Genomic DNA, 72,089 nt, shown 5'->3' with positions numbered 1-72,089 from the left:
ACAATAATCCATAAGCTTGATTATCTCCTTTTGGTATCTCTTTTAAGGAGGTTTAATAGTTTTTGACGTTAAGTAATATGCATGATAATGAAACCTTAGCCAATTTTATTCTTCCATAAGTTGTTTTATTGATTATAACCCTCAATATATGACGTCCAATGAATCTACTTTAAAAATAGATGAAATAGAATAAATGAGCAATGAAATATTTCTAAATATAAGCAATCAATAATTAAGATGTAATGTTGGCTACAATATTTCTGCATCGATGTTTTGTAAAGAAACTGTTCTTAATGTGAAGATCGTTTTCGCAATAAGTCAACATTCATTAAAGAATCACTGAAAGCAGAAGAGAACATCTCTTACGATTGCGTTTGATATTCCTCCGTGCTGAGACACCAATTCATCACCATCATGGTCAAAAGGTCAGGGTATATCACACACTAACTAAAATCTAAAATGTGGACGATTGGATTGTGACCCTGTAGTTTGAAAGTTTGATTGTCATCACGATATTTCATTGTCATGAGTCAAGTTCTTTGTGGTGTCTGAGACACTTGATGAATGGAAACTTAAAACGAAATCGAAATACTAGATCAGTTATCATTTATTTTGAATAATTTTTAAGCTGGTATCAGTTTTTGAAGAAAATATCTATTCGGAAGTATAGTTTGTCGATTTACTTTCAAGTTATTTAAAGCCAGCTATGAGTGAGATTATAATAATTTTCACAAGTAGTGTTTGATTACTAAACCTGGATTTTATTTGAAGTGAGGCAAGGTAGAATGAGTAGTGAACAGATTATTATTCTACACTTTCGTTGCTTTGAAGTCTTTACCATCAATAACATAGAGAGATGTTCATTTTTATACAAATCACTAATTATTGTACAGTCGTCTGTTTGTATTGTGATGAAAATATAATTTGCTAACCAGAATACACAAATAATAGATTTTAGGACTTTAATTTGTAAAAATAAAAAACGATTTAGTTAGTATTAGTTCTCTTTTTAGCCTCACAGAGGATAGTTTAAAATGTCCTGAATGAAAGCCGTTCTCATTTCTATTAACCATTTGTTTTTTTTCCAGTTCAAAGATAGTTTTAAGACAGATTTCTAGCAAATACACAAATTTTGCTAATATGCTTTTAAATTGATTTATGGATAATGATTAATTTACGTGAATAACCTCCAACTTTTCTAGTATGTTATCTTTTTACCTAAACTACTTATAAGTAGACAAAAAGTGAGTTAAAAACTTTTAATATTTCGGTATCTAATTAATCAGTGTTCAGACTGAACATAGTATCTGATACTATAATAATCAAAATAATTGTAGTTTCTGAAAGGATGATTTCTATTACCCTCATTCACTGTAAAAGGTTGAAGGACTAGAAGATCATCCATCAAATAGTTTTTATACTTAGGTAAGATTTATTTCAGTGGGCTGGACTGTATTATATTAACTGCTTACTCATATGAACTGTTCAAGAATACTGAAACTAACCAGTGATCTTTACTTATCATTAATCCTTAACGCCACACTAGTTTTGAACATTAAAATGTTAGATACATTTTATTTACACACACTAGATAACTACAACAAAAAATAACCGGATAACGCAATTACTCGTTTGTAAGAGATTATTTATTATTTCGTAAAGAACCTAAAATCAAGTGAACCATCTTCCAAACTATATCTGAAACTAAAATGTACATCTATTCTTTCTCTATAAAAATTAATACAAACATTTACCTGTCACTTTCTTCCCTATTTATATTAACTAGATATCAATGAAATTGTTGAAATTAGGAAAGGACATTGGAAGTGGATAGGACATACACTAAGGAAATCACCAAACTGCATCACGAGGCAATCCCTAACTTGGAATACGGAAGGGAAGCAGTAAAGAGGAAGGCCAAAAAACAAATTACGCTGGGAAATAGAAGCAGATATGAAAAGGATGAATAACAAGTAGAGAGAACTGGAAAGGATTGCCCAGGACAGGGTTGGATGTAGAGTGCTGGTGAGCGGCCTATGCTCCTCCACGATGGGGTAACAGGTGTAAGTAAGTAAGTAAGTAATTGAAATTGTACACTAAATCACAGATAACCGTTAGATTGTTAGTTTGACTGATTACAGTGTTTGTACAAACTAATGATTCTTTTGTACTTGATGTCTATCTGATTTCGAATTCCAAATACAATACGTTCATTCGTGTTTATCTAATACATCTTGGTTAAATTGTGTTATTAATTGGATTCCTAGTTTGTACTATAATTCAAATACTTCAAACTATCATACTGACACTATTCGATAACAAAGTTTCTCTCTTTTCAACTACACTTTTGTTCGTTTACTTCTTTGTTTTTGCTAAAATTTTCATTTAAAATAATATTTTGTAACAATCATATATTACAGGATTGTGTCAGATAACAATCTCTTATTGCTTTATTTAATCATGATTATTTCTAAGTTATTTTCTGTTTTTCTGATTGTTTTATAATAACAAAAATAAAAACAGAAAAATAACTTTATTAGATTCACTTGGTGTTGTTTACTTGTATCTTCCCATTGTTATTTTGGACTAAAATTGATCAGTCTCTTGTTGGCATATTTTCATCCTGTGCGGACTGCCTCGATATTGCGTGAACTCATAAGCTTTATAAGCAAAGAGGGATAGTGGCTTACAGTGGAATCCAGTTTGACGTGCGTTTCGTCCTATTTTGGACTCGTCAGCTGGATGTACCTGCATCTCAGAGTTGATGTCCACTCTGGGACTCGAATCCAGTACCTTTCACTTCAAACGCCATCGCGTTATCTACTGAGCTACGAAGTCCTGATAGCTACCTGTATGTGCAGTTGGGTGAAGTTCTATTCACTTGGTGTTGTTGTTCGAGTCTCAGAGTGAACATCAACTCTGAGATGCAGGTAAATCCAGCTGACGAGTCTCAATTAGGATGAGACATGAGTCCTAGATTCCACTGCTAGCCACTATCCATCATAACTTGATTAGAATTAAATATTTTCTATATGAATTTACCGCTACTGTTTAATGATGATGTATTTGCATGTTCGTTACGTCTAAACTTTTTATATTCCCTTGGATATTATGTTATTTGCTATTTATTCTACATTCTTTGATATATTTGTTCATATTATGTATTCACTTGACATTCAAATGAATTAAATTATATTCAATTTCAATCGCTAAATAATTTCCATTATATCAAAACACAATTATATGAATTGAACAAAGAATATTCTTTTCAATAATTTCTCATTAGGTTCTATAGTTATATACCCAAATTAATAATCCATAAAACTAGCCAAGTTTAAGGCAGAGTACATCATTTAACATGTGAACCAAAGATTGTTTGTCATATAAAATCAAATCAAATCGTTAATGTTTGGGTGACTAAAGTGTTAACTTGAATCAGTTTATAAATGAAGTGAAATTGTCAAATAAATGACCACAATAAATATGGCCAACATGAGGTAAGTAAGAGAATAATGTAGTTACAAAATCAAAATTTACTCAATATGTAGAACAATACGAATTAGATAAGAACTAGCGGATAGGAGTGGATGCTGAATAAATTTCTCAGGAAGGTTAGGTAGTGTAATAATAATAATGAAAATGGTAAGATGTGTGGATAAGTGAAATTTGGAATATAAAAATCAACATCAATCAAATTACTTCACCATATTATAAAATTAATTATTAACTAGTTGGACCCTGATGTTGACCAGGGTAAAAAGAGCGGATGAACATATTTCTTTTGGATGCAAATCTCTGGCTTCTTGATCCGAATTGTAATTGCTTCAGCCGTCCGCAGGGCTCTCAGTCTGACGGAATTAGGTAGATTGCTGTTCACACGTTATATTATTGTGAAAGATTGCTTCATGTTGACTATATGTCCTGTCTGAACTAAATGGGCTAAAATGGAGCTGTTAACAGTTTTAACTACACCTTTGCTTAACCACACTGGGAGGTGCTCGTAAACCCGAATATACAAATCCCTAGGACATCTGCCAATATAACTTGTCCAACAGGAGCAGTTGGATTGATAGCTACAGGAGTGACTAGTCTAGGCAATTTATCTTTTAACCTTGGTGTGATAATTGGACGTGTGGAAAATATTGATTATAGTTTACCTTAATTAAATTTTCTTGGGATTGATCTGCGTAACTTTACTCTTAGCATTTCACTAAGTGAATCGCCTCTGAATTGTAAGCGCATATACAGAGGCTTTTTGTTCATTGTGAAACATTCCTTATGCTCTCTTTCATTGGTTATATTTTTATTTATAAATTTCTCTGGATATCCGTTTTCTTTTGGGGTCGCGTACAATACCTTTGTTTCATCTTCAACCACATCTAGAGAGCGTATGGTCTTGATTCTATGGTTCAGTGTCTTGATCAGGTTGCTTTTGTATTGTAGAGGAACAAAACTAACAAAGTTTGTGTTTTGGCCCGTTCAAGTAGTTTTCTTATTTATGTTTCTTTCTAATGACCCGTCTTTTCTCCTTGTAAGTAGAACATTTAGAAAGGTTATTCTACCTCAATTTTCTTCCTCACATGTGAATTTTATAAACGAATGAACTGTATTAAATGGCTCAAGTGCTTTTATCAAGCCAATATGGTCGTTGCAATTCAATTTGTAAAAAAATGTAGATTATCTTTTCATTATTCATTTACTAGAAAACGTACAATTCTAGACTTGTAAATATTGATTGTTTTAAAAATTTCACTCTCAAATAAACTTCTCTCCTTTAAATCTTATTGAAACGCTCATTTAATGTTAAAATTCATTCATTAAACCATATAAGTAACGAAGTTTGGAGCCAGCTTATGTAGTACAAAGTTGATTTTACCTTCTAAAATTTATACTACACTATTATTGTCTTGTATGGCTGCATATTTTTAAGATATATATAAGAGTAAAAGCCGGAACTTAAACATCAGGCACAGGATCATAATAGAACTTCACATAAGCTACGTTTTAGTGTACTTGAATAAAGTACCCCGTTGATTTTATATGGACAACTTCACTACCCAACTTAAGCTATATAATAAAATTAAGTAATTTTTACCCTTTGATCATACTTTCGAAATTCAAATAACTCCATATATCTACAACGGATTTATGACAATGTGATTTAACCTTAAACATCAGAACTTTTTTACAGTAGAATATAACTTTATGACATAGTTTTTTGTTGGTTAAAGTATTTAAAGTTATTCAGTGAAATTGTTTTTAAACTGAAAAGTCTCTATCAGTGAGATAACACTCATGTCACTAAATGTTAATCTATTAATTATGAATAGATCACAGTTAGCTAGACACTATAATTTGTAAAATTAGTCGAATCCTAAGTAAGAACGGATGCCCACTCATGGTATTAAAAAGTAGTTACTAACTAACTAAAAATAGCTAATTTAATAATACAAATCTAATCCAATAACTGAATCTCGACGTTGTCACAACCAAACATAATGTTTCAGTTCTCTATCCTTCAATATGCTAAAACTATACAGTACTAATATAGATAAACCAACTATCCAATACATCCAAATTTTAAAATCCTATCCAATTACTTTTAAAGCATTAATAAAAACTATCAGTAGAACTTAGTATTGTTTGTTTGAATTTTCCCATTGATGTTTTAGGACTGCAGCTGGTCAGTCTCTAATTGGCATATGTGCATACGGTGCGTATTGCCTCGATATAGCCTTAATTCACAAGCATTATAGGCATAGATGGATAGTGGCTAGCAGTGGTATCCAGGACGCACGTTTCGTCCGAGTGACCGCGTGAAAAACGCGGTGGCGTTTGTAGCGAAAGTTACTGGGTTCCCTTAGGGAGAGTGAACATCAACTCTGAGATGCAGGTACATCCACCTTACGAGTTCCAAATAGGGCGAAACGCACGTCAAACTGGATTCCTCTGCTAGCCACTATCCATCTTTGCTTATCAATAGAACTATTCATATCTGATGAGCAAAGAAATGTAAATACAAAGATTTTATAAACATACCTACTAGTCATTTTCACACTTAATAATTGTCATCATTGAAAGCATGTAAAATCAGGTATTTTTCAAGATATATTCATCTTTTTTTTCTTTTCTTTTTTTGATTTTCCTTTTTACCGAAAACAATAATACATCATTTATGATTGTTTTTCTTTTTCTTTTTTTTCTCTAAGAAAAGAAAACAATCTGTCATTCTGTGTTTATGTTTTAAACTACTTTTATCTTTATGCAAAAAAATAGAATTAAAGCATGAATAAAAAAACATTGAAAGGTGTCCACAAATCTAGATTATAGGTGTAACATATACATCATAGACAAAAACAGTATTATAGGCGTTTTTTTCAGGTTTAACAATCAATTAGGGCGTTAATTAATTAATGATATGATACATGACTCCTTTTGAATCATTAGTATTATTTGTAAATAATCGGTAATAATTAAGCCGTAAGTAAAGTATCCAACAGAAAGAAGGAATCAATGTTGTTGTATCTCTTATTTGTTATGATTGATTTAATGAGTTTTCTTTTCATTCTTGTTTATAATTATAAATGACTGTTTTGATAAGTCAATTAAAAGAATATGTTTTCTAAGGCGGGATTTAAGAAAAAAGAAAAGCTATTTAATGTAATATTACTTTACTTGTAGTGATTAATGAGTTGTTTTCTTTTTCAACAAAAAAGGTGTTAATAATGAGTATCAAAACAACTTATTATTTTACTTGTCAAATTACTTCATATATTTTAGTTACTAGTTAGCAACTAATATCTTGTTGTCGAGTTAGAATCAAAGTTATGGACTGTGTGTTTAACTAAGTTACTTGAAATGAAAATATGCTGTGTACGGTTGTCACTAAGACCAGAGATACGTCGGCTTTAAGGAATGTTGGATACAGTTTATTAGTGGCACTGAAATATAGAATTATTTAAGTTCAAATTTTGAGGGTATCCATCCGCTACTGAACTTGAAAATACACATAACTGATGAGTTCCAAATCGGGCAGGACGGGAGTCCTGGATTTCACTGTCATCACTACCCATCTCTACTTAAAGTGCTTGTGACTTACTGGCAATATCGAAGCAGTTCCTATAGGATGTATGTATGATAAAAAGAGACTGATCAGTGTCAGCCCTAATTATCAATTGAAAAATCTAAACAACCAACACACGCGATTTAAGAATGAACTGCTTACCGTTCGATAATTTACCGAAATTTGAGTAAAAGAACCTCAGGAAAACTGAAAAACTTTTCTACACCACAGACGAAAAATATGTATAGACCTATAATTCAACATTCGCTTTTCAGCTCAAAGTTTATTCAAAAGTACCAAAAACAGAAGTGAGTGGGGTTTGTCAGATGCAATACGCATGAAACTCGGAACAGTTTAAGTAAAAAGCAGGATATTTTAATGAAATCCAAGCGTTATTGACACAGGTTTTTCCATACCACAGCTATTTTTCATTTATCCAAAAATACAGATAAACTCACATTTACATATCATCTGAAATGCAAAGAATACACGCACAAAAGTCATGTGACAAAACAAATCATTACACTTGAGAGAATTAAACTAATATTTGACCTGAAGAATTATGAATGATATGACGTTGAATCTTTGGTAATCTTATTTCGGATATTTTTGTAATCGTTTGTCACGATGGTCTTGCTGAAGTTTATTTTGACGAAGTTAATGAACATTTTTAGTTTGTATCAGCTGTAGTCATTTATGGCACAATGTGTAATTCCTTACGATCAAGTCATTCAAAACAAGGGCTATTTGACAAATATGGATTATCAACTATGTGAGTATGGACAGTTTTATGAAATGGCGTTACTAATCTATCATTTTAAATTTTGATTCCAAACCTCCATTTACAACAAATATACTTCGTCTGGCGGGAGAAGATTGAGATAAAGGGAAGAGGAAGGAAATAGGAGAGAAAACAAAATAAAAACTGAAATAGAGTAATAATAGGGTATGTGAATGACAACACAAAGAAGATGTCCAGTAATGTATTTAATGTGTCGTTTTCATATTTTACGGAGTCACTCTGTAATTTGGCGTCAAACAATAAATTGGTTTGCCCCACATGAGTTCTTGTTAACTAGAGTACCATTTTTCTCTATTTGACTTACAATCTTTGGTATGCGTAGAGTATATATATTCAGTAAAACTTTGGAAAACCAAGTTGATGAAGGAGACTCATACCTTATGAACATGACCCAAAGATGTTAATTTACGATGTGTCATAATTCTAACAAATGAGCCTTTTAGGTTTGTTGTTCACGGAGAAGATTCTCTTGCTAACAGTTGATCATTCACCATAGGTCTACAGAAAAGAAAGAATTATACACTGCATCTGTACTTCCTAAAGTCTGGGCAGAAGTAAAGTATGTGGAGAAACCAGTACGTTCTAATATTATGGCTAGTAAGTGCTGCATACAAGAGTATAATAGCTGGACTCTAATTTATAGACAAACCAATCACATTTAAGATAACAGGTCTTGGATTTTAGAGCAAAATTCATTCACCAATTTGTCTAAATAGCGTTTTGGCATTTTAGCTGATACCATTTCATGATGAAAACCATAAACCCAATTCTGAAACCTAACCATCGATTTTAAATCCTAATCCTTATTATCCAAACTGATTTGTAACCATCATGAAGCCCTGGTAAGTAGATGAAAATTATCAAGATCACTAGGGCGTCACTCAAAGACCGTCCATAAATTGTACTCTCACCAACGTAATGACCACTAAAAATTTCATTTCACAAAAGATATAGGTAGATAGTATTAGACAATTGTAATGAAGTCCCCAATGAAAGTTACACTCCCACATCTAACAGTGGTCCTCCAAATCAACGAAATATGCTAAATATCAGCAAGATTATAACTTAAGGACAAACCAAACATATCTATGATAGCAAGTCTTGGAATCTGACGCAAACTTCACACAACCATACGACTAAGCAGTATTTTGGAACTATTGCTGATGTCTTATTGTGATAGGAACCTTTATTCTAATTCCTAACCCTAACTTCTAGATTTTAATAAAAATTCCCTTTCCTCGCACTAGTTTATAACCCTCTTCCGACTCAAGTACGTGAATTTTCCCAAGATCACGTTGACGTCTTTAAAAAAGTCTTCCGTGAATTATATTCTCACCTGAGCTATTTTCAACGGTACTTTAAATCCAATCATCGGCTTGCCTAGTTTTGAGTGGTCGCCAAAATCTATCAGTGTAAGATCCATTTTGAAAGTTTTGTGAAAATCCCTCCATGCATACATTTGCAACCTGCTCTTAATGGTTTCTTTAGTTATACATTTTTGTTAGTCTTTTTGATGCCATGTGAGATTGTAATATTTCATTTTATAACAGTTTTAGCATTTTCTCCTTCGCTTTCACTGAGTTTCTATGTTTCTTTCTGAACTGCATCTATGTTGTTTTAGTTGATATTTAATCGTGGTGGCAGCCATATTGATTGTTCCCTCTTTGATTGTGTTGCTTGATTTGACTGGGATCGTGCATTTTGATTGTGAACTGAAGCACTTTCCCAGAATTGGAAACACTTTGTGTTATAAAGCAAGAAACTATTATCTCTTGAATGGATTTTTTACTTGATCTATCCAGAAAGGATAGAATAACACTTATTTTTTGATCGATTATTGTGGGAACAATTATTGGTTGAATAACTGAGTGGTAATATTTGTTTAGAACCGTTGTTACCCCGATCACCTTGTTCTGATTTCGATTGAAGTGAACGAGTATCTTCTTATCCAGACAGTTTTCTTCAGCCAAACTTTGTTTGGATCTTACAGTCGGTATAGAATAGCTTTAACATGTCTTCAACACGAACTGACACCGGCCATAATCCAATTTCTTGACCTCTTTCTACTTATAAACCTAATATACTCAGAGTTATGATTTAGAGCAAGAGCAGGAAAAGATTTTCACCTTACTTTACTAAGCACTCTTGATACACTTCGCATGACATCTAAAAATTTGGCAAGCGCTCTGCCTAAGAAACGAGTATGTTTTGTAATTTAGCCTAAGCACCATCTTAAATCTATATTTTGGTTACATAGTAGATATTCCCATTTATTCCCATAATTTTGAGAATCAAAAACTGCCTATTTCACTTAAATAAAAATAACATGCTAGTTATCAATCACTGGACTTTAAATTTTTCAGAAAATAGACGGGTAGTTATCATTCCTCTGGATGGTCAACTCAAAGCCCTGCGGTATACAACGCTTTGCCTATTGAGGCAACCCTGAAGCAGCTAGTTAGATTTAATAGAGAGTCTAACAGTTTTTGAGCAGAATACAGATGCAGTAAAAGATTATATGTATCTCGTTGAAAAATGTGTATAATTTGTCAAAAATTCCCGAAATTGCTAAATGTGATGTTTTTGTAAACATGATGGGCAAGCTTGATCACCAGAAAAACGTGTTCCTGCTCCAGGTTGCACTTGAGTAAACATACACTGTATTGTATGAAATCTAAACGAGACGAAGTGGAAATACTTGACGGTACGGCTTCAGCTGATGTGTTCATCAGAACTAATAAGGCCAGTATTAGTGTCAAAGGCTTACAAGACTACTTGTTTCGGGGATTTATCCACATCTTTATTATAAGCTTGAGTCACTTTGAACTGGATAGAGGATGCTTTCTCTGGCATACAACAGCAAAAGATGTGATATAAAATGAAAGACATGAAATGTACATTTCTTTCAGAAACGGCGATGCAATAAGACTTAAAACAGTTCCTCCTCAAATTCTGGGGGGGGGGATTAGACACTTACTCTTACGACGTTAAATGCCGAGTAAAAGTAATTGGACGTTCAGTTTCAACACTCATCTATTTTAGTTTTGACTCTCGGCAGAGGTCGGTTAAATGATCTCTTATTCTCGAGCTAATTCATGATATAAGGGATTCTTCTTTCCATGAGATTTTGTAAAGCCATTAAACTAATACTAGCCTTCCCAGATTATTTTGCAGCATTCATCCAACCGCTAATCACTGTGTATCTTCTCCATTAATTATCACAACCATCAGTGATTAGAGTTTAGTTTTTAGTGATGGAATATAATTCATTGACCTCCGTAAGCTTTCAGCGTTCCAACTTGTTTATTTCTGATATATTTCTCAATTTTATGTGACTGGAAAGTTTTTAGTTCCTACGTAGTGCTAACTCTACTGATCATTGTGGAACAATCAATTAAATGGCATTCATCACTCTACATCAACTTCACTGACTACGAGAAAGCATTTGATAGCGTCCACAGGACAACACTATGGAGGCTTCTTCGACACTACGGCGTACCTCAGAAGATAGTCAATATTATACGGAACCCCAATGATGGATTAAACTGCGAAATCGTGCATGAAGGACAGCTCACTGACTCGTTCAAAGTAAAGATCGTTGTCAGGCGAATTTCCTCCTTCCCACCCTTTCTTTTCCTCCTGGTGTTCAACTGGATCATGAAGACGTTGACATCTGGAGGGAAGCACGGGATACAGTGGACAGCTAGGATGCAGCCGGATGAATTAGACTTTGCGGATGATCTGGCTCTTTTATTACACGCGTAACAACAAGTGCAGGAGGAGACGACCAGTGTAGCAGCAGCCTCAACAGCAGTAGGTATCAACATAAACAAAAGGGGAAACAAGATTCTTCCATACAATACAGCATGCACCAATCGAATCACACTTGACAAAGAAACTTCGGAGGATTTAAAGACCTCTACATATCTGGGCGACATCATTGAAGAACACGGTGGATCTGATGTCGATGTGAAGGCGCGGATTGGCAAAGCAAGGGCAGCATATTTACAACTGAAGAACATCTGGAACTCAAAACAGTTGTCAACTAAGACCAGAATTTTAATACAAATGTGAAGACAGTTCTATTGTATGGAGCGGAAACCTGGTAAACTATGAGAGTCATCATCCAGACGATACAGGTGTTTATTGATAATTGTCAACACAAGATACTTCGGATGTGTTGGCCAGACACTATCTGCAACAACCTACTGTGCGAGAATACAAACCATATTCCATCCAGCGGAGAAAGAAATCAGGAAGAAGTGCTGGACGTGGATAGGACACACATTGAGGAAGCAATCAACTGCATCATGAGGCAAGCCCTCATATGAGATCCTGAAAGCCAAATGAAAAGAGGAAGACCAAAGAACATATACGTTTGCGGTGCGTTTGAAGTTTGCGTTACGCTTACACGGCATTTTTTATAAAGTGCTTATATATCGTTAAACCCTAGTTTATAACTCAATAATAACATTTAAATTAACCCTTGAGGAAAAATGGTTCGACTGACACAAAAACGAGCCCGGAAAAGCCCTATTTCTTCAGATATTAACAATTCTGCTCTTACCTATACCTCATGCTCTGCAACTCCTGTTGCACTTGATAATAGTGGGAGTGGACGTATTCCACACCTGTTGCTGGATGACTCAGTGTCAAACTTAATAATGAGTTCTAACTCACGAACTGAAGGTGTCGATCATATTAAGAGTGAATTCACCACTGTCTATAAGCAATTAAGCGACATGCGTTCTAAAGTGGAGTCACCTGCGGGCTCTTTATTAAAGCATGATGATCTTAAACTAGAACTAAAGACACAGTCTCCCCTTAAACTGCTGTTGTCAAAGGATGTAGTTCCTTCAGAACTCGAAGATAGGATCAAAGTAGAATCCGTTATTGACTTGATAGCTAGTGAAGTTACTAAGCGAATAATCTCTCGAAATAATGTGATTATATATAATATACCGGACAAAGTTGCCGTTAAAACTGTAAGGAATTCGATTCTAAAGGCAGCTAATCTCCAAGACAATCCATGTCAATGTATCCGACTTAATAAAAAGCACCAAAAATACTCATGCTCTATCCTGTTTAAATTCGATTCCCATTTATTAGCGGAACAGTTGAAAGAATCTGAACAGCTAGTCTGTGCGCTTACGAAGTTTAAAAACGCTCGTATAGTCTCAGATAAAACCACCAATCAAAGACTAACGCAAAAGCGTACCATGAACGAAAATAACATTGTTGAGGTCACAACAAATGTGATCGCAACAGAAGCTGAACCCACTGGTGCAGCTAATCTATCTCATGTTAGTCACTGTACTGATTTACCAATTCAATGTGCTAGTTTGCCTCTCATACCTCTAGTGGCCCTAGATAACCAGGACATATCTGATGGAGACACCAATGCCATTCTTTCCATTGTAATATCTGAAGCCTGCAATCAAACACCTAATTCTATTGTGAAGGCTCCTAAAAACACTGCTAAAACTAAAAAGTCTATACCAATTAAGAAGGTAAATACAAAACCTTTTGGTTCTAGACCGAATACCAAAAATATTTCAACGTCCTCACCGAGCAAAAGTATAATTTCTGAAACCATGCCTAACCCTACTCATCGTAAGAGAGGTTATAAGGACACATTTCGTTTAAACGTCACACGAGACGGCCACTACAACCATCATGTAAGCAGGCCTACTATGAGACAGACGGCAATGAACCAACGTGCCCCATGGTTTCACTCAAATGTTATAAATACCAAACCTGCAAGATGTAACTCTTATCATCACTTTCGCAATGGGGAAGATGGAATACTAGGTTACGCACCATCAACGCCACCCGAACTTGCAGGCGCCTGTCTTAATTGTCCACCAAGACAATTACAACAAATTATTGCACCTTACCGAAATAAGGATTTTTTCGGCCTCCAGAAATCCCTTGTTTCACTAGCACTACAATTCGCTCAAGCTATAGCCCATGCGATCCGGCAAACACATTAAACCATAGTCGAGGCATATCTAGAACTCATACCATCGATAAGGATGCTCTCGGTTTTTTTACACTACACACTCCCTTTTTAAACTTATTACTTATTAACGCACGTTCGCTTCTGAACAGAATTTCGGCCTTGAGAACCTTAGCCTTTCTAGCCTAGCCTTCTTTTATACTTATCACTGAAACGTGGTGTTATCCAGCAGTAGCCGATTCCGAATCAAATATCCAGAACTATCGACTCTGTTTCTGTGACAGAGGAACTAAGCGAGGAGGCGGTTGTCTTATATTTGCTTTGGATACCTTAATAACTAACAAAGTTGAAGATAGTATCTTGAATAGTTTACCAGAATCGATCTGGATATCAATCAACACCTTGAATCATAGTCTACTCCTAGGATGTATATACAGAGCTCCTGATAGTTCGGATAATTTGAATGATCTTATTATCAATGCATTTATACATGCATCTACTCTAAACATCAGTGCTAAGATTATCACTGGCGATTTCGATTATCCTGGGATTGACTGTAGTACCGGTAGTTGTCAGTCAAGCAATGATGGATTTTTATCAATCCTTAATCTGTACTGCTGGTCACAGTGGGTTCGTACCCCAACAAGGGGTGATAATACACTTGATCTAATATTTAGTAGAGATGTCATCCCCCTATTTGTACAAGTATACAACGAGTTTTAAAACAGTGATCATAAGATAGTAGCTTGTGCTCTCCATATCTATCCCCCTTATAACCGACCAATTCAAAGGACCTGCAATTATAGAGACTATAAGCATGCAGACTGGGACCTCTTGCGCTCACTGATCAAACTCTCAGACTGGGATGAATTCTTCTCATGTAACAGTCTCACAGATGCCATCAACATATTCTATTTGATTGTTAACTCTTGTCTAGATTCCTGTGCACCAATTAAGACTTACAGGATTAGTAAACCTCACGAATTATATATACCATCTAAATATCGTAATAAAATAAGTCGCCTACAGAAACGTTATTTTAAATCTAAAGACTTCACGGCAGTTACACAAATAACAATAATTTTTAACCAAATTAAATAAAAATATAGGTTAAAAGCCATTAATGAAGAGCTATTAGCACTAAGTACTAGCTCAAAAGTGCAAAACTCGATTCTCCTTTTCAATTAACGCGCTAAATCAACTCAAAATGTTGATATACCATGCATCCTTCATAATAACAGTTTTATATATGACCCTAAAACTATAGCAGACCTTGTCAGTGGTAATTTTGCAAATGGCAAAGAATCCATAAATGGTTCTGTTTCAAGAGTTATATGCATGACTGGTAACTCAATTAAATCTATCTTCTTCACATGTCTGAAAATTAGTAAGGCCTTAAATAACCTCAAGGTTTCGAAAGGTCACGGAGCTGACGGGATTTCATCATTTCTCTACAGATATGGTGGTCCAGATATTCCACTTCTTCTCCTTAAGCTGTTTACTCTCTCTATGGAATCAGGCTCTTATCCTGACCGTTGGAAAACCGCGTACATCATACCACGTTATAAATCTGGAGATAGGACTGACATGAACAATTATCGGCCGATAAATATTACTCCAGTTATCTCTAGGATTATGGAAAAAATTATCAGTGACGAACTATCCAACTATTTATTGACTGAAAAAGTTATCAATGATACGCAACGTGGATTTCTTAAAAATCGATCCTGCATGACATGTCACTTTGATTTCTTTAATTTAGTCTATTCTCTTCGTAGCCAAGGATATCTAGTATTAGTGCTATACCTGGACATTTCGAAGGCCTTCGACATGGTCAACCACCAACTACTCATAGGTAAACTCGCATCTTATGGGGTCCAAAACCCGTCACTAGCCTGGTTTGATTCCTTCCTCAGCAATTGACATCAAATAGTTAAAATCAACTCTTCATTGTCGAATGCCGTCCCTGTCAGAAGTGGGGTAATTCAGGGTAGTGTTTTAAGCATTCTGTTCTTTTTAGTTTTCATTAATGATATTTGTGAGTGTTTTTGTGTGGGTAAGTCCCTTTTGCATGCAGACGATCTAAAAGTGGTGTATTCATTTTCTCCACATGAGCTGAACAATATTCAAAATTGCATCAGCTCGGAGCTTAACAAGGTAGCACAGTGGTGCTCGAAATGGCAACTGGAGCTTAATACAGCTAAATGTGGATGATAATGCTTCGGTAATACATCACTCAACCTCGATCTTACCATAAACGGTGAAGTGTTATCTAGGTTACACTCAGTAGTTGACCTAGGACTTAGGTACTCCTACGACATGTCGTTTATTGAACAGATAATGAAACAAACTTCCAAGTCTCAACGCCTTATAGGTTACATAACTCGGAACCTTCATAACAGCAAATCACGTATTCTAATGTACAAAGTTTGTGTTCGACCACTCCTCGAATACTGCCCGTTTCTTCTTAGTAGGGCGCGCATAAAGAATAAATTAAGGCTGGAATCAGTACCGAGACGATTTACACTTCGTACTCTTGGGACTGATTGTGCCCTGACATATAATACTAGGTGTAATAAACTCGGGCTTGACCCTTTATGGATGAGGAGACTCAAACTTAACCTTATCTTCTTTTTCAAAATACTTAACAAACTCTCCTTCACATCCAGTCAGGCGATTCAATATGTTAAAGCCTCACATTACGACATTCGTAACTCCTTGTCTTTAGCGGAACAAACATATTCTAGATCTTCTCTCTATATGAATTACTTTACCTGTAAGTTTTCTAGACTGTGTATCCGTACGATAAACTCTCTCCCATTGTTTGTTCGCTCCATTAATGCATATTGCTCCTCTGAAAATGCATTAAATGCTCTAGCGCCTGTAAGTGTATCTTACGCCACAAGTGAGATTATAGGAACTTTAAATGTTTAACCACTTACTTGCTGTCACTTTACATCAACACTATCACTAGCAACTCTAACACGTTTGAATAATATCTAACATGAACAGTGGTAACCTGACCGGCATATTTTGGCAATCGTTGTTTTGTTGTTCCGTGCTCTTTGCTTTAATCTTACTTTCTCCAGTTGTAGATATTTATCACTAACTCGCTCTGGCACTGGAAATAACCTTAAAGAAATACGTTCATAAAGCGTCAGGCTATCCACCTAAGAAAAAATTAAAAGTTCCCTGGTGTTGCATTGGCTTGCCGTGATATATACCATTTATAAACTACTTATCAATTACTAAACCAGCAAACATAAAACTTTCTTATATTTCATGTTTGTTCTCTACATGAAATGTTGCTTTTTATATCAATCTGACCATGCCTGTAAATTGATGTGAATTCTGTGAATATTATTTTCAGAATATATTATTATTATTATTACAATATACTGAGAAATGGAGTCAGGCATGGGAAGAATGAACAAAAATTGAATAGAACTAGAAAAGAAGGCCCAAGACAGAGTGGGTTGTAGAATGCTGGTCGGCAGCCTATGCTCCATTGGAAGCAATAGGCGTGAGTAAGTAAGTAATGTGGTGATAGCAGAAAACAAAAGATCCCAACAATACGTCAACTGGGTGGGTTATGGCTAAATAAGTCTTATGGACGTTGGATACAAAACTCCATCGCGCGCCAACCATACTTTATACCAATTATGTGTTATGTGTAGATAATTTTGGTCAGAGTCTTTCGCAAGGGTTTTGAGGAAATTTCTTAATAACATGGTGTTGTTCCGCTTTCCAAAGTTGCGGGAGATAATCAGATAGTTTTTAGTCGAAATATATTGATACGAAAAAAAGAAGCTTTGAGCTGATCACTGATTTGACTTCGCCAAAAAATGCGCAAGATTCATCTGGCCACCGCCTTTTCACAGTAATTCATTCAGAGGAATTACTCGATGCCCTACAGAAAAAATGTGCTATGATGATTATGTAATCTAATGAAGAACCTTGATGAAGGAGTATCTTTTGTGCAGACATCTTCTGATTGTCATCTATATTGGCTTGGTCTGGCTAGAGATCATTCTTCTCCGATATGAACCCAAGTTAGTTGATGGAATGAATGAAGGAGATACCATTTTCTTCACGCATTTGAAAACCATACTTCACTGCTCGTTTAAGAACTTGATGAATTTGATCAGAAATTCTATTACCAGTCGAACCCATAACAATGATACCATCCAGGTGGGCGGTTATTCCAGGTATGACTGTTAACATCATACCCACCATTTACTGAAAGATGGCAGGTACGGTATCTGCATTAAATGTTAAGCAGATATATCGAAATAACTCTCAAGGAGTGTTGATAGTTCGAAAATTGCTACAAACATGATCCACTGCCAGTCCCGGGTAGGCATCGAAAGTTTACTTTCGCGAAACATATTCCAGTATTGGGCTTAGTAAACAGGTCTTCAAGAAATGTTGACGAATACTGATATACATACATTGCAGAGTTTGGACCGGCTGAAAAGTTGCTACACATGGGTAACTTTCTATCGGCCTCCTAAATTGGTGTTTGATGTGACCCATCTTGAGTAGCTGACTAGTTGGACTACATCAGCTTGTTGAAGACAGCCATTTTAAGAGTGGCATACCGTCTAGGACGTTTCAGACAGGAAATAAGTTTAACATCTCGTTTCTTTGGTAAGTGAGCTTTCGTCTTGATACAGCAACGAAGGCGATGCTGAGAAACAGAAACAAGTTTTCCACTGTGTTTTTCCCAAGTATCGTGGTGTCCAGTAATCAACAAAACACTATGCAGACACTTTTAACGGGAATATGCATTATTCAAAGTTTTCGAACATACCTAGATTAAGTAGGTCAGTTTTGGCAGGTCTGTTAGATAACGTATCCCTTTTAAAATTCATTCCACTGGGGGAAAATTCATAATGTAGTTCAATAACAGACCTGAGAACGCTCCATATGAATTTTCAGTAGTCTTCTTCGATGGTTTCAGAAAGAATGATGGAAAGAGTTACCCCGACCGGACGACGTACAATGCATCATACACGAAAAGAAGAATCATCAGAGGATGGATAGAACTGATTGCTAGTGTTAAAAGTTTTACAGACACTTGCGGAAATGTAATAACAGATCAAATATTCAGACTATCAGGATAGTCCTGCTCGTACCGTTGGAAGTTTGCTGTTCAGCCACCCAGGTGCAGTCAAACATGTGCCTGACCTAAACAGACTCCCGAAAATATGGTAAATGAGTAACCGCTCCACAGGTCACGGTGAATGACGAGAGGTGTTTAAACATTTGTTTGGCCGATGTTAGAAAGTCAGGCTCCAACTTTTTGTTAGGTACCGTTATGGCTCTTGGTATCGTTCTTCGGAACAAAACTGACCTGGGCCGAAAGACGTTACCAGTCACAATTCACGATGCCAACAAAACGAAAGTCGAGCCGTTTGAGCAAAAATCAATCATACTAGAGTCGGAATTTAGATGATTACTTACCTGGGTGTTCAGTGAAGTCTATTAAGAGCTGGCAATACTGGAAATCGACTTTTTGGGGAGATATAAATCCCTAGTTGACATTGAAGGACGGCGTTTGACACCAAAAGAAACCTCGAGTTTCACAAAAGACAATGAACGTCACACCACATCTCTCAATTTGAAACACCCCCCCCCCAGCAACACCTGCGAAATTCCGGGAAATACTAACAGAATTTCCAAACCCAACGAAACCAAACCGTCAACCTCTCAAAAGCGACCTAAGTGTAGGCCATACGGGGCAAAACTGTATAATAATATACTCCTGCAAGGGCAGGTACACGCCATTTTTACAGACATGATCTACAAGTTACAACATTTATTGGTTCTCAGTATGGATCTTAAGCAGGGTTGTAAAGTAGATATAGTCTATAAAAGGGAGGGCACCTCTGTTTGTTAAACTCAAGAGACTAGCGCCAGATGAGCTTAAGATAGTTAGAGCCTAACTGGACTACATGAGACAGCTGGGTATTATCCATCCATCTGAGAGACAAAAGGCTTCCCCTCTGCATATTGTTCCAAAGAAAAATGAAAGCCATTGGCGGCCGTGTGGGGACTATAGATCACACAACTGTCAAACCGTATCAGTTAGGTGCTGTAGGTTATCTTAGCAGGATAGCAGAGCAAGTGTCAATTAGAAAAAACTAATCTAAGAAGTACCAATAATAGGGGAACAAAATAAGTAATGCTGATTGCCCGCCTAATCGTTAATCATAAACAACCTGAAACAAGTAAAAGTTTTTGCCTCAAAAGGATGAGTGGAATGAAATAAATGCCTTCACCATTGGTGCTTACAGGCCAGTAACTTCACTCTTAATAATTCGTCTCCAGACTTTCGATTTGTTTTCTCTAATCTCTACAAGCCATGAGGCTTCTTCTTACGCCTGGAATACAAACCCAATAGATACATTTGTCAAGGGTGCAAACTATACAAAGTGTCTTCTAATCATTGCTTTGTAACAACAGTAAACCTATCATACAATTCCACTACATTTTGTGCTGTTTGCATGAACCAATGATTCTTTTGTATTTGATGACCGTTTGATTTTGAATTTCAAATACAATACATTCGTTCTTGTTCATCCAATACTTCTTGATTAAATTGCATCGTTTCTGAGATTTCTAGTTTATACTTTAATTCAAATACTCCTACTTATCACAATGTTTTCAGAAATAACTTCGCAAATCCCGCATAGTTTTCAAGAAACATGTTCGACTAAATATCGTTGAGCTGATGCACGTAACACATGTAACATAATGTCATTTGAGATTACACTATTCTTCCTATAAGTTGAACCTGGTGTCCTTGGGAGGCAGTTTCATGTGGTTAAAACTGCTGACAGAAATTGCTCCGTGTCAGTGAAATAGCTAATGAACTCTATGCTAAATTAAGCAGGATTCTTTAGTAGAATACTTATTGCAGCTGATTAAAGCACATTGAGGTAGATGCATTTGATTCTCTAGAAAGAACGAAATGGAATTGTTATCCCACCCAAATTCTGTGTGACTGCTGTCGATCCAAAAATGTTGTCATTTTTTTCATTTGACATTGCTCCTTCTTCAGCACCTTTTTCACAATGTTACAGTATCATGACGGTCTTTCATGAAAAATGGGCTTTCACTGTAACTCAAGTATAAAAAGCTTAGTAAATCCATAGTATTTGTTTGTGTTTTAGAAAAGCCGAGCAACACTGAGAAGGGATATTAAATTGCCAATGTAAATCACTCATTTAAACGCGAAGCGAGAGCGGCTTAGTAGGAAACGTTTTTAAGCTAATTCGTAATATAAGATGTATAACCGCATTGTATATTTCTTTTATCTATATGCGGTTTGTTGATGATATTATTATTCTCCACCAAAAGTGACACAGATGCACATGAAAATAGCGTTCTTTCAATGACAGTATTATGAATTTTTGGTTTTCTCGAGAGGCTTCGAAGAAGTGGAAACCTGCTTCATTGACCTCATCATGATCTTCATCTGCACCTACTTCCGTGTACCATAACTTCATTCGCTCAAACGAAACTTGCTACTTTGAAGAGAGACTAAACAGCAAATGATATCTTCCTTGTCAGTAGGTGCTAGTTGGAATCGAAGAAATGCTCAAAAACATTGTGGGTTGTGTCTTAATTTTGCCTAAATACCCACAAATTTCACGAAACTCATGTCAGTAACTCAGTTGTATCGAGTATTTTGTGACTCGTGATTAGGCAACCACTTGATAATGTGAATGTTGTTCTCCCATGTTTGACGTTCCTAGATTCATTTTTCTGCCGTCTGTTGGTTTTATTATTCTACCAAGTCGACCTATTACAAGAAATCCAAAACGCTTATGTGCATATTGAACGGTTGGTATCCGGTATCAACAACGAAGAAGAGCAATATATAGAAATTAGCCATGATGATAAATTTACCTTGGCAATTAAACGCCTTACATTTTTGTTAGTTTCCGAAGTTAGTAGACACTTATTTCACTTTGCTCTTCATCCTCTCGTCCATCAGTTGACGCCTGTTTCACTGTTATAATTTCGCACACCTTCATTTAGTTGTTATAGTCAATCTGTGGTTTCTTTTGTGACAGTTTAATTTTGAGGTCACTAATTAGTTTCAGTTCTACCTAACAGTCAAACAAAACTTGATTTGCTCCACTGCTAACAATTAGCTTTTCCTAACCATTTGTTATCTATCCTTTTTTAGCACAAAAATAGTAACCCACAATTGTGAAAATTGTACCAGATTTTCTTTCGTCAAGTTTACAGTCTGTACGAGGCAACATCTTTGAACAGATAATAACAACCGTCAATTCAAAGCTCAGTTCCGACACACAAACCTATTGATTAACTAGTTAATATATCTGCTCGAATATTTTGTCACATATTTTATAACCCTATCTGGAGAGTGTCTGTAAATCCATATGGAACATGCCTGTAAAAATTTCGTGTACTCCGTATCAGAAATATATTAGTACAGCTAGTATTAGGTGTCGCTTCGTTGATTTCAGGATGGATGTTCTTTGTTTTCTAGGTCTTAAGATACTTGCTCTCCCTTAAATGCATTCCGGTAGCTTCAACCTGTTTTTTCACCAAAGTCTTTGCATATTAGCTAGTCAGTCACCATTAGAAGAACGATGGGTCTCGGCAGCTTCAGAGACAATCCCATAACAGACATCAATAAATCGGTCAGCTATCAGTCACACAGCAAATTTTGAAAAAAAGGTAAGTGAAACACAGTGTGCTTTTGATACAGGTCACCACTCAAATCACGATGGGCCGGATAAAACCCATGGGTAACTCGCATATAATTTTCTCGAGGACCAGCTGCTGTGGCCAGCAGCACTCGAAACAACATTGACGTATATACATTGCAGTGTGTATTATCAAACACATGACAAGTTAAATCGTTCAAATTAGCCTCAGAACATTCTTCTGCACAGCTAACAAACACAAAATTTTCTGTTTCTTTTTCAGGTTTATAACTCTGAAATCTCCTAGGTTGCAACGTGAGTATTTTATGGACGACTTTTAATATCTTGACAGGATTTAGACTATACTCTTTCTTAAAGTGCATCTGGAGGTTAGAATAGCATACGATCCATCGCTACATACGAACTGATCTATTTCCCAATGACATTCACATGCAGGAAGTAAACCAGTTTACAAATCATGTGTCTGATCACACTATTTCTTCGGTGGCCAAACCATCGGCTTGTGCTAATGTGCTTCGCTAATGCAAACGAGCGAAATCAAAACTGTTCATTCTTTGTAGCTGAATCTCTGTTATCTTCGTGATATCAGAAACTCATTTCGTATGTATTGCATGTATGCAAAATATTCATCGAAACACCAGTCGAACATGGGTTTATATAGGATGTGAATGCCCTCAGTAACGAAGTTACTTGCACAAGACTCATTATATATCTGACGTTAAAGTAAGAATAAATAGCTAAATGTCCTTTTAAACCAAGTTCATGGTTGTCAGGTCAAATAACTAGGTCTAAATGTTGTTATGACAAGAGGTCTTAATCACCTTTCGACACATAAGCATCAGTTCTAGAGAAAAGCTATCATGTGACTACTTAAAAGGCAAACACTGGTCTTCAGTAAACACATCATCTCACATCCTTTGCAGGAGTAAGTGGTTGCACCAAACATTTACTGTAGGTCGGTTTTCATATTTATATAATTACCAAGTATATAGATCTGTCTCAAGTAAACGAATTGGCTCTTCACAGTTCTATGCGATCTACCTTCAGCCGGCAATGCTATAAGCTTCGAAAATATATCCGCACAACACAGAATGTTTATGGCATACAGGTCCACTATTAGAGTAACCAACCCATAAAACTTGCTGTCAAAAGAATTGGCGTCTAAGCCTTTCATCAGGACAATGAAGAGGAGGTTAAACGCGAAGAGACGGTCAGGAGGAAACGAAAAGCAGTCTTCCTGCTCCCCGTTCTCAAATTATAAGTATAAATCTGAATCTTTGAATATATTCACGAACACGTTTTTAAGACTTTATCGAAGCATACGAACTACAGTACCTTTAAACGATGGAGATAACTGTATACAAATTATATCATAGTAGAACAGAAGATGAAAACGAGCGTTGTTTTGTTTAAGTCAGCTACTCATTTTGTACTCTATGGTCCCCAATTATGCAGATTCTTAAACGTCCTCTTATGTTTTTAAATAAATGGATATAGAGGTTTTACAATCAGATGAAAAGTATGAATGTGGAGAGACAGAAGAGGAGTCTTTTGTTGCTGGAACTATATCGGACGCAGTTATCGCACGTTCTTGTTCTCTTGATCTCAAGAACCGTAACCTAAAAGAAATTCCTGATAGAATTTCAGACCTACCAAATCTACAGGTTGGTAATGATTCATAAAAGCTAGAAAAACAATATGTAGAAGTTGTATTTTTCGAATAACAGTCTTAAAGCTATATCACCCAACATATTGACGGCTCTCAGTCAACTTCGTTGGCTAGATTTGCGTGACAATAGCTTAACAAGTATCCCACCTGAAATCAAACGCCTAGAAGAACTTCAGACATTACTTATAGACAATAACAAGATCAAAAGGCTTCCTCTTGAACTTGGTAAATAGTAACATTGTGGCAAATCTTTTAGGTCTGTTAAAAAAGTTGTCTAATCTACATCACAGAAACAATCCAATTGAATTTCCCCCTACTGAAGTATTGAGAAGAGGGACGAAACAAATTTTGAAGTTTCTGCTTGATCATTACTTAGGCTTGATGAATACAGAAACTAACGAAGGTAAGCTTTCGTTCTCTAATATTAAACTTACTTGATGCTGCAAGGTATACGGATACATGATATCGTCATACTACTTTTTTAAACACCTCGTCGCGTTTACCATGAGGTGGACTTTATATTGCGATGAAATATTCGAGAATATAGGGTGTTCTATACGGACCGTTAGTCTTAAGGAACAACAATAGAATACAGATGTCCTGAATTATTCACGTGCTTTTGTTATAAAATCATTTAATAAATCCACATTGACGTTCGGATGATATGAACACCATCACCCATGTCATCCTAAGGTAGGTTTGGAACGAAAGTTTGGTGATCTAAACTACTAATCGTCCTTAAAATAGGAATATTTAAATAGTCCATTGGACAAATTATGGCACTATATATTTTTGAAACAGACTTAACTCGTGTGTTAGATTTTTAGACCTCTCGACAGACAGATTATTTTTAGAAACAACTGACAAATGTGTCTTAATTTACTTGAGAAAACCATATAATTATGAATATCACTTTCATACAAATTTTTGTCACAGATTTTCTGTCATTGGTATTAACAGTAAGTTGCTTTTTGTAGAAAACTAGTCGAGTAACGGAAAAATCTGATGCATTGTGTTTGGTGTTAGTTTGAGAGATTTATCGTGTTAGGTCTATTTCATTATTGAACGCAATCACGGTTTTTACACTGATCTGTTTCTATTTTCAAAAATAGAACTGGTTTATGTTTTTCTGAGCTACGACTTTTGTCTTATATTTTTGATCTTCGTCCCATAAAACTTTACAACTATTTATGTGGTGTTCGTTTCTTTCGATGTTTTCACAAATATTGATTCAACTAACACAGTTAAGGATGGTATGCTTAACTTTTATGATATATCTCAATTTTTAATAGTTGCTCCTTATATTGGATTCTCTCCTATATCATATTGCCATGGTTTTTTGTTTTCACAGATTCCTACGATGTATTTTCTATCCCTAGCATTTTAAATAAGTGGAATGAACCCTATGTACAAGCCAGTTAACAGTCATAATATTTTCCTGTTTATATGAAACACTGTTATCAAATTTTACATCTGTAAGCCTATCTGCCTCACAGTCTTTGGGTTAACTTTTTAAGATATTGATATATAGATTTGCATGGGAAGTACTTCATGGCACCAATGTAAATATGCATAGCAAACTTTAGTGAAGTGCAAAAACTTAGACATTTTTCAGAAAAACTTGGCTATGCGTTGTAATTATCGGACTGAGTTTAATTGTTCAGCGTCAGTGATGTTTCTTTTTCGGTTTTTAAGCACCTAAAATCATAGGCTACAGCAATAATATTTCACAGACTTCCTCTCCGTTCATCCTAACATGGTTATTTTTCTGCCGATTTGCGATTTACCTTTTAGGCTCCAGTTCATCTGAATATAATACAAAGAGTACTGAGATGCCGGAAAACAACAACAATATCAACGTTTTAAAAACAAAACAACTTGTTATGGACGGTATCAACCATGATAACACTGAATTTACTGATTTAATAAATTCTCTGAATAGTGTAAACCTCAAGGATAGACAACCGCTTCACTCTGTAAGAGGCATGCATAATTCCATGGATCTAAATCACAGTGATCTGAATTGTCCTAGGCTTGAACGATCCTATTCTGCTGATGCGTCATTTTCTGGTATTTTACAAAATGAAAACACTAATGACGATTCAGATGAATCAAAGAAGGTAAAAACATTTGATCAGGTTAATGGCCAGTCAAAATTATTAAGCGTCTTGGGAAGTATAATAAATGCAGATGATGATTCGGTTCAGTACCATGGACAAAAAATTAATGGCTCATCCTGCTCACGGGTTTCCAGCAAATCAAAGTTTTACAAAAGGATCCAAAGAGATTATTTAAAGTCTAAACATTACACATCCAAGTCAGATAAGTGAGTTTAATTTTTTAATCAGTGATTAGGTATATTATTATAATAAGTCAACCATGAACTAACGAAAACAGTGTGACTTGAGTACTGAAAGTCTTATTAACTAGAATTATGACTGTGGGGTTTCTACGAATAACAATAGGTTAACGTTTTGCAATGCTATGAAGTTCGACCTTAATAAATGAATAGATTTCAGAAACAATTTTTCAATCTTCGATAAACCAACTAATTTATGACGAAAATTAATTTCTGTCAAAAAAGGAATAAAACAGCGTTTTTTAAGTGAAGTTGTGCTTTCTGAGCTGAATGGTTTTCTCCTTAAACTCTTACTGCATTCTTAGACAACGTGCTTAGTACAAGCTTCTGAATGAAGTAAGCTACTTGAATTCTTATACACATTCATAACAGTTTATCCTGTCAGCTTTAAATTTATTCGGTTATTGTTGACTCATTTCCTATCATTGTCTGCACATTTGTTTCGGTTATCCTTTCAGTTGACGTGATTATTGACCGTATTGTTGTTCATAATAGCTGAATTTTATCTGAGGTTTTTATTGTTAATATTGTCCAGAAAGACAGTATACGGTTCATGAATAAACCAACCAACTTTGAGAACTCAGTTCTACCGAAGCCATTCTACTGTGCTACAAACTGTTAATTATTTTAAGTGGTTGGATGTAATATGCAGGAAATCATTTGAAGAAGTCTCTTGCTAGTTGACACTTTTTGATAAGATGTACCTTCAATCTCAAGTGAGCTGGTTTCTATCTTGGATTTAAACCAACCTTACCTGATGTCACAGTATAATGGTTACCGCTCACCTGTTTAGATGACAACTGATATTCTGTTGGAATGAGATATTTACATTGATTGACCGCTAGGTTTTAATTAATGTCTGGTTTTTCTGGTCCTAAGCAGCAATTGAATTCTATTGACTAAGCCGCAGTAATGCCATCAGGTTAAGAAACCTAACATTATGTGCTTTGCGTTTTGTTGTCAAGACGTTAGGGGCCGAAAAATATTATATTGGTTTGCACACAATAGTCAATCAATCCAAATAAACTACTGTATTTAAATTTATCAATCACTCGCGTTTGCAAATGTCACCCTAAGTAGTTCCCTTTGAATAGCTTTTAATTTTTTAATATGGTTTCAGAAGCTGATAATGGGTTTTCAATTCAAGGTATCTTAAGAGGCCTAAGTGATGTTCATTTTTCAAGTCCAAACAGATAACTTGATTAAGATTATATATATATATATCGGTCTCAATTCACTATCCAAACAACAAGTTTATCGTTTTCAACTACAATAAGTTGTAAAAAAGTTCATTTGGCTGTAAATACGATAAATTCTATAGGAAAAAACTCAATAAATTTATCTTGGGATTTGGATATTCTATAATTTTTATTTTATATACATGACTGTTTCCCCCACTTTTTTAATTATTTCACTATTCTTTTCCCGCGTTTTGTGTACCGTGAAACGTGATCTGTACTAAATAAGATCTTGATTCTTTGAATTTAATACTAATATTATCACCGATTCTAACTATGTTGACATTTGTCTTGTTTTAATTTTGTTTTTCAGTTCGTTGTTATGTAAACTACCTAGTCAGACTAGTCGGCATAGAGCGTTTTTGTTGGAAGATCCACCACAACCGACCTTAGAAAAAATACGTTTAATTTATAAACGAGAACAAAAAAGAAAAGCTCGTAAAGAGTTAATGTTAAAGCGGGCATCACAAATACAGCGCATGAAGTAGGTTATTGTCACAATAAAAATGTACAGTGTAGGTGGAAAAAGATGTCCATAATGATTTTTCAGTTAAATAATTTTTTTTTCATTATGCTTAGAGTAACTGTTTGTCAACATGAGACTATGGTAGAAAAAACCATTGCTTGTAGAAGCAACCAATCAGTGTCTTTAAAAAATTTTTATGTATAACAATTTATCGCAATAGAACTCAAGAGCTGTTCTTTTTTTTCGATCAAAGATTATCAAACATCTTGAAATCGTTATTTTGAAGTCAATCATAATGACAGAAATAAATTTTCGAAGGCATACCTAATATATTTTATTTAATTGAAGCATAAAATAGCTCTGAATCTATTAAGTATAGTTATGTTAACAAAGAGTGAAGGACATATATTTCCTCAAGAAAGAGACCTTGAAAAATCAAGCTGTCAAGTATATACTTTATAACTATGTATATTTACATAAATGTAAGGGATATTTTGTAATGGATAAAAATTTTCCTAGTATGATAACATAGGCGTACTCGTCATTCCGATATTTTTGCATTGAACCTATGGAAATTAATGTGATTGAATTGATGTGTAGTGTATGGTAAGAATGATGTAAATTCGTAAAACCCCATTGGTTAATTGTATTGATTTTGTTAACGAGTTTGAAGTTTTGTGACTATTGACGTTTATTTATCAATACTGAAGTTCAATTTTTGGCTCTTATTCGTCCATTTCGGCTGGTCCGTTGGTGTTGAGCCTTGTCGACCAGTGCATACTTATACCGTGTTTGAAGCAAAGGACTGTAAGAATGTCAGTTGGAATTAACTCTACTGTTTACTGTTGTCATTATTCTGTAAAATTTTCCGTAACTGATTTTCTAAAGACAATTATCCTTTAATTCGATCAGTTGTCGCTGGTGATTTTTTGACAGCAAATGGTATCGTGCATAATCATTAGGTAATTGGTGGATACGTTCGTGAATAATTTTCTAAAGTCAAAAGTTGACCTTCAATATCTCAACCGAGATAGGCATGTTTTTCAAAACACTACTGAAGTAGCATAGTCAACTATGTAATTAAAACTACACCACAATTAAATTCAAAATGTTGGCAAAAGATGTGCAATTTATATTATGAACTAGAATGAGAAGTTAAAGATCACAGTAAAATATCGAAAGGAAGTTGAACCACAGTGTGTATTGCATGTGTTTCAGCATGGTCCTTCGACCGTCAAAACTGGCAAGGAATTTATCTCGTTATTTGTTTACAATTTTTTCCAGTGGCATACAATAGAAATTGTTATTATAACTATCAGCATAGATGAATGATGGCTAGCAGTAGAATACAGAATGCACTTTTCGTACTATTTAGTACTTGTTAGTTGGATGAGACTTGAGTCCTAGACATCATTTGGAAAATTCAAACAACCAAAACAAATGATTTTCACTCTATTTCACAACCCAGCGAATATCCGGACTCAGTAGCTAACTGGATAATGCGATGATGTTTGCGGTAATCAGCACTGAGTTCGGGTAACAAAGTGAACAACAACTCTGTAATGCAGACACATCCGGCTGACGAGCCCCATGTGGGACGAAGTGACACACATTCTGGATTCCACTGCTAGCCACCACTCATCTCTGCTTAAAATCCTTCTGACTTACCGACAATATCGAAACGATCCCTACTGGATGCACATATTCCATAGACTGATCAGTTGCAATCCTAACCACCAATGAAAAGATTCAAACAACCAATACAAATGGATTATCATTATTATGGACAGATTATTAGGCGTTGCACTTTTTCAAATTTACCACTGTAATCATTTGCTTGGCAATTAATCTTATCTTCAATTTTCAAACTACATTATTCACTTTACAAGTTTATGAAATATAGGTTGTATTAGTAAATTTACTGTATCATCTGCAATATCAGTATCTATAATGTGTGAGTCCAATGTATCTTTATTCATAATATTCCCTTATAAAAACTAAAGATTCATCTATCTTATGTCGAAGAATCCGTAATGATCATTGACATCCTCGTAACAACTAGAATAATTTCAGTAGAGATACATCGGACTGTGCAGTTTAGTTTGATTTGGTTTTTAGTTATATAAAAAAATACAAATAAAGTCTTTTTTTAAATGAATAAATCAAAATTATTATGCTAAACATTTCAAATTATACTTGATAAAAGCATTCTATTTTAGAAAATGAATTTTTTTAATTTTCATTTGGTTCAAGAAACGCTAGTTGTATTTCAGACTGGCGTGATGATTATACCCTATATCAAAAGACGAAACTGTATGAATATTTAAAGAAAACATATCAGGAAATCAAAGAAGGTAATTAGATTGTCAAAATTTATGATAATGAGAATAATTGTGCTTTTGTAAACTACTTGGTAATATTAGTGTAAATGAACGTTTCTTAACTTTGTTATAATAATATATGGATTTGATATATTGCTTGAGATTACAATATGACTTAAATGAGTAGTTGAAAAGTACTCATCCAAAACATTTTCTTATTCTATACTTAATAAGTGAAATTTCAATGTCTGGGTGTTTTAGTTGTATAGAAATGGACTGGCCAACTTTATACAAATGCATTCAGATTAAATGACCATATGGCTAAATCTCTTATTTTTGATGCAGTCATCAAGTAGAGTGACTTTAAGCAAGGTTATATCAATGATTTCAATGTTAGCCAGTCTCATATGACTGTTTGAACACAATTATTTTTCTTAAATATTTATTATTCACCAGCGTTTTAGGAAAAATCTGACTGTACATCCCTTCATTTTGAATGTTAAAAAGAGTAAATGTGAAAATTGCATCTAAAAGAATGATGCCTTCGGTGTAAGCTAAGAATATTAAAGTCTAGTTTGTGTGATGGAATAATGTTGTCGAGGTAGCAGATAGTTATTTTGTGAAAGTTAAGACATTAAGACCATTTTTCTCTTTAAGAAGGGGATGAGAAAATATTTACCATACTGTAAATGTTTGTTTAGTCATTTAGTTTTCAGTCGCTGGATTTCTCTGTTACATATTGTGGTGAGTTTGTTTTATTCGGCATTTCAAATAAAGCAACTTCAATAATGAGCAATTCTGAATATCCTTCAGTAGTGTACAGATAATTCGACTAGACCCCTTTCAAGAACTAAAGTCATTTGTGAGTAAACAAAGTGTTAACAATCCACGATTTTAAACAGAGTTTTTGTGACAAAAGCATCTGGATAACATTAATCTGCTTCATATTAAAACTGAAATGTGACATAAAATATCTTCAAATCGTGTGTTTCTTCTAAGTTTGTATAAGTTTCTTGAATATGTTAGATGTATATCTTTCGAGGAAACGCATTTTAACACTGTTTAAAAGGTACTGATGTTATCATTTTATCATTCAACTGATAAAACTTGTTTCTCGTAATGATTTCAATAATCACTGATCACATAATACTAAATATTGTCTAGTATTTATTTTTGGTGTAGATAACGCTTACCATTTAAATGTTTCTGTTGTTTTGTCTAATCATTATGTTCATATATTTCAATTTATATATCTAACAGAAGCTGATCAAAGAATTATCAGTGGACCACTTGATGTAAACAAAGACCATTTAAAGATGATTGATAGTAGTGAGTTGAATAGCTTACGTAAACAACCTATTAAAAAAGAACGTCCTGCTAATTTAGATTCAGATACTGTGCTGCAGTTGGAATTAGCAAGGTATGTAATTTATGTATGTGACTTAAGTTTATCAAAAATCTAAATGTTTTAAATTACTCAAATTACTTTAACTTTCTGGAAAACTAGTAACATATTCATCATAATAAATGAATAAATAAACTAGATTCTGGAAATAATTACAGAATGTTTATTAATTTACAAGCATGATCAAGTTGATACAGTAACCAAATTTATATGTAAAGTAAAGAAATTTAAGGTTAAGTTGTTTGAAAAGATAGAATTCATAAATTGTTTTGAGAAGACATTTATCCTATGAGTTATAATAATTTCAGGCAACGGTTGGGAACAAGTCACTGTTAGTAAGAGGACTAGGACATTCTTTTGATTCATGAATAGTATATCAGGTAGTGATTTCAGTGCTAACACACAGTAATTGTAGTCATCTGCAATTAGGCAAACAACAGAGCACAGAATAACAAACTATAAGTTGCTGTGATAGGTCTGCGGTTATGCAAGTGCTAGGTTGTTTTATGATTTACTATTTTGTATAGATATTATTTAAATTAGTCCAACTAACAAGGTACAATTTAAATGCAAGATATCTGCAGGAAGAGAAGTTTTATAAGTACACTCGGTAATAAAAATGATTAGACGTTTAAAGTCCTTACAATGTCACTGGTAGATGTAAGCACTTTTTGGACTGTTTCAGAATATCGGTAAACACACATACAGACAGATGATGCTTATGACTTTATTTTGTGAACAAATTGTGGCAAGTTATTCTAGGATCTCAAAAATAAACTACTAAAATAGTTCGTTTGGTGAGGAGATTCCGAACGAGACAGTTCTACCAATGATAAGAATTACGATTGACCATAAATAAGTACTTTTTCATACTGGATTGTATCAGTGGACGCAAAAGATAGTTTATTTAATATTTTTAAAAGAAAGGTTAAATTTATTAGAAGTCGCTGCTCCTATATGGGCCAAAGATCACGCCGAATACTTCAGGATTTATATTTTAAGGCGCAGTTATTCCCAATTGTGCGGGTTGTAAATTACCATTGGATAGATTGCAATCTTAGTTTATCCTTTATTCAAACAGTACTGAGAATAAAAGTTCGATATTCTAACAGTCGTAAGACACACAACTTGTATATTGGAATGCGAGGATCATTATTATAGAGGTTATGAAGTATACAACCCAGAAGTCTTCGAGAATTGAAAGTCTGTTTTGGAGACCTATTCCGAGATGGACAAGTTGTAAGAATGCTTGAATCTTAAATCCCCGTTTTACGAAAATTAGATAACACCTTACCGTTTTTGTTGAGATCTAAGAAGAAGGAAGTATTAGCTAAACAAATCCATTCACATTAAGCAATGTCAGTTTCCGAGTTTCATTTTAAGCATCACTGGGCTACCTTATTGGACCTATATTGTTTTGTATATTGTTTAGTTCATATGCTATTTAGAGACCATCTTCATACTTAAAAGACTTAGTTAAGGAAAAGGGATTGCAGGTATCGTTTATAGAAGCCATAAAGACCTGAGAAACTATCTTATATTACCTCGATTGTTACTGCTACGGGATCCGACCACGAGGAGTTTATTTTAGCTGTTTGATGTCAGTGAAGGAGAAATGAATTAGGCTAGGTAAGCAGAGGATCTCTTAACCTATAAAATGTGAATTGTCCAACCTAACTATATGATCTAGGCTACGTTTAGTAAAGAATACATTGGTGAAATTAACATGATAGGTCATATAAGATCTAGCTCTTAGGAAGCCATACTAGAAATTGGTGATAAGTTTTTCAATGAGTAAAAACATGGAAAGTTCATCATCAACAATTTTTCCATCGTCTAAGACATGTTTATGCCACATAGATTATTTAATGGATTCGATTTTCTGTTGTTTTCAAGGTGTATAAGTACGTTTCTCTTAAAGTACTTCACATACTAACGATCAATTAGTTTCAGTGACGTAAAAATTCAAGAAAACCATATATTTTTAATTTTCATATCTACTTTGGGTTCCTAACCTGATAATGAATAGATATTTTATTAAAACCAGGTTGTTCTGTAAGTTTTAAGGCTGACATTATCAAGGCAGCTTAACATAATATAAAATGATATAAAAATTCAACACAATAATCGATATTAAGTAGTATACACATAATGCATTTTTCACTTTTACAGCGACAGTAAGTAGACTCTTATTTTTTATAATCTAGTTCCCCACTAACCGCCCTTCGACATTTTGTGAAATTCATTAAAAATTGCTAAGCAATATGAATGAATGATTAGGTGAATCTATTTTCTTATAGTTTGACTGAATTTAATTGCTTACTCTTTCTAAATGCATGTGTATTTTCGTTATCATAATCAACTTGCAAAAGTTTAGTCATTTTGATATCATAATACAGTGGATGACAGCCATTTTATTTTCAAAGCTTTTTACGATGAGCGTAATGTAAGAATGTAAGATGTGACTGTCTAGAAGAATAAATATTTGCGAAAATATGATTTTCTATATGTCTCTGAATAATTCTTGATGAAACTTCAGTTAGAAAATGTTTATGTATGTTGTACAGAAGAAATGTTCAACGACTGAGACCATTGTATTTATGCAATCGATGGTAAGGCCTTCAAACATCGAATAGAATAATCTTTTATTTGTACGGAGAGAGAAATAGTACTTCCTTCAATGAGTTAAAAAAGGTGACAGCAAATTTCTTCAACGAATACCATTTTCAGTAGTTAATTTGTACATAAATAGTCTACCTACTAAATTATTAGGCAGTAGCATCAAATCGTTTATTTGTTTTTTGTTTGCAACGTCAAGTGGACAGTTTTTTAGTCGTAGTGTGAACTTCACTGAAACAAAAAAACTTGAGTTTAAATCTATTAAGCGCTTTCATATGCTTTTTGTTCAAGATTTACGTGAGATTAATAACCAACAGCTTTTATGTGGTCGATAAGTAAATAATCGACACAAAATAGATCATTTTGAGAGCAATTTTCATTGCTGATCAGCATGAAATGGAAAACATAAAAAGCCATAGAGTATTCAACATTTCTTCTATTGTAGTTTGAGACTCCTAATGGTTCGAATCTCTCAAGGAGTCATGACGACAATTTCGGATTTGATGTACCAACACTTTTATATTGCTATGTAGAAAGTATTTCATTTAACTTATTATTAATTTGCATACGTTATAAGAATAAAAAAGATTTTTAGACCCTTAATCACTAAATTCTTTAAAAAAGGATTTCGTTTAATTTATTTTTTGGTTCGCTTTGTAGTCTCGCGAGAGATGCTTGTTTAACAAAACGAGTTCACGAACATACAAAAGAAATTCTGGAACGTTTTAAACTACCGGTTATTCCAACTCATGATGCTATTAGATCAGAATTGTTAACTGCCAAGAAAAGTATGGATGAAGTAAGCTTTATATATATATATATATATATATATATATATATATATATGGGCTTTAGCGTATAGCTTTCAAATGCTATACATATTTGTTTGTCTTTCATACAAAACTGACTATAAATTCACGTCAACTGAATATCGTTTACTGTTTCTTCCAATTTATTGTGAAGCTTGAATTCAATCAGTTATCAGCAACGTAGAGCCTGACAATCATACATTACTGTTCAAGTTTCTACACTGTATTAGCACGACTAGATGAAATTATCACAATAAGTGTTAGATTAAGAGTTACAGTTTTAGTACTGGTAGTACCTGAAATATCTAAGCATTGACAATATAATTTAAAAAGAAATCATAAATTCGATGGATATCAAATATAAGATAACTTTCAAGCTTGAAATCTAAAAGTAATAAAAGAGTTGATTCATCTAGGCTATTGTTGCCGATAATGTAGATTCATTCCTTTGTTTATTTATCCTGTGAAATATTGTTTCAAAGGAATAGTGATTAAACTATGGTGCCATACTGACCCCCCAACATGTCGAGTTCGTTATCAGATTATGTAATTTAGCAGTTTCTTACACTTTTAGGCTAACTCTATGTAATCTAACTAATATTTTATTGTACTGTCGACTACTTTACCATGAGTCTATAAAAAGTAGATAAAGGGTACCTACCAAAAATCTAATAACAAATTTACTCATTTCCAAAGTATTTATTGTTCCAATGATTATTTAATTAAGCTTACAACTAAAAGTATCACAAAATATATATGCAATATTCCCCCAAAAACTTGAATTTGTGAACATTACTGTAAAGAATTAAAAGTTATAAATATTACATTACTTATTTGACAAAATACAAAAACTTTCAATTAAACTAGTGTCACTCTTGACATATTAGACTGATGATTGGATCTAAAATTTGTCCATGATGGCAAATGAGTTGAAATGTTTCACACACATCATAATTGATAAATGAGAAGAAAAATACTGCAATGATATAATAAGATAATAGTCGTTATAAAATAAGTACAATTCATGAATTCGCATTAAAATATTTAGAATGTCATACATTGAAACAAAAACTAGATTTGATATAATTCAAAGATGAAAAATGGCAAAATTCAAACATAAAAATATATAAACATAAAGGAAACGAGAGTCATAGTAATGAAATTCTTATTACAAACTGTTTTCATAATGAAGTAGCTTTATATGTGTGAGGACGGTTCACAGGTAAAGTTGAGGAAGCTTTAAGATGCTTAGAAGGAGCCGAACATATTCCAGTCAATCAGATTTTGGAAGAATATTCCAGAATCACTACGTGTAGCACTCCTATTGGACAATGTTAGTAACCCCCTGTGTGCGGATTAGATAACTGAAATGATGATTTCGTTTTTACAAAAAACTATAAATACCTGAACGTTTTTTACCATAATTGTCACTGTTGGGAAATACATTCCTACTTACTAGTCTTCTGTTTTCTCTCTTGTGACGTCGCTGGTTCGATCGTTCGAGTAATCTAATAGTACGCGGCATATCAAGAACCAAAGCTCTAGATATAACAATATGTGATCTATAAATAATACTTGAATAAGACGCATTCAGTTTTTTTCCAAAAAGCCGTAAATTTATGCCTAAAGATTATGATCTTTATGAAATTGATGGACATTTTTCAGCTTAGATGTTATTACCAAGGCTTGACTTGATAATTTCAAATAGATTACTCTTAATAAAAACGATAGATTTGTAATATTCCAATGAGTAGAAAAATTTAATTTGTAATTTTTCTGCCGTTACGTGACTCAGTGTAAGCCATTCCTCTTCAGAGAAGTATAAAAATTACATGATGTGTATCTATTTAATCATATATGACAACTAATTTTAGTGTGTCCAATGATAGTGAAATTCCAAGGCGCATTTTGGTAAAATTCATCACTGACTAATTGAGTCAATAACCTGTAGTCTCGTTATAAAGCATTGTAATGAACAAGAACACGAATGGGGACAATCGCATGCATTTAATCACAAATTACAAGCTATCTTACTAAAATCTGATAACAATATAGTGAAAAGTTAATTTGCAAAATAACAATCAATTGTCTCAATCTTGACCATTCCTTCTGTAAATCTCAGTCCATCTTCTCTGATTCCATTGTTCATGCATTTTCATACCGATTGCGCTTCGTTTCTGTTCTTTTCTTATCGATCTTCTGCAAAAGCACATTCTATGCCTGACCATCACCATATACTACTTATATGGATACAAGTAACCCACACCACAGTATTTGCATTATTAATATCCTCGATAAGGAGCTTTATTTATTAGTTGTAATTCGGTCAATTTGACATGCACATTGTAGTCTGGTACACTGAGCTGTATAGTATTTTGGAGAAATGTTAATTTAACACATGTTTACCAGTTCATCTTAAAAATTACATACAAGATATTTTAAAATTGATGATTACATATAGAGGTGTACTTTATTAAGTTTTACTATGTACCAACTCTAAGCTGTATACATGTTGACAATAACTGAAATTACAACATAATTAAATGTTTATTATTAATATCTGTAATTGATTTATTTTTTTAATTTTATTTTAATAATGATTTCAGGCTATTCGATTACACAGACGTGTACAACAAAGACTCGAGACATTAAGATATTTTCATGGATCAAATCGACGAGATTTATGGTGATACATTAATATTGCAATAAATATCCTTCTTTCCTTTCACATATTACCTTTTTTTCCCTAAATGTTACACATGTATTCATTATAGTTTAGTAAATAATAAACAATCTTTCTATTAAAGTTTTCTTTAAAAGAAATACCTGTCTAATCTATTGAATCATTTCATATGATTTTGTTTAAATCTGTATAGATCATTTTTGTTTCCAAATTTTAAATATTCAGCTAGTGCTTGATCTTCTTATTTGTTAACTCGTTGAATATAAACTTGAATGCTTTATGAATCCTACTTAACCAATGAAACTTAAGTATTCTTCAATATACAAAAATATTCTTTTTGTGATATTTTTACTTGTGGTGTATCTATTGAAAGTAAAAGATAAGGAAGTGATTACATTGCGAATGAATTTTAGAGGTGACTGATTTACATAAATCAACAAAGTGCTCGTTTTATGTTAATTTAACAACTTAAAGACAAAATGATTTGAGTTTTTGTTGTCAGCTGGGAGTTTACTAAGAACTAGAAATGAATCGACAGATATTTGGCATCAAAACTGTGTAGTAATGTTCATATTTGACACTTAATACGATTAGACACAAGGACCTCAGCTGTCGTAATTGACAGATTAAATAAAATTGTAAATATGGTGGACTACATTTTAACCGCCCTGATATGTCACAATATAATCAAATCTTGGAAATTCAATCCATAGATTAAAATTTCACTTTCAGTTTGAAAATGACAGTAGTCTAGGTAGCCTGTGTAACTCCTAGCAATCCTGACCTCTAAGTTGGTCCAACATTCTTTCAAAAGAGTAGACAGATGGAACGTCAATCACCTGTTGAGGTAATGAATTCTATTTGTTTATGATTCAATAAGAAAGTCTATAGACAGCTGAAAAGTAATTTACTCTAGGCTTGTGAACGTTTTTTGGAGTGTACTTGTAAGTTCTCTGTTTTAGAAGACAAAAAAAGAGAGCATATCGGATGAAAGTTTATCACTAAGTACTTTAAAGCTGTGATCAAGTCTCCTTTGGTTCGTCATTGTGACAATGAAAATAGTTTGAGTTTAGCTGGTCGAGCATCATACAGGATCTTAGCTATTTCGGGGATCAGCTTAGTCGTCATTTTTTGAACTTTTTCCGATGGCTCACTGTCTCTTTTTAGGCAGTGGCTAGCCGCTTTAATCCAGTACCCGAGTTTGGGACGAACGGATACTGTATACAGTCATAAAAGTTTCAACATCGACACGCCTTATGGTTCTACGTATTGACCACAGGATTTTAAAACCTCTGATGGCTATTACACGGTAGTGTGCGGTAGTTTTTAAGTCTTGGTTAACGATAAATCTTAAGGCATTGTGTGTCTGTACAACAGGTATCTCCCTGTTGTTCACCGTGCATATATCTGTACCTTGGTGACCAATATGCATCATAATCCACTTGAAAGCATTTATCGGTAACTGCCAGATTTTAGATCAACCAGAATGTTTCTTCAAGTCATTTTGGAGCTCCAAACTATCACCTTTACCTTGTATCACTCTCCATGTCTTGACATCGTCAGCATATAACAAGACTGATGATGATAGGAGACTGTACCTTGAGGCACTCCGCAAAGCACAGTTTCCTAGCTGGACAACTTTGAGTTCGCCCGTTCTCTTTGTTAGCGCCCAACTAGCGATTCCTTTATCCACATCAATAAATTGCTTCCAATCCCGATATTACTTAACTTATATAACAACAGGTTGTGGAGAACATTCTCAAAGGCCTTGTGGAAGTCAATGTGGGCTACATCTTTAGGTAAATCTTGATCTGGCATCGAGTACTTTAACGGTCACAGTGTCCATTTTGTGTGTGCATGTGGCAGGGTGTTCATATGGACTGAAGGGGAGGGCGTCTCTACGGTATATACATTACTAAAGTGATTTGAGGATACCTGAGCTTTACCACAATCGTCCTCCACTAATGATACAGTACTGCTGTTTCCACCTATATTTCCTCTTCGCTTAATCCTTTGGTTTATGTACAAGTATAAGAGTTTAGGGTGTTCTATAGATTCCTAAACAAATCTGTTTCGTACAATCTTTCAGACTTGCGGAGGATCGAGGCATAAATATTTCGAGCTCTGCAGTGTTGAGATCTTACCTCATCAGTACACAGTAACCTAAGTCTCTCCCACATCCTACTCCTTTTACGGAGAAGGGTGTAAACCTCTTTACTGAACCACAGTGGGGAGTTTCTCGGACCCCTTGATGTAGTTCTTGCTATTGACAACTATATGGAAATCAAAGACTAGAACTGTTACCTAGGGGTGGTATATAGTGGAGGTTTTTGATGTTATTTTCATAATTAGTTCATATGAGATCTAATAAGGATGATTCATAGTCCAGGTAGTACCTAGTTGATTCTTTTACACGTTGTACTAAGACATATATGATAACCGCATCAACAGGTTTCTGTTTGAAAGAATTTTCTGACAACTGAGTTGTCAGAATTTCCAGTCTACAGTAGGTTTATTAAAGTCCCCCGAGATTAAATATCAACCACATAATGATCAAGTGTTGAAACTGTCTAGCAAGACCTCATTAACCTCATAGTTTGGACCGTCGTAGATCAAATCAATCAATATCACCTGTCCTTTGCATTTCAAGCGACAACTATCTAATTCACACTTCACACTTTTAAAGGAATATGTTATCCACAACGGTTAATGAGATAGTATTTCTAATGAATAGAGCTGCTCCTTCTTTACGCTCCTGGATTCTGTCTGCTCTTTCTGACGTGAAACTTTCAAAATCAATGTCTACAGACTGTGTCAGCTACGTTTCTGTGACTGCAATTACATACGGCTTGGTAGAGTCCATCTGTACACCTAGTTCAGATCGCTTGTCGAGAATACTCTGGTTATTTGTGTAACGAATCCGAAGACCAGTTAAATTGCTCCGTGCCGCACTCAAAATGATATATCTCGATTTTTTTCGATTGCTTTGTACATTCAAAAAGATCAGAGTTAAACATGCTAACTATTTTGTCACTCTTCAATTTTCACTATTTCTTAAAATTATATCGATGTTTTATGAAGATAACTTTTATAATGTACAAACAGACATTTCCGTAAAACACTAACCATCTTCCATGGTTTACATGTTTACATTGAATTTATTTAACTTAAGGTGTCACGTCTTGTAAATTGATTAAAATAAACTCAATACATTGACATGTTTTGTCTGGTTTATTGATCTTTCTTCTTTTTTTCCTTGTAATATTCATTAATTCCTCTTTCAGTTTCAATTAAATCTATTGTCTAAAAGTTGACAGTTTTGTTCTTCTCTTTTTCTATGTTCTATTAGAAAATTATTCTTCACTCTGATGTTCAGTTAAGTTGATTTTTATTCTCATTATATTTTGGGTGATAAGAAAAAAAATACATTTTTTTGTAACCATGGTAGAGAAAAATGTGAACAAATGTCAATAGGCAACTATTTAAAAAGGATATTTTTCTTGTGTATTCCACTAGATATATGGAATAATAAACTATTTCTCTCCTATTTCTTTTTTTCTTTTTTGGCTTTCATTTCATAATTTCATTTTGTTTAATATTCACTGAAATGATAGATCGAACAAGAGAAAGAATTGATTGACTTTCATTGTATTAAAAGATGCAACAGATCATTAAAAAAAACATTGAAATATTTGAAAATAAATTAAAACTTTGAAGCAAGATAAACTTTTATTGAATATTTTGTGTTGTGGTCTACTTATATCCACATAAGTAGTATATGGTGATGGTCAGGCATAGAATGTATTTCAGTAGATAAGGAAAGAACAGGAACTGTACGAAAATGCATGAACAATGGAATCAGAGAAGACGTACTGAGATTTACAGAAGGAATAGTCAAGATTGAGACAACCGATTGTAATTTTGCAAATTAACTTTTCACTATATGGTTATCAGGATTTAGTGAGATAGTCTGTAATTTATGCCCAAATACATTCGATTGTCCATACTCGTGTTCTTGTTCAATACAATTTCACTGTAGATTTTGTTTCTTGTTTTTTTTTAAAGACATGTAGACAAAACTGATCTTGATGAAGTTGGTTTTTAAATAATTTTCGATGATTTTATTTGATATTTAGCTAGGCATATCACAAAACCTAATGTAGATATGTTGGTAGAAAAGTGCTCAAGTTAGATTCTACCTATATGAAACATCATTGATATGATTGAACGTAATAATTATTTCTAAAGTTTGAAACCAGTAAACATTTGGTGTTCATAGTTTTGATCTTGAAAAATGATTAATTATTATCGTTATTACTAACATTATTTCAGTCAACTGACAAATTCTTAACAGAACGTTAAGATCAGTAATTAAGTCTTATGTAGTTCATAAATTCATTATGACTATGTTGAGTCAAAACTCCTCATAATGATGAGAATGTAACATTATTCGTTACGTTAGAATTCTTCACAGAATCACATGCCTCTCTGAAGATAACCATTTAATAAAACATAATTTCGATGATTTTTAAGTCTTCTTCGTGATCACTTATCGAAATACTTTTACAAACCATAATCCTTGAAATGTTACAAATAAATTTGAAGGCAATAAAAGTTTTGAATATGAATTATTTACAAAATACGCAATAGGAATTAATGTACTCGTATGGGATAATTTTGAATATATTTAAATGAAACCATTCTGTAACACGTTACTATTATTCTGCAAACAATGAACTACCGTGGAATCCAGAACTAGAACTCTTTCTTAATCGCTGCCCAAATCTCAGCATATATGCTCGAAAGAGACTCTAAGTAGAAACATATTACTGAATACCATTGCTAGTCTCTATCCACTTATCTGATCCTTGCAGCGTATCTAGCTATGTTCTCACGTACCTCATATGCAAACAAAGACTTGTTAAAATTAATAGTGACTATCCGTAATTTATGAACAAAAAAACTTTCAAATAATTATGTGTTGTTATTCAGAGTGAATTTGTGTATAGAAGATTATATATTACATATAAAATAGAAGATGGGATAGTATAGTGTTTAATAAATTGTACGGTTTTCACCGTGGCTATGTAAGTAAAGAGTTAACAGACATGGTTTTACACAAATCAATAGATTTAATAAATACTATAAATGTATACTGTTTAAGTTTTCCCACTCCCATGTGTGATTTGGTCAATCCTTAATCAAACAATTCTTAAATTTCTCTATTGATATTATCCTAACATTTTGAATAGCTTATAAATAAAGTGAATAGGTGTAACTCTGTGATTGAAGCAAATCAATCGACAATCGTCATGTTGTTCACAGTCACAATCGCTAATCATTTTGGGTCTTATTTATCAGTAATAAATGAAATAAATGGATGCTTCATCATTATTGATAGTGGATCTCAGAATACTTACTTACTTACTTACGTCTTTTACTCCCAATGGAGCATAGGCCGCCGACCAGCATTCTCCAACCAACTCTGTCCTGGGCCTTCTTTTCTAGTTCTATCCAGTTTTTGTTCATTCTTCTTATGTCTGTCTCTATTTCTCGGCGTGATGTATTCTTTGGTCTTCCTCTTCTCCTTTGACGTTCAGGAATCCATATGAGGGCTTGTCTTGTGACACAATTAGGTAATTTCCTCAAGGTGTGCCCAATCCACTCAGATAGGATAGTAATTAAATTTCAATATTCTAATTTTGATAAATTTGTATTTAACATTATCTACTTAATAAGATAATATGAATATTGACTTGCTTTGATATAAGTCCATACTGAATATAACGAGTTATAAAGGATCTTTTAATATTTTAATTTAGAATTGTTCTTCCGGAAATATTATTTGACGTTAACGTTTTCAGCAGGTGAATTTACGTTCAAAATATAACAAAATATAACAGTATGCACATATGCCAATTAGAGACTGACCAGTTGCAGTCCTAACACATCGATGGGAAGATTCAAACAAACAATACTAAGTGAATTATAACCTTTCTAGTTTCAATTTATTACTTAGTACAATTTGGGTTACTGGATTCAGAAACAAATGCTTTACGTTTAACTTGGGTGACATCAAACATAAAAATCCATGATCCAAAGCTGTGTATGGTTTTAGTTACACGTTTTTAAACAAACAATGACTAATATTCTCTACAGACATTGCTCCGTGATATTACTATTTATAAGTAATAAGTAGTTTATTTCATTATGTAAAAATGTTCAGTTGCACGAAATGTTCTACATTGTTACATCCGAACTAACTCCTCCTGTAGCTTTTCTAGGGCTACTGCCGATTGCAGGCCCGGGTAAAGGAGGAATGTTGGGCGTGAGGTAAGCAACCCCATCTCATAGAAAACAACATTGCTAAAAAAATCCAACCAGATAAAACAAATTAAATCATTTAAACTCTGCCCTCCGAGTTTAAGGAACATTTATGAAGCCTTGTGATAAAAGCCGAAATTCTTCGGAAGTCATGAGGCCGATGTCCCTTCTAACAACAAGAGCAACAACTTTTATAGGTACATTGAATACCTCGACAGTGTTAGAGACTGAGAGGACCAGTCAGATAGCTACGGAAATGAGGATATACAAATTGGCGGTTCTCGGAATCACTGAAACACATTGGATCCAAGCTGAACAGCAGATGCTTCTGTACTCTAGTCACGAAGAGCGAAATTCTCAGCACATTCAGGGAGTTGCTTTGGTGTTGTACGAAGAAGCACAAAATTCACTTATAGGATGGGAATATCATGGATTCAGGATCATGAGAGCATCATTCGAAACAAGGAAGGAGGGAACTTCCAATGGAACAATTACTGACAGTTCCCCAAATGTGTGAATGATTTGTAGATGATGGTTGTAGTAACGTAAAATAATTTTTTTCATTTTGTAGATTATATTCAGCTTCTTACCATTTAGATACAAATGTTTTATTTATTTAAAATCGGTTTTGATTATTTATATTTTAATTGTTAGAATTATTACTTTAGTTAACGTATATTTTTCCAAGTGCTGGGATATCTTTATAATTCTCCCACATTTAATGCTTTTTTACTCAACTTCTTTAATGTGACATAAAATATGTATACACTGGCTTCAATTAAGCATCACTATTATATGTAGGATGTAACTAACTGAAGAAAATCCATGAAATATTTGAACTCCTCACTTTACCATCCTTGTTTACAAGAAACTCTGTATAAATGTTCGTCAAGATTTCAGGCACACCATGGCGATACGTACACTATGTATGAAAACGGGACTGAGTACTTCTTGTCAATTACCTCCAACTATCTCATATAGATTATTCTAATTACGATATTAAAAATTCTCATGGATAATACGTTAAAAGATCGTAGCATTTCACTTAATCTCTTTTTTCAACACTGTTGCATTAATTTCTATGATTTATTTAAATAAATAAAAGTAACATTAATGTATCATAAACTTGATATAAAACTTATCAATAAAAAGTTTATTACCTTCTTTAAAGTTATGATTTATTGCGAATGAAATTGATTTCTTACGTCATTTGGATAATACATTAGAGTCTTAATGTATACTTGAAGGAAAGATATAACCATACAACTGAAACCTTCTTCGGATGTTAAATCTTTTAACCCAATCTTCTTGGTTATCCGTGTTTCATATTCTATCTGTAAAATTCTCGCATACTTTTTTTCTCTTCTACACATTCTTTATCATATAAGTATGATCCAAAAATGAGTTTCAATTCAGAAAAGAAATTCAAGACATTAATAAATTTAAGCGTTTTTGTACACTTCAATTATATTTCATTTTGTTAAGATTTTATTTGCTCTGTATATATATATTTGAAAAATTACTGAAGTTTAATATGTGTACTTCATTTGATAGACCTTAAAGAGATGAAATGAGTCTGAACTGTTTTATGATCTATTTTTTTTATCCAAGTGTTTATTCAGTGAAGCACTGAATAAATGCAAATTGTTACGAAGATATTTTAAAATATGTTTTTTTATTAAGCGAATTTATATAAAGATTCAGAACTCAAATTTTATCAGATTACATCTGGAAAATAACTTTCAAATATTTGAAGGTGTGAATTTCGCGTTTAGGATCGTGGATGTACGCTGCTGAGAAGTCCCATACTAGGACGAAACAGCTGTTCAATGCTTCCAGATTTTCAATGATGCTGTAATATTGATTGCTGAAGGATTCCAATGAAATTTTTGTTTGATTGTGAATATATACTCATAAAAACAACTAGTAACCAGGTCTTTAAATAATAGAAAACAGTGATTACGGAAATAGCAGGTATTTGGAAATATTCATTCCACATGCATATATATTTTGAGAACTTTCTCATCTTATTATTGTTTGATTGAATAAACCTATAAAATATATATGACTCATAATCGATAAATTATAATGGTGTTGGAATTCATTGTAAACTAAATGAACAATACTACTGTATTCATTCAAACATTTTAGAGAAGGTACCCGTTTAGTGTGTACATTTTCTTATAACTGAACTTCTTCAATTGAGTTGCTTATATGAATAAGTTTTCACATTATTCCATAATAAATCCGTTTTAATTTTAGTTATCGAGTTTGACAATTAAAAGATAACGTATGACTAACGCATAATTGGATTATGAACGGATACTTTAATACAATAATTTATAACTAAACTTTTCAACAAAATCTTTGGAAGTGGATAGGACACACATAAAGGAAATCACCAAACTGCATCACGAGACAATCCCTAACTTGAAATCCGGAAGGGAAGCGGAAAACAGGAAGGCCAAAAACACATTACGCCGGGAAATAGAAGCAGATATAGAAAGGATGAATAACAACTGTAAAGAACTGGAATGGATTGCCCAGGACAGGGTTAGATGTAGAGTGCTAGTGGGCTGCCAATGATCCTCCACGAGGGGTAACAGGCGTAACTAAGTAACTTTTCAACAAAATAACTTTGAAGTTTTCTTTCAGTAAATTAATTTCAATGTCACTCACTATTTCTATGCTTTAGACAACAGATAATCAATGTTCTTTAATGTATCAATTGTACGCTAAAAGTGGTTAAGTGAATGTAATAACAGAGAAATCTGAAAATAGTAATTTTTCATTGGATTAATATTAGATCATTTTCACAAATTCCTAGTTAACTAGAGACATTTTTACATTTAATCGGTTTAAATCTATGACAATGATGAACTCTGAATAACAATAAATATAATTAAATTCACTTGATATTGTTTGTTTGAATCTTTCCATTGATGGTTAGAACTGCAATTGATCAGTCTCTTATTGGCATATGTGCATAGCCTTAATTCACAAGCATTATAAGCAAAGGTGGATAGTCGCTAGCAGTGGAATCCAGGATGCGCGTTTCTTCGAATTTGGGACTCGTCAGGTGGATGTACCTGCACCTTAGAGTTGATGTTCACTATTGTTATTTGATCATTACAAGAAAGCGGGTGTATTCAACTAATTTAATAGAAAACATCATAGGAAATATCCATGATTCTGAGGTTTATTGTTTTTTTTTTTGTTTTTTTACATTTAACTTCCATGCTAATCATTAATTTCTGATAAAGTTTGTAATATATTTTAACAAATATCGAATTCAATTTTTATTCTTCTATTTATAAACTTGTATAAGATGAACTATTTGTTATTTTTATTATTGACACAATGAACTTAGTTTCAAATTTAATCAATCTACTTTTCATTATCTTGACAGTGACTTATCTAATTCCATGTAACTTGTCTTCTTATATTTTTTTGTTTCTCTTCTCTTGTTCTCATTTTTCATCTAACTTCATCAACTAACTAACTTGTTCATTCATTTGTTCATTTATGAAATCAACTATTCAAATATTATCATCATTATTCTATGTTATTATCATGACAAACAACAAACCTTATAGTGAGTTTACTTTAATTATAAGTGTAAGCATACATGAATATAAAAAAAAAGATTCGATGAGTTTGTATAATTTTTACGTCTGTGTGTATGTGTAGGTCCTGAGGCAGTTATTCATCGTCAGTAATTTTGTTGAACATGCGCTTCAGTGACCTTATTCAGTTGTTACTGTGTTTTTTTTTCATGTATTATTATTCTACTTGTCAAAATAACACATAAGACAAACTTTTATTGATAATAATTATTTTCTTTGTTTCTATTTGTTGATTATTAAATAAAAAGGACAGAAAGAAGAAAATTAGAAAAAAACTGAAGGAGGGAAATAAATTGAAATAATTTCTGATGTAATATTATCATACTTGTCTATTGTTTGTTTATATGATAAATGAGTTGCTGTTGTTTTTTTTTGTTTTTTTTATGCTTCAATGTACTACCTTCATATTCAGATCAGTTTACTATCTTATTCATATGGAATTGTTTAAGGTTTTTTATGTGAAAGATGAAAAGTGAATAGTAGGCAGCTGAAAATTTATTTACTGCAAAGTTTGATTTTGTATAGTTTACTGTAATTTTCTCTTTAAATTTTTCAATTCATAAGCAAGTGTTAAGTCCGTTTTAAGGTAACAGAATTGTATATAATTTTTGATGTTTTTTTGTTATATCCCGAAGAGAATTATGAATGGTAACCTTTGAGAATTATTTATGGATCAATGTGATATGTATATTTCCTATTGTATAATTGTTAAGTACCTAAAGTATCCATATTCGTGTTTTTCTTATTATGAGCTTTATTTTGACCTATAGACTATTATCATACGATCTACTATTCTTGAGTTATCCCCAGTCTATTGATTACTGTTCCCCCCTATTCACAGCCACATTTGGCTAAATCTTGTACAAATGTTATTTTCTATTTTATGGTACGATGTGGTCAGTTTGATTGGTATATAAACCCAGTATGTTTGAGAATAACGATTCATATTGCAGAGGCTGTTATTGGTGTTCTGGACTTAACTGGCTGGGCCAGGCAGATAACAGGACCGACTAGTGCTCTACACTGCTCATACGGCTTTTGTGTATCATTGCTCCAATCGATAATTCACTCCTCTCTGACAGGTGGTCTTATCACTCATATATATTAATAGGGCACTCAGGCAATCGATATAACATTTTTCGAAAGGCACTAACATTTCATTAGTGTTTGTTCAGAAGGTTTACCATTGTTCAGTATATCAAATTTATTCACACTTGATACTTTTATATTTTTGATTGAGATCATGAATCGATTGATGTTAGATCACCATTGAAAAACTCGAAGCACTCGATGGCCATTTCGTCCTTTTTATGGAACTCCTCAGATGTGAGCATCCACGATCCTGCTCAGGGGATTCGAACTCAGCACCTTCGGTCTCTCTTGAGAACGCCTAACCTCAATATTAGACTCTACGTTTAAAATATATCATAATAAATAAGGATTTTGGGTCGTAAAGTAATACTATGGTAAATGAAGTATGAATAAGAAAGTTTTATCAATAAAACTAGGACTCAGCTAACGAATTATTGAACAAAAGTTAGTTTCACTTCATTTCCTTCGCGATCATTTTGAAATTGCTGTAATTCAGAGGTATAAAACTATCTATTTTTCTGTAACATAGAGTACCTAGATAGTTTTTTTTCATTACTTACTAATTAAATAAATCATTTACAGATATCTGTCATACTTGAATGGTTTCGATAATGAGGTTTATTTATTTTGATAGTAAATTATACAACGACGAATACATGTTTTTTGATGTTACTAAGTATGCTTTTTATTCCACTTAACAAGCGATCGTTGAATATTCAAATGGCTAATGATACTTTGATGTGCTATTTAGGCAGATCTTTTGAAAGGCTTAAAAGTGAAGTTAAAGTATACTTTGGATGTATAAGCGGTAATACCATCAAGATAAAAGAGTAAGCTTTAGAGTTGTATTAGATGAAAACAAGGAGATATTAAACTCATTACTCACAGTCAACCAATGAGACCATTTCAACTTCATGTTAGTGTAAACGTTACTTTTTGACGATCTGAAATAAATACTGTACTATTTACTGTTCTTACAGACTAGAAGTTATTTTTTTCAACAAACGGACTGCATCCATCATGTCAAATAAAATTTTGGTAAGTAAGCATATTCAGTAACAACTGATAATGAAACATTATATAATTTTTCATTTGACATAGACGGTAGCAGGACTAAATTTTAAATTGTATCTAATATAGTCTATCGTAAGCTTCATAAATTGAACAAACGGATTGCATATGGATACTAACATAACAAAGAAACTTTAATTAGAACAAGACATTAAAAATAGATATTGAAAAAAGTTAACATAAATCAACAGACAGAAATAATCAACTCTAAATCTTCTAGAAGAGACTGATTCTACCAAATAATTGCTTTCCTAATCACTCTAGAATTAATAATATCTGGTACTATGTATTCTTTTTTAAAATAAACTATACTAAAAGTGGTCTTATAAACTGTTCTTCCATATGAAACATATCATCAAATTATCTGATGAAGGGGAAAAAATTAAGATGCTATGTGTTAATTGTATGTTTTTGATAATTTTTGTTATATCAAGGAGAGATCAAACATTGTAAATCATTGCTTTTTTATCAGTTTTTATCACACACTGACTTTAGTCAGAACTACGGAAAACTAGAAACTACTAAGTAGCTGTTAAGATTCAGTATGTTACTTTTCAATAATGTGTACTCACAGCTCGACCAATGAGTTAATCTAAAACATTCCGATTACACTATAAACTCTTTTCCTTTTGATCACTGATATTATGTCAATAGTTCACATTTCCGAATTTAGCCATTTCATGATTTGAACCAGGATCATCTATTTCAGTTAGTGGGTATGCATTTTTGAGAAGTCCCTTAATAGCATGAAACAGTTACTAAGTGCTACCACGTTTTTATCGATAACATAACCAAAGTCAAACTATGGTGCTAATTGTATTCATATTATACTATCTATGTATACCCCAGATATTATAGTTTGAGAAATTTGTCATGTATAACCCAAGAGTAGATATTTTATCGATGAAAATGATCTATTAGTGTATTTTTTAGTTGCGTTTCATAAACAAATGTTTTAACGAATCGAATGATTATAAGTAACAATGGAAGTTAGGACGAAATTTTCGTCCTAGGTCGGGTTCATCATCTGGGTATACCTACAGCCCAGTCTTCATTTACATATCTGAACATCTTTAACATATCTTTATTAGCATAATACTTTCTTTGTATTATAGAATAATACTTACTGAATAACTTTTCACCCAGTTAATAATTGTAGATTACCATCCATATTAAAACATCGATAGTTCTAAAAAGAAAATAAGCAAAGCAAAACTCTATTAGATTTTTTTTAATGTAACAACTTTTATTAAAATGTAAAATTTACTCAAAACACAAACGACATTAAATGGCTTGTTGATAAATAGATAACTAACAACGATAAAACAATGAAAATTTACATATAATTAGAGAATAACTTTAAACCGTATCCTGTCGTCTTTACCGTCACATTATGAGAAATTGGTTTGTAAAGGAAAAAAAATATAAAAATACACATTCGTGTGATAGGTAGTGAATTTACATATGGTTTAGTTTTGTTAGTGAGAGATAGTTTCGATCACGAATTAAAGCTGATCGATGAATCACTGGAAACTAGTAACTATTGAGATATATACAAGTTATTATCATCAGTTTATGTATATCTCTTAAGGTAGTAGAATAGAAAAATGGGTCTAATCTTCGATACAAATTCTATCAACATCATATAGTAATGAGATAGTTATTAATCATTTTAAAACTAATCCATTTGTATATATCTTCTTCATTTCTACATTGTAGGTAATTTAATGGATCATTTTATTCTTATATATTTGAATAATTTATTTAGGACTTATTCTAAATTTATTATTCTTGATTTATATAGTTTTTATGTGTTGGACGGTTGTTAATCGAATAGTTGACTTGATTATTTTAATTTGAACACTTTTCTCACTGTAGTTAATTTGTATGTTGTTGTTGTTTTTCGTTTTTTTTTTGATGAAGTTTTGTTCTCTGAGCTGGATGATTTGGTTGTGGAGGTTTCATCTTTCTTCTGAATGACATTATCACCCAAATATTTGAGCTGATGATGGGACACCTCATTGGTGTTCATCCACGATCGTACACGTACTATCGGAACGCAAAACTCTATTAGATTTATTATTATTTTTTAATGTAACAACTTTTATTAAAATGTAAAATTTACTCAAAACACAAACGACATTAAATGGCTTGTTGATAAATAGATAACTAACGAAGATAAAAGAATGAAAATTTATATACATATATATATATATAATTAGAAAATAGCTATAAACCGCATCTACTTTAAATAAATTTCAGGCTAGCCGCTTGAAGTGTGATATATAAATATATATACACTAAACAATCACATTTATTTTGTCGCTTTTTTTCTCCTTTTTCAAAAGAACTACTTAAATAAATTAACAAAGAGATAAATGTATATAAAGTGATACAAACAACCACAAGGATATATATATATATATCGTCTCATTCAGACTCTTAACTATGATAAATTATTCACCTTAAGAATTTCTCCAACAATTCCACCTTATTGTTTTTCAGTTCTATTATTTTATTATACTGTAAAATTAATTTATGTATTAAAATACCCGATGTTTGTGCTAATGATGTCGTTCAGAAGGATGATGACCAAACCATCTAGCTCAGGGAACAAAACTCGATCAAAATAAAGAAATCAATCTAGAATTCATTAAATAAATTAAATAAATAATCATCTATTTTATTACATAGTTCATAATACTACTACTTAATATTCATTATACAAAATCATTTAAATCCTTTTATATGATATTGAAACCAATTTTCAATTGTATTGTTACCGACTGAGATGTGAATTGATTAATATTGTTTTTTTGTTGTTTTTTTATCCATAACGAGAAAGTTCTAGATAATTATTATAGTTTAATACATATGGATTGCTTTAAACTTAAGACGTACTTCCTGGAGTTCTAGTGAGAAGTTGTGAGATAGAGCTCACTGAAGACGATGGTGGACGGTTGCTCAATTTTGTGAATTGGTCGAAGTTAAACATTAACACAGTTGGATGCTAGCACAGGGGTCTAAAGGTTAGGCGCTCGCGCGCTAGTCTGATAGGTCTTGGGTTCGAAACTCGCGAGGTGGGATGGTGGATGAGCACTGCTGAGGAGTCCCACAATAAGAAGAAACGGCCGTTCACTGCTCACTGGTTTTTCACGATGGTCTAGCTTCAAATGACTCATAATCTCAACTATTGAAATTAAAATTTTGTTTTTTTATAAAAGCTGATAAAATGACCCTATTTATCATATATTCCCTTAGCTATTAACTTTTCTTAATCTTCTTAGAGTATTAATATAATTTAAAATATATTCTGGTTAAATATGATTGTAAATATGTAAATGATATGCTTTATATTTGGGAAGAATGTAATGTCGCTGATTTATGGTCCAACATTGTTCATGATTGAGTAATGTCATTTAACATATTCAACCTAATAAGCCACTTAATTCTTTGTAAAAAGAAACAAAGTGATTGTTTATCTGACTGCATATATACATACATATATATTCCCTGAAGATATTCACAGTATAAGAAACCGATGATGCATGAAATAACTTTCAATTATTCAGCATAAAATGAAGATGACTTTTGTTTCATTATCAACAATATTTCTAATACCAACGTTTTACTTTTGATGTTAAATGCCAATAAAATCAAGTTATTTAAATAATGATTATGTAAAACTTTTGTTTAAAAACTTTTGGGTTTCACCCAACAGATTATTTTTTTACACCGCATTTTGATTGAATTGCAAACTTATGTTGTAACTTTAATGTTCAAATGATATATGTCTCCCTCTATATAGTTGACGATTGATTGAAAGTTTTACTTAGGTGTGGTGTTTAACTGCATTATAACACTAATTGACACGAAGTTATTCAATAACAGATGCAAATGGCATATTATTTATAATTAGGTGAGAAGTTCACTTTCTTAGAATGTTAACAATTATATATTAGGTAATTTACCTGATTATTTGTTACTTCTAACAATATAAAACGAAATTATTGGATTTTAATTGATAGAACTTTTTAGGTTATGCCAGAGTCGGTCAATGGAACATTCTACACTTCCTAAAACTGTCAGAAACTAGCCGTATTTAGGGATAGATTATAATCATAATCAATAATATTCGTATATTTATACTGAATATGCAATACCTCTGTTCAGTCGGAAATAGGTTTCAATATCCTGTTGTTGATGTTCCGACCAAATTTTTGTCAGTTTAGACTGGCATATATAGCCTTTATGGGCATAAGTTAGAATAGAATAGATTGAACGTGACCAGTAGGGAAACTCAGAACGCGAATTCCGTTTTTTTGAGATTCCTTAGCTGGAAGAATCTGGATCCCAGAGTTGATGTTCGCCCCAGAACTTGGACCCATTACCGTTCATTTCAAAAACCATCACTTTATCCACTTAGCTACTGAGTCCATTCCATTTCCAAATGAATTAAAATTTAAGTGTATAACGAAATCGAATTTGAAGCGAACACTACTGGGTCCAGGTTCAGGAGCGAACATCAACTCTGTTCATCCAGCCGACAAGTCTCAAATGGAACGAACTGAGCACCATGGATTTCGTTTCTTGTTACGTTGCATCTATTCTATGCTAAATCTCGATGTTTCTTATTTATTTTGTGTCGAAATCTTACTCGTGCCAAATAGTTGCAATTACAAATGTTATTCTGTGAATTTCAGCATTAAAGCAAATGATCAAATACGAGAAATGAATATTCAACCTGACGAGTTGTGTTCAGCAAAAGCGTAATCTTGAAATTGTCTTAATACAACATGTACCAGTGGCCTTTAAATATGTTGTGACTAGGTATGTTTTGTTCACCATAGAACTCCACAACACAAATACTAGCAATATTTTATTGACTAATTCATCTTTCCTAGTCTTTGGAAAAGATTAGTTTACATTGATTTATCTAGTGATTCTCACTAATAGCCAGATTATGTCGCTTTACCCGTTGAATAGAATATTGATTTAATACTGAATATAAGAACCCACTAATAGGAAATCTAAGTCCGCTATCAAAATCATCTATCTAGATATATAGGTAGATAGATTTTGCTCAGTGTGCTATCAAGACCATTTATCTACATGATACGATAAATTTTAACATATCTATTAAGACTGTTATAACTATTATATATGCTGCATTCTAAACATCCTTTCAGACTTGTCTCTTTTTTTTACATATTTGTTTTTTTTAATAATGTTAAAATAAATGGGATTAATATCAGTTGATATTTGGAATCATGAGTCAATTGAAGCTAGACCACCTTCTGATTATAATATCAGTTGAATAAAAAAGAAATTAACGGAATTGGCACAATTCAATAGTAACCACCAATATTGTTTGTTTTCCAAATAAAGTGGTTGAACTTTAATTTTCACCGTGACATTCATTTATTCTAAGCAATATTATTAATTATCAGCTATCTCAATATTTTATTGCCTCTAGCAATACTGTTCATATAATCGACATTTCAAGTAAAATTGTCTCACGTTGTAGGTTTTCCTGAATTAATTTTGTATTTGTAACACTAACATTAAAAGAAAATTTATTAAAAGGGAACCGATGAAAATGTTTACAACTAGTGACTGGCTCCATGAGGTAATTCCTGGAGTTCTAGTGAGACGTAGTGACCAGTAGAGCTAATCCATGTCAGGTAGGGATAGGTATCTACCCGCGAGGCGGGATCGTGGATGCGCACTGTTGAGGAGTCCCACAACAGGACGAAACGGCCGTCCAGTGCTTCCAGGTTTTCCATGATTGTCTAGCTTCAATTGACTCATGATCTTAACTATATAACATAAAGAGAGCTATTGAAAAGTAAGGATTGTTGAGTGAATATATTTCTACAGTTAGAAAATCTTTAATAATGTGTATCTATACAACTCACTAATATATATTCTGAATAGTCTATTTAAGAGTAAACTGTAATGATAGGATATATATTTTTCCCAAATAATCGACTACTTAATTTAATTAATCCATATAATTTACTAATTCATGAGAAATCGTGCCATTTGTTAAATAAAACAGACATAGAAACATCATTCTTAAGGAAATATTCTCAAAAAAAGTATTTTCATTCTTATTTTTTTTCAAGTTAAACAGTGGTTTTTCTTATTTATATATGTAAATGAATGTATACGTAATCATTAGTACATAAACCAACAATTTTACTGGACAATAATTAATTTAACAGTCTTTTCAATGTCACTATGGTAATCGACAATAAAGAGACATAGAGGTACATAGATAGCTAGAAAAAATCTTTAATGTGACAGGTGAAATAGTAGAATAGTTATTTCTTGCTATGCAAATAGTTAAATTACTTTGGAATCTACGGTCAGGGATAGAGAAATAAGTCTAACTTTGGGTATATCAAAGTACTCCATCCATTGAGGCCTATAATTTATTTATTACTACAATACTTATTGTTGCTCATTTTACTTTCAGCATTCTTTCCTGGTTGTTCTATATATGTACACACACAAAGACACTCATGGATGTATGAAAAAGAATTTGGCTAAAACACCTTAGAAATAAAAACATTTAAGAAAATTATTACACAAGGTGTCTTGTTAATCTCGTCAATCTACTGGGGAATACATAAATCAATCAGCGATATTTTCCCAGGATTTTCCAAGCTGCTTAACATAATTCTGTATGCATAGCATTCATTTTTTGTGTTCACATTATTTCATGATTTGCAAGTTAACTAAAAATTTTATGTCAATAGTCTCCAACTGTTACTGTATACATATGAGAGGTAACAAGTCAAATTGATTTTCATATGGCTGTCCATTCTAATACAGCTAATTAATAAATTATTCCAGTAACAGTCTACCATATGATTAAGTACGGTAATATACACATATTTAACATAAATAATGCTAACAAAATATAGTCAGTGTACAAAAATAGTACAAAAGAAGTAGAAAATATTAGAATAAAATATAGAAACTAAAGGTTGATATGGCTGCTAAAATAACATTAAAAGTAGACCTTAACAATCAGTAATAATGAATTATTAATTATCTAAACTGTGACTTATTCAAAAGATATAAGATCACTATGCATAAAGTTGGAACCAAACAATTGTGTTTGATTAGAAATAAATTGACCACATGACAGATGTAGAAAACTACCAGATTTTTCAATTCTTCTTGTTTGGGCTAAACATATTGGGGAAACCGTTGAATAAATTCATCGTACAACACTTAGATCCAACAAGATATTGAACATATTGTAGTCATTAGAAAAAATTTATAGTTCATACATGAACGATTGTATATTAGAAAATTTGTTAAGTTGAAATTTCATTCTATTTAACAAATCTTATGCTGGAGAAGATTTGTAGCTCAGGTGGATGATTTTGATGGAGATTTGTTATCTAAAGTTTGTGCTGATAATGTCGTTCAGAAGAACGATGAAAGCTCGACGACCAAACTATCTAGCGTAGAGAACAAAACTCCATCTATTCACTGTCACTGTATACAAAGTGATATTAACATAATTTTTAAAAAATGAACAAAATTATGTCGAAAAAAATTAGAATGAACATTAACTGAACAATATTTAAGCGTCGGTTAATTTTTTTTTTTTAAATTGTTAAAAAATTGTCATAATCACAAAGTTACAGCCTAATTAAAATATTTTAAAGCAAGAACTGTTAGGTAAAAAATGAAGCCAAACATTGATTTTAAAATCTAGAACTTCAATCGATCCACGAAATTAGGCGACACATCCACCATTGTGTTCAGTGAGTTACTATCTCACAACAGACCTGGTTGAAGTCCACTGGTCACTGCTTAGCACTAAAACTACAAGAAGTCCTGGGTTCAAATCTCCCTAGGCGGGATCGCAGATGCGCACTGTTGAGGAGTCCCAAAGTAGGAAGAAACGGCCGTCCAGTGCTTCCAGGTTTTCCATGGTGGTCTAGTTTAAATTGACACATGATCTCAACTATTAAAGTTAAAATGTTTATATTAAATTATTGAAAGCAATCGGTAGATAATTGTATATCTACATTTCATGCTAATTGATAGGCTTCAGTAGGGTAAGTCCACAATGTTCAATGAACTGACAACCCTGTTCAAATTAAAATCATGTCAGTTAACATTACAGTCATAGAGATTATAAATGAGTTATTTTTTCTCACATTTATCACTTATGAGAATGAGATAGTCATTCTGATTGATCATTGATTAGTAACAAATATCAAGCTGGAATATACCTAGAGGCCTTAGTTACTAAACATTCAATGTATATGATCAAAGTAACCTTCTACCATGTAAAATCGAATAAAATAAAATTAATTACTGGGGATAATCTTTAACAGTATGATTTGTTGATATGCTTTAATTCAAGATAAGCATACTTTGAATTAGATAGTTTTCTTTTTCCCGTAATAGAGTAATTTATTGATTTAAATTCAGAATCTTTTACATACATCTAATTCCCTATTATGCTTGTTAACTGTTACAAAACACAAAAATTCAATGTCAAGTCAGATATTTATCTGAGTATATTTTTTTTTAAAAATTATAGTTATTTATAAATGATAAAAACTTAAATAACTGAAACTGGTCACCATGTTTTTTCTTCTCTCAGTTAAAAGTAAATATAGATGAAAAGAGTTTTAGATGTGATTATTTTAATCTATGATATAAACATGGGATAGTCACCTGTTGTTTTGTTTGGTAGTGACAAAAATTTTCAGATTTTATAGATAAATGTTTAAACTGAAAAATTACTGAATAACAATTTATACAGTATGATAGATTGTAAATGATTATGTTGCATCAATATTTACATACTCAGTAGTCATGTAATCATTCTTGTAAAAAAAAGTTAGTTATAACCAAAGATGGATAGTGGCTAGCGGTGGAATTCAGGACGCGCGTTTTGTCCTATTTCGGATTCGTCAGTTGGATGTTCCTGCATCTCAGAGTTGATGTTCACTCTAGGACTCGAACCCAGCACCTTTCGCAGAAAATCAAACAAAATATGTTGAAAAATGTTTGACAAGTTGGAGACTGAATATCTCCTTTGCAATTGTTGGCCACCTATGAACAGAATTCATATATTAAGCAAAGATGAATGGTGGCTAGCAGTGGAATCCAGGACTAACGTTTCGTCTTATTTGAGACTCCTCAGTTGGATATTGATATTCACTCCGCGTTCTACTGCTATTCACCATCCATCTTTGCTTATAATGCTTGTGACCTAGGGCAATATATGCTAACAAGAGACTGATCGATTACGGTCGTAAACATCAATCGGAAGATACAAATAAACAATACAAAATGAATTAAGTATTTACATTTGGCTATGTTTTCTTAAAAATGATATGATTTACAGCAGATTGCTCTTCATTAATTGATTTTGTCGTATTGATGCTAATGGTCCGTATCGTATCTATAAACGACACAGTGAGTGAATTAATTCCTTTTATATCCCTTCTTTCAACTATTATTTGATTGAATATACACGCGAACAGAAACCATCGAAGAATGTTTCCGAGGTAATTATTCATATAACCTAATCTAGGCGATTTTTTTGCCTGACGTGCCCAAACATATTTCAGTTAACGAAAACACTTGGTAGCTTTGATGAATTTCAATAAATTGAAAAAAGGGATTTATAAAAGGTAATACACGTTGATTCAGCACATTAAAAGTCTCAATCTATGTAACATGGGAAAATGAAGCCTTTACAAAATTCTCAGTTGCCTCAAACTATTGCGATCGAATTAGGAATATTGATAAATTCCTTATCCCAATGGTTCTTTTAAATTTGACATTGTTCATTTAAAAAATACATTTATGAGCACATAAAAAATGGTTGTTCTTTCATGATAACTCAGTTCATAGACTATTGAACAAATACAGACAATTTCGAAAAAGTTATTGATCTTTACAAATAGTTGAGCAATCACTTTTTTATACATACGATAACATCTTATCTGTTATTTGATCAGTTAACCAATATTTTTCTTCTAGATTGTTTTTCTCCCGAAGTCATTTGGATTTTTCTTTTTTCCAGTGATCGTATTAGGTTTCCTATTATTACTCAGTCACGAAAAACTGACAAATAGTGTCACTATGGTTCGTATCCGTTCTGAAATGTCAGCAATCAAATTTGGAATTCATTTTGTATACTACTTTCTTCGATATCATAGAATGGTTCGCCTTTTAAAGCCGTTGTAATAATGAGAAAACACCACACTAGAAGTGAAGAATTTTCTCTATAATTTTCTGGAAAATTGATGAAAGGTTTGTTTTTGAAGTAAGCGTACTTGCGTTATATCCGAAATGATTTGTCATATACTTTCATAGTTGTATTTGTCACAAATTGAAATCATCTGGTGGACCACTGAATAACAGAGCATAATAGATAGTTGTTAAATATTAGTATTTGATTTCCTTAGAGATCTTAGCTGTAACCACTTATTCAAATCCTAAATATTTACTCCTTGAGATGTCTAATGAACATCTGGTTATCCATATTTTCAATAACTATTAAACCGATATTCCTCAAGTTCTTTTAAAACTAATATTATCATAATTCTACTTGAAAAGTTTTTCTTATTAGGGAAGAGTCGTAACTTAAAAGCCTCACGATGAAATTCAAGAGTTATCGAAATCCACTAGATTGATGTCCCTCCTGACATTCAGAGCGATCATCTGTATACCTATGTTCGAGGTCTGGACAATTTAGGTGCTTTATAAGGTCATGAAAACAGGAGAGGGATTAGGAATACTCAATCCAGCCTTGCGTGAAATTAGCGAACCCTAATGGACACAATCCGTACAAAATCGACTGACTTAAAGAAGTCTGTTATTGACTCTGGTTACGGTGAAGTAAATTAACACCCCCCTAACACAGAAGAGAGTGTCTCTAATGCTATCCAAAGGGGCATGGAAACCGCTTATTGGATGCAAAATTTGTGACTCTATGGTCTAAAAACTACTCTTTAAAACATAATAGGAAGAGAACACAATGAATTTCATCCAGTTTAATACACCCACTGGTGATACAAGCGAAGACAATAAAGATTAGTTATAGGAAAGATCGTAACACTATGAAGATTTGAAGAGAGACAGAATAAAGAGTAAATTTCTGTAGACACTGTAGAAATAAAGACTAACAAGAAGATAACAATCAACAACACACAAATAAGAACAGAATAAGCGAAGCCACAAGGTAACTATACAGAAGGGAGAAAAAAATAAAGAAGGGTATTTGAGATAACAAGTGGAGATATATAAAAAACCTGACAGTGACAGCAAAACAAGTAACAAGAAAAGGAAACATTTACGAATTATGTGACGCAACCAAGAAAGTAGGAAATGGACGCAACAAATCAGAGTAACCAATCACTGAGGATCAAGATCAGCGCTAAGAGTGAGTGGGACACTTTTAAAAACTTCAGAATAGACCAGTCTCACTAAACCCACCAAAGATAGAAGCAACACACATAGACCTGCCATAGATGTCACTCCACCAACGAATAACGAAATCATCATAGACATCAGACAGATCAAGAGTGGGAAAGCAGCAAAACCTGACAATATACCAGCTGAAGCACTAAAGTCTGGCGTAGATGTAACTGCAAACATGCTGCACACTCTATTCGGAAAGACTTGTGAGGAAAAACAATCACCAACAGACTGGAAAGAATGATATCTTATCAAGGCACCAAGAAAAGGAGATTTGAATAAATGTGAGAACTACAGAGACATCACACTACTATCGGTACCAGGAGGGGTTGTCAACAGAGTGTTGTTGAACTGGATGAAAGACTCAATAGATGCCCAACATCGAACTCAACCGTCTGGTTTTCGTAAGGATAGATCACATATTAAATAAATAGTGATGCTTTAGTCCGTTGTACAGCAAACATTTGAATAGAACCCGTCACCCTTTATTATGAGAAAGTATTTGACAGCGTGGATAGGAGAACCTTATGGAACCTTCTTCAACACTGTGGTGTACCTGAGAAAATCGTCAACATCATATACAATGCTAATGACTGACTACACTGCAAATTCGTGAATGAAGATCAACTGACTGGTGCATTCCAAGTATAGACTGGTGTCAAACAAGGCGGCTTACTCTCCTATTTCCTCTTTCTTCTAATGGTTGACTGGATTATGAAGACCTCCACACGGAATACAATAATTAGCTTGCAATCAATTAGATTTGTACTCAGCAGATGATCTAGCCCTTTTATCCCGAACACACCAGCAAATGCAGATGAAGACGACTAGTGTAGCAGCATTCTCTGCGACAGTAAGCCTCAATATACACGAGAGAAAAACCAAGATCCTCAAATACAGCATAGAAAACACAAACCCAATCACACTTGATGGGAAAACTCTGGATGAGGTGAAAACTTCCTTCATCTGGATAGAATCATAGGTGAACAAGGAGGATCTGATGTAGGTGTTACGGAATGGCTTGGCAAAGCAAGGACAACATTCCTACAGTTCAACAAAATATGGAACTTAAAACAACTGTCCTCAGGCTAACAACGAAGTCGGAATCTTCAATACAACCGTCAATACTGTCTTACTGTATGGAGCTGAAACGTGGAGAACAACCACCACTATCATCAAAAAAGTACAAGTATGTATAAAAATTCGTATACGTAAGATACTGAATGTCCACTGACTGGATGCCATCAGTAACAACCTATTGTGGGAGAGAACAAACCAGCTTCCAACTGAAAAGTAAATTCGTAAAAAGACGTTTCAGTTGGGTAGAACATTGTGGAAACCACTAAACTTCATTGAGAAGCAAGCCCTTACCTGGGAATCATGAATCAAAAGAAAAGAGCCGAACAAAAAGATATATTGCGATGGAAACATATATCAAAAGAATGAATAGTAATAGAAAAAACTGGAAAGTCGGACCTGGGACAGAGTTGGTTGTAGATCCTTGGTCAGAGACCTATGACCCTTGAGTAGGGCAGACTTAAGCTAATAAGCTAAGTAATTTTATTATTTATTAGGGAAAAATGCCTGCAAAATGTAAGAAAACTATTGTATACAAATACATCACTTACCAGAAATTATTTATAAATAAATCACTCAAGTATTTGAAGATTATTTGCCAAACTGAATGATTTATAATGTAAATAGAAGGCTAGTTATTTTCTTATTATTGGTAAGAAGAAACATTCAATATACTCATCAACTTATTAAAAGTAAATTATATTAAACAGAACTATTATTAGAAAGAGAAAAGTAAAGCCAATCATTAAGATGAAGAAACGCTATATGTACTTTAATAGTTGAATTCATGAGTCAGTTGAAGCTAGACCACTATAGGAAACCTGAAAGCATTGGATGGCCGTTTAGTGCTAGTATGGGACTCCACAATAATGCGCATTCACGACCCCACACTCTAGATTCGAACCCAGGATCCATCAGTCTCGGACGTGAACGCTTAACTCCTAGACCACGGTGTTAATGTCTAACTTCAACCGTTGTTTTATTTGAAGTGAAAAATTATCGTTTTGCAAAATAACTGTTGTAAATACTAACAACTATCTGTTGACAAGTCTTAATCAAACAAGTACATTGGACTATTTTCATTTTATCAATTCATATATATCAGTTTCTATTCTAATGTTTGATATTATTTTGTTTTGTCTAAATAATATTATTCATTATAAAAATAGAAATGACTTAATTTGCTTTACTTTTCTGGTTTTCTCTTTTTTTTGTGGTTTCTTATAAACCTGCAAACTTTTGAAAATATATACACAGAGTGTGTCTATCTCTTATTAGTTGATTTGTATACAATTTGTTACATGTGTATAAAAGTGAACAGTTACAAGTCTTTTGATTGGATAAACTTAGATATATATATATATATATGTAAATTTTTTTCCCAGTTTCATCCGTACTACTTCAATATGTTTGCAAGTGTATGTGTTAAAATTTCTATTACAAGTTTTATGTCAACTAGTTACAAAAGAATTTGTAAGAATCTATAAATTCTTAGAAAATTTACGTGACAATCACTAGTTGCTAACGAAATAATAAACATTTTATTAATAATAATAAATTTATAAATAAAGTAAATAAATCAGTTACTATGGATCAGTTTTAATATGACATTGATTATAATAAAGTTAGATTTTGTCTAAACAGATATTATTATTATAATTAATCAAAGATTATTTTCATTATGAATATATTACATTACACAAAATTAACTAGTTTCATATATGTTTATTCAAGTAAGTTTTGTTTTTTGTTTTTTTAATACATGTACACTTTATATGTGATTAACAATATCTACTTGCTTTGATTATAAACATTATACTTACTATTTACCAACAATATGAAATGTACACTTTGTCAGTCATGAAGGTGTAGGAAGGATTTGAATGTGACCAACTTGGTCTTGTGTGCTGTTAAGGGTATGAGGGCTAATATTACTTCCCGGCTGCCCACACCGTGGAAGGGTATTTCTTGAGGGACTTGATAAGGAAGTTGGATTAATGTTGGTTTTAACGACCTAGGAGCATGACCGCAGAGCCCAAGGTACAACTGCTTGAGGCCGGTCACGCATAGCTCTTTTTGTGGCAGGTTTTTGACGTGTAAGCTCTTTTCACCAAAGCGTCTTACCACCGGAGACGAAAATCCGTGAGGTAAGGTGAGGCGTGACATTTTTAAAGTCGACCTTTTCTAGCCCCTTCCTTCCTTGTGAGAAGGCAGCATAGCTTCAGATGCTGGGAAATACCTTACTGCTGTCACGCCCCTCTAAAGTCGGCAGTATGACTTCGCTGTCAGACCTTGAGTTGCTGTTTTTAGTCTTACCGTTCTTCAATCGACCTGCCTGGCATGGTAGGACCAACAGGAACATATGTTCCAATCAATATAGCTCAGTTGGGTCATCACGATAGGCAAGCTCGACCACCACGTCAAGGCTGCAGCTACGGTCGGGTTCATTTGTAATAAATCATAAGTTTATTATATTGAAAACAATCTATCTAATTATGATTTTTTTAATACTAACTAAATCTGAGTGATTTTCTGAAAACAACAGTCAGACGTCATTTTCCTAATATTAATTTATTAGACTTTTTGTTGATAGCTTCTATTTATAATCGTGAGTTGTCATATGAAGCAGTTTTCATGGATGGTGATTAATGACCCTAAAAATACTGACTACGATCTTAAATTTTTGAGCTTATTAGAGAGAAAAATGTTTTGATTCTCGGAAATTAGTTACTGGGTAGTGTAAAAATTTTCTCAAACGAGACTACAATTTACGGAGGAACTTTGCGTGACCTTGAAAATGTCCAACTACATACTACGGCTAAATGAGGGTTATAAATCAGTGTGAGGAATTAAGATTAATATTTACAATTGATAGTTAAGGTTAGGAATTAGATTTAGGTTTTCCATCAGGAACTGATTTCAGCAACAATGCCAAAACTCTATTTACCCAAATGAATGAAATAATTTTGCGCGAAAATTCAAGACCTGTTATCGTAAGTCTGATTGGTTTGTCCATAAATTATAGTCTCTTTTCTCATCAGCTTATTCCTATGATCGTATAGTCAAATGTTCTACCAAGATTAAATGCTGATTTAAAAAAAAACAGATTTTGAAACTTGCATTTTCACTTAGATATTAGGTGTAAACCCAATTGAACAAGTATCAATAATGAATTGTATTAAATTATTGATATTTTCGGCTCAATCTGATTCATTCATCCTATTGATACAAAACGGTGATTTGGATAATAGTTTTTTCTTCTAGAGTTTACACTTTGTTTTTCATACACAGAAGGCAAATAAACACTCATAAAAAGTATATTTTAATCGTCTGGTAAATGATTTATAATACCATTTAAGTTTACTAAGCCGAAATAGTAAAATGTTACATAATTTTACTGACATTCGGATAGATAAAAATATTGTTATTTCTAGTCTATAATGTATAAAATTTATTGGTTAATAAAAAGGCTTAGAACAAGATTATTATGTCACTATTCATCAATTTGCCAAATAGACTTTCAATTAGAGAAATAATGTTTATGAAATAATTGGATTTGATCAAAAAATAATTTACAAGATCTACTCATCAGAGGTTTGAAAGGGTTTTGAATTATACGGAAATGAAAGACTTGAGTTGGATCAATTTTTTTACTACAAATAATTGATTAAGTGTTCTAATAAGGTTTTTATTTATAAGGAATATGGGATTATGAACATTTGTTTAAGGAATAATGTTTCATAAGGAAAGACCTTGAAATAAAGACTGATTGTGACGAAAAATTATTTAGGACGAAATTTGGTCTATTAATGATTGAAGTCTATTAATACCAGTTTACCTCAAGGCCACTTTTTCAATGCTTCACCTGAATAATACATGACATGTTGAACATATCACTTATTGACATGTTAAATCTTGGCAGTTGCTACTAAAATAAACGTAGTATATCCTAAAGTACACTGGTTATGCATGATTCCATAAATCTTTCTCAAGTAATTTTATTAGGTGTTTTAGAAACACCACATTGTTTGCCATCTTAAGTCTTTATAAGTCAAAACATTTCATTATAGTTCAATATTAGATCTGTTGAAATCTTTACGTAGGAAACATCAACTTCTACAAACGGAATTAGACCACTAATTTAAGTAACTGGATTATTATGAACAACCTAGCAACCAATTGTCTCTAACCGCGTATGGTTACACAATATGATGTTTACGTACAAAATTGTAAAAATGAACCTTGAAGTTTTTTCTTAATCACTCTAACAATTACAAAATTCCGGCATGACGTAGGAAGTTTTATTACTGAGATGAGACTTTATCGACTGTAATTATTTTCATACAAACTCTTTTTAATTCCATTGGGTATACTGAGACCGATAATATCAAACTGGTTGATTATGAGCAATAAGCTTGTATTGAAAATGCAAAATTATCTCGATAGAAGTATTATTTCAAAGCACACAATGAATAAATAGCCGGTATATATACATATATAATATTAGGAATTAAATGATAAAGAATTTCTAAAAATATGTGGTATAAGTATAATATACTGGCGACCTTGAGTGATTTATCAACCAATGAGAAAACGTTGCGTAGTTACAAAGCAATAAACTAACGACGGAATAATAGCTTTGATCTGAATAGTTAATCTTCACATGCCTAATTATTCTATATGGTAAAGTAAAAAGGTCAAATTTATATATTGGGAGTCGGAATAACATTCTGAGTTCAGATGATCACCCCATACAGTTATTATCTTCACATTATATTGGTTATAATTTAAAAAGTTGAGTTTTAGATATTCATTAGCTTAAATTTTGATGGTTAACGCATAAAGATATGGTATGGTACATCGAGTACACTAACTTATACTTGACGCTTAATCCTTTAATTAAGGAGTCAATGACATGGGCTTTGATTTTTGTTGGGAAAACAAGTTTGTGATTGAGTTTCACTGGACACACTGAAAATAAAATACCTAATACTAATCACTACAACATTTATTTGTTTATGTCTTCAAAATCTTTGAAAAAAAACTAAAATACTGTAGTGCAATGATTTGCCAATCTTTCACCTCGATAGCCTTCATAATACAAATCTTAACGGTGCATGAAATCAGAAGACAAAGAGCAGCTGCAACTACAGTTTATTATCAAATGACGCAGACCACAAAGCTACAAGCACATGAGTAAGTAACAGCGAGCAAGCGCGAGCAATTACAAAGGCAAATTTATATTCGAGTTGTATAAGGGCTCAGCAAGACAAAGCAAAAGCTAATAATAGGATTTGTGTTCATACATATATGAGGAGGAGGATGATTCATAGAATGATATTTAAGCAATCAACGTTTTGATTAGAATCTGTCATGTGCTCTAGTGATCATAACAGTACAAAGAAATATGCAAATTGTTACTATCCAAATAACAATGTCTATTAAGTAAGTTAACAAAAAGGGCTTAACCAAAATTACCCATAATCAAAATTGGGTGTAGGATAGTTGCTATATTGTATTAAATAGAAAAATACATAAAACAGCATAACAACGGGACACGCTAAGTGTTTTCAAATAATACCGCTTATGTTCTAGTATTTATTTAACCTAACTAACTTTATAGTCACAACTATACGTGATGTCATTGTGTATAAAGATACCTAACAATTTTGAAAGTGCTTTTATTATAGTCTTCACTATTCTGACAAGTACTTTGTGATGCCTTATGTTTCATTTTTCATTTTTAAAAGGTAATAATTAGATTTTTATTTACAATGTTTTTATCAAGCACATTTTATTAACTGTTACACTGGAGATCTGATATTAAAATGTATTATTATTTGACCAAGTTCGGATCCCTATTTTCGATAATTACTCCCAAACTAATATTCATGGAACACATTTACTGGAATTTTTCAAAACTTTTACATCATTTTTACCACATAAATGATCATTGACCATCTTATCTTACATAGTTCTGATGTATGATTGAAGTCATTTTTCATTTTCTGTTTATAACACAATGGGGTAGCAACAGTTTAATTGTTTGAGAACTCGTTATCAGAAGCTTTCAATGCTATTGAGTATATTCGTGAGAACCACAAGAAAGTTAAATATTATAGCCTCAAACAATTTATTAGAATATCTCATTGATAGTTATAAACTCTTATACATTTATTAAATGACCTACCACACTAGAACTTTACGTTTCAATGAAAAAGTATGTAATCTTGATCAATAACTTATTTCTTTAATAATTTCATTGTAACAGAATAATTGTGTTTCATCTATAGTGAGTTCATATAATGCCAGATGTTTAGTCATTCATGAGGATGGACAGTATAACTTATTAAGAGTTAAAGACTGAAATAACTATGTTTTTATATATGAGATTCTTTAGTGAGCAGTTTGCAATGAATTTGTAGATATGAAGGCTTCATTTACTATTTTGAGTTTTTTTCATTACTATACACTCTCATTTGTGCTTCAGTCCATTTTACCTCTCCATGAACCTAATTTCCACACGCCTTCACATAAATGTACTATATAGCTATATATATTTATGTAGATGTATAATATACACACATATATGATTATTACCCTTTTGTTTATATCCGGCAACGCCCATATAAATATATAAGAAAAGAATAGAAATTCGCTTCTGGAGACAAGATTATAACAAACAAAATTAACTTTATCTATGTAATAAACAATTACAGAGCCAAGTTAGTACCATAAAACATTTCATGAAATAAATATAACTACATATTGTATATGTAAAATTGACCGGAAATCATTGAAATTAAATAGATATTTTATGTTAACACTAAGAATTGATTAAAATGTATAATGATGAGGTGAAAAAAAACAACAAACAAGTTCAAAATGTGTTTGAAACTATAAATAAATTAGGTTATTGAATGAAGAATCTAGTTTGATCATTACGTGTACACAAAAAGTATTGATACAATGTTTCCAATTAATTCAAAAATAAACCCTTCTCAAAATAGATGGCCAAAAATGGTTGCTGTTTCATTATTATAATGCAAGCCAGAATAAATAAGAAGAAATAGATACTTACTTACTTACTTACGCCTGTTACCTCTCGTGGAGAAGCATAGACCGCACGCCAGTATTCTCCAGCCAACACTGTCCTGAGCAATCCTTCCAAGATCTTTCCATTTGTTATTTATCCTTTTCATATCTGCTTCTATTTCCCGACGTAGTATGTTCTTTGACCTCCCTCTTTTCCGCTTCCCTTTCGGATTCCAAGTTAGCTCTTGCCTCGTGATGCAGTTTGGTGATTTCCTTTATGTGTGTCCTATCCACTTCCAACGTCTTTTTCTAATTTCCTCTTCAGCTTGAAGCTAGTTTGTCCTCTCCCATAAAACGCTTTTGCTGATAGTATCAGGTCAGTGAATGTTGAGTATTTTGCGTAAACGACTGTTTATAAATACCTGTACCTTCTTGACGATGGATTTAGTAGTTCTCCACATTTCAGCTCCATACAGTAGGACTGTCTTGACGTTCGTATTGACGATTCTCACTTTGAAGTTAGTTGACAGTTGTTTTGAGTTCCATATGTTCTTTAATTGTAGAAATCCTGCTCTTGCTTTGCCAATCCTCAAAAAACATAGATAGATAAGATAAATTCTTTTACTAGTCCAATTTCCTAGTATGTGATAAGTATATATGAATTCATCCATTCCTATTAACAGTAATTTTGGGGTGAAATTATATAAATATACACATTGCATTTTGACAGTTATTCAAACCACATATGAACTGCACTCAATGCTTTTACTTATATATTTCCAATAAAAAAACGATCGTGTATCAAGTATCGAATTTCTTGGCAAGACTATATTTTATGGATGAACAGATCAGATTTAAGATAACAGGTCCTGAATTTTCGCTCAAAATTAATTCACCCATTGATTTAAATTGAGTCGCAGCATTTTGGCTGATTTCAGTTTGTAATACAAACCATAAACCTAATTCTTAAACCTGACCATCGATTGTAAATCATATTCCTTACTATTCAAATTGATTCGTAACCCTCATTTAGCCCTAGTATGTAGGTGGACATTCTCAAGGTCACTGAGGCGTCTCTCACAGGTCATTCAGAAATTATATTGTCACCAATTTCTTCCTCTATGTTTAACATTATTGTTTCTAATTGGCGTATTTACTGAGTTCTCGGAAATGCTTTATAAATTAGTCACAGCAAAAGTTAACAATGCAAATTTATTTAATTAGATCCATTACTATCAACAAAAGATATCAATTTTGCTTAAATTAAACCTGTTTGTCAACACAAGTAACATAGCGAAGACTGGACTGAGATAACCAATTTTGGAATACTTTAATTCATATTATAAAGTATATTACAGTATTTAAACTGTATTCTGAGGCATAAAGCAATTAAGTTTTATGTTTCGTTTAGAAATCTTCTGACTAACAGATAAACAACTGATTATTCGTTTTTTTTTACCGCAATAACAACTTTGTATTTTAAACGCTTTTGTATTTCAGTCCAACGGTATATTTAGATTATTCCATGTTGAAGGTTTTCTGAAGTTCATTTTAATGTAATCGAAAAACGATCACATGTTCAAACTTTGATAAGCTGTATTTATACTGTGCTTTAGTTTATTCAAACAAATTGATGAAATTACTATCATAAACATGAAATTCAACTAACCGTAACTCAACTAGACAATGTAAACATGAGAAGTTATCTATCCAAAGAAAGATTTTAATAATTTCCGTCTGAAGATTATTTTAAGGTATCAATTACATTTATAATGATTAAATTGACGACATAAAACAAAACGAAAATACTGACATAATGAAGTTTAAGGTAAGTGTTATTGAACAGTTAGAGAAATGAGTTCATCAGTCAAAATTTCTGGGTTTTGTGTTAACGTTCCAAAATAAAAAGTACATTATCACTCATTGTTTCACTTAAATATGGTAGATTTCTATCAGTTATTGCTCAAAATTATCGTAGTTTTGGATCACGAGTGTATATTTTAATCACAAAAACAAACAATAATTTACGATTCTGCTAGATGTCTAAACACTTCATATCAGATTACTTGATTATTTTACTCGGTTACAGAGACTGAAGATATAATCATTTCTAACCTGGTTTATTCACCTTCGAACAGACGGAACAGCAGAGGATGACTTATATTAGATGAAGTTACTAAAAACGTAGTCAGTAACTGTGAGATCCTTTAAGTTGAAGCTTAATTTATTCAGAGATAAACGCTATTTTAGCAAAACATATTAAATAATTTATATCGTGATAGAATATTTTTTTG

At 32.8% G+C, this 72,089-nt stretch overlaps 2 protein-coding genes across 2 annotated transcripts in view; both read left to right on the top strand.

The window, feature by feature from the left end:
• Positions 1-24,019: 24,019 nt before the first annotated feature.
• On the top strand, positions 24,020-38,443 carry Smp_150870 (putative leucine-rich repeat-containing protein; the record flags this gene model as incomplete). Its single annotated transcript, XM_018796907.1, has 9 exons — positions 24,020-24,196; positions 24,237-24,426; positions 24,458-24,604; positions 25,996-26,527; positions 28,112-28,282; positions 30,518-30,618; positions 31,768-32,005; positions 35,270-35,408; positions 38,025-38,443. The coding sequence occupies 9 exons, from the start codon at positions 24,020-24,022 to the stop codon at positions 38,106-38,108; spliced, it is 1,779 nt and encodes a 592-aa protein (XP_018652002.1). The 3' UTR covers positions 38,109-38,443.
• A 29,164-nt stretch (positions 38,444-67,607) lies between these two features.
• Smp_150880 (hypothetical protein) overlaps positions 67,608-72,089 on the top strand; it is a gene marked incomplete at its 5' end in the record, with an annotated part of 40,839 nt that continues 36,357 nt past the window's right edge. Inside the window, one exon of the mRNA XM_018796905.1 lies at positions 67,608-67,704. Coding sequence (XP_018652000.1) covers positions 67,608-67,704 — 97 coding nt within the window. The remainder of the gene's footprint in view (positions 67,705-72,089) is intronic.

Source organism: Schistosoma mansoni, chromosome 4 (assembly GCF_000237925.1).
Source record: "Schistosoma mansoni strain Puerto Rico chromosome 4, complete genome".
NCBI lineage: Eukaryota > Metazoa > Platyhelminthes > Trematoda > Strigeidida > Schistosomatidae > Schistosoma > Schistosoma mansoni.
Note: the sequence above shows the minus strand (reverse complement) of the source record. Positions and strands in the feature narration are given on the sequence as shown.